General features: G+C 35.3%; 1 long non-coding RNA gene and 1 other non-coding gene across 7 annotated transcripts; both read right to left on the bottom strand.

Annotated features, from left to right (window-relative positions):
- Window positions 1-44,652: 44,652 nt before the first annotated feature.
- LOC141666903 (uncharacterized) lies at window positions 44,653-48,159 on the bottom strand. Of its 6 annotated transcripts, XR_012552407.1 has the most exons (7): window positions 47,925-48,159; window positions 47,776-47,824; window positions 46,766-46,842; window positions 46,309-46,686; window positions 46,011-46,163; window positions 45,791-45,879; window positions 44,653-44,934 (listed from the first exon to the last, which is right to left on the bottom strand). It is a non-coding gene; the product is annotated as an uncharacterized LOC141666903 (long non-coding RNA). The 6 variants fall into 6 exon arrangements; XR_012552406.1 differs by having other exon boundaries at window positions 45,993-46,163; window positions 46,309-46,842; XR_012552404.1 differs by having other exon boundaries at window positions 46,309-46,842.
- Window positions 48,160-70,149: 21,990 nt separating this feature from the next.
- On the bottom strand, window positions 70,150-70,256 carry LOC141670031 (small nucleolar RNA R71). The gene has a single exon (XR_012554282.1). It is a non-coding gene; the product is annotated as a small nucleolar RNA R71 (small nucleolar RNA).
- Window positions 70,257-72,089: the final 1,833 nt, after the last annotated feature.

Here is a 72,089-nt window from a genome sequence, read left to right as displayed (position 1 = left end):
AAAACTCAGACAGAAGCTCATTAATTATTACAAAACAACAACCTGAAGAACAAACAGAAGAAGCATTTCATCTCTCTCAACTACATTTCGAGCCTATTAATTTCTAGTCATTAATGTTAAATTCAAACCACTAGAAATCATTATCTTGTTGTTGTGTAACTATCTAGCGGATCAAAATCCCTAGAACTTAATCTCAAATTACTTTTAGCATTTGATCTTTTTATTTTAAAAATAGAAAAAGTTCATGTGGAATTTATTTTAGATTTGGAATAATTTATTTGAGATTAATCCTTTGTAAACGATACCGTTGTTGTAACACCTTTCAAGTTTAATAATAGTTTTATTTAACTTGAATTCTGTTTCACTTTTTTATTCCGCATTTTATTCGATTAAACGGTATAGTTTGTATTCAACCCCCTTCTACAAACATATTGGGACCTAACAGTTATGCATAATTAATCCTTTTAAATTGAGTGAGGTAGTTGTAAATTATTAATTATTTTAGTAATAAAATTGCTCATTACTCAGGGTCTAGAGCAAGTCTAACAGATTTCTTATATGAGCTCTTAACTAATATTTTAAGGATTTTGAGCAAAAATGGTGCTCCAACAGCCTCTTAGTAATTCCTTAAAAAGTTAATAGCAACATCTCAGAGCAAGTCTAACAGTATCTTAATGTGTTTATTAATATATTATAATAATAACTCTTAGTGATTTAAGACATTGTTTTGTATTTCAACTCCAACATGGATCCTTATATACATTCCTTATTATTATTATTATTATAAACTCTGGAAGAAGATCATGAAGATCATGCCTTAGAGATAATGTGAAGAAGTTTGGAGTTGAATAAATCTATTTTGGGTAAAATATTCTAAGTCAAGAAATCTAAAAGTCACATATTAAGTCTTATAAAGAAGTCATTCGAGAACTCCAGAATGACTTATTGAGAAGTCAAGAAAAGCTTATAGAGAAGTCTCAGAGATATCGACAAGCCAAAATAAAGACATGAAAATTGGAGATATCGATAAGTCTAATTATCACTAAAGATCTATGAGATATTGATAAGTCAATATATCACTAGAGATTTTTGAGATATCGATAAGTCTAATTATCACTAGAGATCTCTGAGATATTGAGAAGTCATTTCTTCATTAGAGAACTCAGAGATATCAATAAGCCAAAATGAAGACATGAAGATTAGAGACCTCGACAAGCCAAATTCTCTTATAGAGAACCAGAGAATTTGATAAGTCAAAACAACTGTAGAGTAATAAGAGATCTCGATAAGACATTAAACTTATCGAGATGTCGAGTTCTCTATATACAAACTGGAGATCTCGATGTAAAACACAAGTACAAAATGTAGATCATTTAAATATCCAAGATTATCAATCAATAAATAAATCAATCACTGATTTGAAAAGTCTATAAAAGGCAGCTTGAAGAGTACAAGATCAAAGGCCGAGATTAACTGATAAAGTAAAAGTCACATACATGTACGATTTGCAAAGATACACTAAGCCAGAAATATAAAGTTTTAGTTAACTTAAAGTAGGGTTTAGTACATGCTATTGCATGCTGTGTAAAACCAGTGTTTACTGTTCTATAAAGTAAACACTGGATGCTTTGTTTTTAGTTGTAGCAGAATAGATCTAGAAATCTTGTAACTCTCAAGAGAGAAGTTGAGTTCTTTATCAACAAAGAACCCAGAAATTTGTAGGAAGGCATACTTGATTTTAATATAAAATTAAGTGAGTTTTGAAAGATAGCGTGTTCATATTCATGCTTTATTATTCCTGCTAAAACATCTTATCTATACAAGATAGATTACTTTGTTCACCATTCACAAGAGTTCAAAAAGCTAAAAATTAACCAAAAACACATTCACCCCCCCTGTGTTGTATTCATTACCTAACAAGTGGTATCTGAGCAAAATCTGAAAGCAAACAGATTAAAGATCTTGGAAGAATGAATACACAGAAGCTTAGCAATATCAAATTTCCTACCTTTGACAAATTTAACTACATACTATGGAAAAAGAAAATGATGTAGTTCATCAGGATGGCCAATCCATTATACATTCAGATCCTCAAGAATGGGCCTTTCACCCCATGTTAAGAGTTGAGGAATCTACAGATAGAGACATGGTCATTCCAGCATATTATGCTCCTAAAGATCCTTCAGAATATACTAAACCTGAAAAGGAAAAAGTCTATCTGGATAGTGGCTTGCAGCTGATCTTTATAGAGTCACTTGAAATGTAATGTATAATAATATTGTCAACTGTGACACAGCCAAACAAATCTGGGATAAAATAGAGATCTTATATGAAGGAATAGAGGAGGATAGGTCAAACCAAAGGAGGATTCTGGTTTCTCAGTATGAGGGGTTTATGGCTAAACCAAAAGAAGGAATCACTGAAGTTTTTGAAAGGTTCAATAAATTGATAAATGACTTGCATCTACATGATAAATATTATGAAGCTGAGGAGGTTAACCTAAAGTTCTTGCTAGCTCTTCCTGATCATCTTGAATGGAAAATATCAACTATTGGAGAAGGAAGAGATTTAAACAGAATGACTTTGGAAGTTCTATATGGAATCTTGAAAACTTATGAACTTGAAATGCTGCAAAGAAAGTCATTGAAAGCACATCGTGGTCATGTTGTTGATGGTTCAAGTGCTTTGATTGTGAATGACAGAGAAGAAAGTGAAGATGAGTAAGATGATCAAGTTCCATTTGTTCAAGCTATGGAATAAAAGAACAAAGGACCTCAGAAGCAAGTTGTATTGGAGCTGGAGGAAGATGAATATTACACATTAGATGGTCAAGAAGCCATGATTTTTCAAATGCAAAGGTCAATCTTCCAACAGCAACAATTGGAAATCAAAGGCTCTGTATAATTCAGCTAGCAAAGGTGGCTACAAAATAGGATCTGTGGACTGATCAAAGATAAGGTGCTTCAATTGTGATGAGTTGGGTCACTTTGCTACAGAATGCATAAAGCCTAAAAAAGGTGAAGAAGGATAAAGCTTAGTTGGAACTGGAAGCAAAGTATGAAGCTCTCTTGAAGAAGCAGTCTAGAAAAGCTTATATTACAGAAGGAAAGAGTTGGGATGATACTGATGTTGATGATGAGGATGAAGAAGTTGGAAACTATGCACTTATGGATTTTGAGCATGGAGAAGCATCCACTTCAAAATCAAAGGTACCAACTCTAACCACTATTGATTTGAATGTTCGTCAATATAAGGAGACTGTGGAAAAGATGAGTGTGGAAATGTTTCATATACACTAGCTTAGTAGCAGCTACTAAAGAAGTCAATAGGCTAATAAACGCTAATGAGAAGCTTGAAAGTGAGAAGCAAAATATGGATCTACTGCTTGTGGAGCTTGAGTCAGTCAAGCAAGAAAATGAATATCTGAAAAACAAGTTGAATTGTGCAAGTGAGATTGAAGTTGTGTTAAGAGAAAATATTGAGAAGAATGAGGTGAAACTGAAATCATTCAGGAATGCATCTGAGTTGGTTGGTCAGTACCATGAGAAGAACAAGCCATGTACTAACATAGCTATTGGTCTTGATTATGATGTTTTGAATAGCAACAAGAAATCTGTAGGTGACAAAGGAAAAGTAACTGAAAATGAAGATGTCCCAGCTATAATGAGAAAGGTTGGTTCACCTATGTTCAAAGCATGTGAAGGAGATTTCAGTGAAGAAGAGTTGATCATAAAGAAAGAAATTGATGATGAAGACAATGGGAAGAAAAATGCAGAAACAACTCCAACTTCCAAAGCTGAAAAGAAGCCCATGGTCAACCAAGATTCTAAGACACCTGTCAAGGAAACAAAAACTGAAGATGCAAGAAAGAAGAAGAAGAACAGGAATGGAAAGATTGGGATAAACAAAATCAATAATTTTGCTTATGTTGTAGATGCTCCAAGAAAAAATGTCAATGATGTGGCTTTGTTAATCATCTAACTCACCTTTGCAAAAAGGTTGTTAGTAAGCCTAGAGTGGGAGCATGCAAGTACAATGAAGCAAAAACTGAAGATCCCTACTCATTCTGTGATAAGTTTGACTGCATACCTTGTAACATGAAAGTAATGACAAGTTGCCACAAGCTGAGAGTTAATCTTAAGGAAATCAATATTGAAACTTCAGCTAAAAAGGACAATGCACATCACTCAATGAACTCTATTCTTTCTGAATCATCAAACTCTACCTCTATCAAATTTGTTAACAAGAAGAAAGTACCAAACATTGCTTGGGTTTCTAAACACACTTAAACTCATTATGTACATGGAAAAAAGAAGAAAGTCATATAGATCATAGACAGTGGATGCTCAAGACATATGATAGGTGATATAGCCCTGTTATCACAGTTTGAGGAGAAGGTTGGTCCATTAGTGACTTTTGGAGACAACAACAAAGGTTTCACAATGGGATATGGCAAATTGATTTCTGGGAATGTTGTCATTGAAGATATAGCACGGGTAGCTGGTCTGGAAATGAATCTTCTCAGTGTCAGCCAATTTGTAGACAAAGGTTTCAAAGTTTTATTTAGCAAAGAAGAATGCACTTTTATCAGCAAGAAAACTGGTGAAGTTGCTCTGAAAGAGGCAAGGAAAGGAAGTTTATTTGTTGTAGACTTAGACTCAGCAAATGAGGATGGAATTTGTTACTTCTACACCAAGGCATCTGTAGAGTAAAGCAAACTATGGCATAAGAAGCTGTCTCACTTGAATTTCAAGGCAATCAATACTCTAGTTAAAAAGGAGTTAATGAGAGACATGCACAATCTCGAGTTTGCTCAAGAAGAAGTCTGTGATGCTTGTCAAAAGGGAAAAATGAAAAGATTAAGTAATAAGAGTAAAATTGTAAATTTTATAGGTGCACATTTGCAACTTATACACATGGATTTATTTGGTCCAGTTTATGTCCAGTCAATTTCAAGAAAAAGATATTCATTTGTGATGGTGGATGACTACTCAAGATATACATGGGTAGAATTTATGCACTCTAAAGATGAAACTCCACACATTGAGAAGCAGGCTGAAGCTCAGAATTGTATAAAAAGATTGAGGAGTGATAATGGAACATAATTCAGGAATGCAACCTTAACTGAATTTTGCAAAGACAAAGGCATTGTTCAAGAATTCTTAGCATCTAGAACACCTCAACAAAATGGGGTAGTTGAGAGAAAGAATATAACACTAGTAGAGGCTGCTAAAACAATGTTGCAAGATGGAAAGTTGTCAACTAGTTTATGGGAAGAAGTTGTGAACACTGCATGCTATACTCAAAACAGATATCACCGTACTCAATCTTGTCTAAAAGGAAGCCTAATGTGAAGAATCTTCATGTATTTGGAAGCAAGTGTTATGTTTTGAAGGATAATTCTGAATATGTGGGAAAATTTGACTCTAAAGTTTTTGAGGCAATTTTTCTGGGATATTCATTGGAAAGAACTGCCTATAAGGTCTATATGCTAGAACAAAAGAAAATTATGGAAAGCACATATATTACTTTTGATGATGACAAGTGCCCAGTCTTGGAATGCCTTGATAAAAATGAAGCAGAAGCCCTAAAGTTTAAAAATCTCAACATTGATAGTGATTCTGATGATGAAGCTGAAGTCAACACCAATCAAAGAATAGATGAAGAGTCAACTGAACAAGTGAATCATGAGAATGGAAGCTCATCTCATGAACCTGAATTTGATAGCACAAACTCAGGGGGAGAAAGAGAGGAAGGTTCTGCAAGTCATGCCAATAGTGAAGAAAACATAAAAAACACAAGTCAACAAACTCACACTAGAAAGTGGGATAGAAGTCACATTAGAGAAGCAATTATTGGTGATCCACCTTATGGAGTGAAGACTAGAAGTGCAACTGCAAATGAATGCCTTCATGCATGTTTTCTTTCACAAGTTGAGCCAAAGGAAACTGAGGAAGGCCTTCTTGATCCTGATTGGATATCTGCTATGCAAGAAGAGCTAAATCAGTTTGAGAGAAACAAATTTTGGAAATTGGTTCCTACACCAAAGAACAGAAGTATAATTGGAACAAAGTAGGCATTCAGGAACAAAATAGATGAAAATTGAATAGTCACCAGAAATAAAGCAAGGTTGGTTATAAAAGACTACTCACAGGAAGAAGGAATTGATTATGATGAAACTTTTGCTCTAGTTGCAAGACTTGAAGCAATAAAGATTTTTCTTGCATTTGTTGCACATTTAAATTTCAAGGTATATCAAATGGATGTGAAAAGTGCATTCCTTAATGGTGAGCTGGAAGAAAAAGTTTATGTTCAACAGCCACCTGGATTTGAAGATCCATAATTTCCTAGTTTTGTATACAAGTTACTCAAAGCTCTCTATGGACTTAAACAAGCACATAGAGCTCGGTATGTTACACTGTCATAATTTTTGATTAAGCATGGATTCACTAGAGGTACTATTGACAAGACTCTCTTCTACAAGAATCATGGTAATGATATGATCCTAATTCAGATCTATGTGGATGATATTATCTTTGATTCTATAAATGAAAAGCTTTTCCAAATATTCTCTAAGCTTATGCAGAGTGAATATAAAATGAGTATGATGGGAGAATTAAGTTACTTTCTTGGACTTCAAGTTAGTCAAAGAAGTGATGGAATCTTCATCAACCAAACTAAGTATGTCAAATATTTATTGAAAAAGTTTGCTATGGTTGATTGTTCACCTGCATCTACACCTATGTCTACAGCTACAAAGTTGGATGAAGATAAAAAGGGCATGAGTGTAGATATCTCAAGCTATAGAGGAATGATTGGATCTTTGCTATACTTAACTGCAAGTAGACCAGACATCATGTTTGCAACATGTCTGTGTGCAAGATTTCAAGCCAATCCAAAAGAATCATATTGATGGTTGTGAAGAGGATTTTCAGATACTTGAAAGGGGCTCCAAACTTGGGGTTATGGTATCCTAAGGGAACTGGTTTTGAAGCTGTTGGATACACAGATGTAGATTTTGCTGGATGCAGGGTTGACAGGAAGAGCACTAGTGGAAGATATCAGTTTTTTGGACAAAGACTTGTATCCTGGTATAGCAAGAAACAACAATTTGTATTAACTTCCACAGCTGAGGGTGAGTACATAGCTGGTGGAAGTTGTTGTGCTCAAATGCTTTGGATTAGAAATCAGCTAATGGACTATGGCCTAGTGTTACACAAAATTCCTATTATGTGTGACAATACTAGTGCTATATCTATTGTGGCTAATCCAGCTAATCATTCTAGAACAAAGCACATTGATGTAATGTACCATTTTATTAGAGAACATGCTACAAATGGTACCATTGAGCTCATTTTTGTTCCAACAGAAAAACAATTAGCTAACATGTTTACTAAACCTTTGGATGGAGTAACTTTCACTAGACTTTTAGGTGAAATTGGAATGCTTAATTCTTCATCCTAAGGCAAGAACTCAGCTAATGTTTTGCAGCAGATTAATTTCTAATAAATCAAATTCATTTAATTAACTGGAAATTAACTGAAATATGAATTATAATTATTTCAAAAATCTCTGCACATTTATTTTTCAAAAATTCAAAATTTAGCTTGGAATTTTTCAATTCTAAGAAAATTATCTAAATGTTGATTTACATTTTCAATATGTAAAATTAGCATAAGGCATAATCAAAGTGATCAAGAGTATATAGAGAACTGAGTTCTCGATAAGTCTAATTGACTTATCGACAAGTCATTTTAAGACTTCTCGAGTGAGTTCTCGACAAGTCAATTTTTTGACTTCTCGAAGGACTTCTCGATAAGCTTTATTATGACTTATCGATAAGTCATTGTAGAGTTCTCTATATGTGCTAACTCACAAAGTTCTCTACAAGTACATTTTAGACTTATAAATAACTCAAAACTGAAATAATTTAAATTCAAAAAATGATTTTGGTAAATTACTCTTGATAAATTAATTCTGATTTTATTTGGATTATTCAAATAAAAATTGGTAACAATTCAATCCATTTTGGACAAACTGAGTATTTATTTGACATCTCGACAAGTCAATTTTAGTTCTCTAAATGAGTAAATGAAAATGACTTTTCGATATGTAATTCACTTTTCAAAATGATTTCTCAATAATCAAATCCCAAACGTTTATTTTTGAGTTCTCGATAAGTCATTTGCTTTTACTATAAATATTCATACATCTCGATATACACATACTTACGCCTTCGAGAACTCTAAGTGACCTAGATTTTTCAAAGCAAAATCGATTTCTCTCTCGTTTCAAACTCTTTCTCTTCAATTTTTCTTACCCACTAAACTTCATACTCTCCTCAATGGCAGCAAACATTCATGCATCTAAAATTTCTCTCTGAAACATACTTTCATGCATTTTTAGATGCATTTTTAGATGCAAATCAAGCGCCTGAAAATCCCAAAAAAGACCAACTTTCATACATTTTTAGATGCAAATCAAGCCCCTGAAGCTTTCAAAAGCTTTGTGAAATTTCTCTCTGAAAACATACTTTGTGGGAGCTCTTACTACTAATCTTGTGCTTTACTTGGATGTCTTAGGGGATTTTTGGAATACAGCAGTAACAAGAACAGGTGTGAATGAGAATCAGGCTGCATCAATTGTGATAAACTGTACAATCAAGGGCCAACATATGGAGATTTTTGAGAATGATGTCAGCATGGCATTAGGAATGCCTACTGACAAGCTGGTGGATGCTCCAACTCAGGATGAGTTTTATGAATTCATGGACTTCATCAATTACTGTGAAAAGATTAATCGGTCAAGCATGAACGAGAAGAACCTGATGAGGGAATGGTCTTTTCTCTTTGATTCAGTGATAAGAGCTTTCACCTGAAGAAATTCTGGGTTTGACAACATCTCTAGTGTTGTCCAGAAGCTGGTCTACTCAATGGTTCACAACAAACAGATCAATGTAGGACACTACATATTGGAGGAATTGAGCACCAGGCTAACAATGCTAAGAGAATCAAGAGGTAAGGAAATATTTCTTCCTAGATTCATTATGTCGGCTTTGAACTATAAAGTAAATGACATTCACTTGATATAGATGGTATAGATAGATCATTAATAGGAAATTGTAAGCAAGTGTATAAAATTCTATTTGGATCACTAATTACAAAGAACAAGGTAACTGTAAGTCTCAAAATCACTCCATTCATGATGGAGAGGTTTAAGACATACCTTTACCCCATTCCTGACATGAGGACACATGCTCAATCTAGTACATCAATGGTCCCTATAGCTGTGGAAGTACAAACACAGGAACACCAACAGGGACCTTCCAACGTTGAGACCCCTTCTTCTATACCAATAGCTGCTAGGAAGCCAACCACTTCATCCTCTAAAAAGGGTGAAGTGAGTAAAAAGAAGATAAAGCAGGCACCCTTAACAATTATAAATGAGAGTGGTGAGGAACAGACAGAAACTGAGTCATCTTTGGTCAAAAGAAAACCAAAGTAGGCTAAAAACTTAGAGCTGACCACTCAAGTCACCTCTGCATCCTCTCAAAAGGATGTAGTTGTAAACAAGGGACAAAAAAAGATTCTAGAGGCACCCTCTCAAAAGGATGTCTTTATTAAAGAGAGCATTAGCCCAAATGCACCCTATACAGAGTCTTCATAACCATCACTTGAACAAATACAAGTGTATGGAAGGAAAATAAGGATGACACACACAAGAAGAACACGTCCCTTGAAGCTCCCTCATCTATTCAGGGGGAGCTGCCAACACTCACTTCTAAACAACAAATTCTTATCTCTAAAATTTCTTCTCTTTACACTGTACTTTAATCTAATTCTCAAGTGCAACCCCACTCCAGTGACTTGGTTCAAGAAACCTTGCTCACCACCCAGACACCAAATTCAGATGGTGAGACGCTACTAGATGTGGTAGACCTTGATGACACCATCACAAACATGGGGGATTCATCAGTTTTTACTAAAGACCCCATAGTGGTTACAAATGCACCTTTATGTGCAAATCAGCCTTCACATACTGTAAGGTTTGAGGGTAGTACTCCTGAGGGGGAGCTATCTAAATCCTCTCCAATTCAGTTAGAGGTTCCTGTTACAGAAATAACTCCCCTCAAAACCCTGGCTTAAATTGCACTAACAATTGAAGATGGGAGTATAATTGCCAATGACCCTACTATGGGAGAGGCAAGAACATCACATTCATGTGATAGTGCTTTGCAAGAAGCAGAAGGGTTTGAGACTGGTGCACATGATAGTAACCCAGCCAAATCCCCTCCAATTCAACTGGAGGTTCCCACCACAAGTGAAGGACAACACCCTGTTATAAACACAGTGCAAACTGTGACTCCTGTCACATGTGGTTTTGTTACCTTATCATCTTCACACCGATCCAATCAACCTTCTTCTTCTCAACCTCAACAATCTCACCTTATCTCACAATGGCTGCAGACAACTGACTCTCAACCTACAACTGTAGATGATCTTCTTGTTGAGAAGATTTCTGGACTAGCCAACATTTCACAGCATATGCTTACTTCAGATATGAGCAACCAGAATAATCAAGCCATTCTGCTAATATACAATGATGAAGTTCAAAAGCAGAAGCAGAAAATTGTTAATGAAGCTGAGCAAGATAGAAATGCAGATGCTTGGTTGTCTAAGGACTTTGTTTGGAGATGGATCAGGTCTTGGCTAGATTTAGAGATGAATATGTCACCATTATGGGGAGCAATGCCAAGGTCCTAACTCCAAAAGATGTCTATGATGCAACCAATGAAGTATACAAATCTCAACTCAAGGCTTTTCACCTGTTTGGTAAAGCTTTGGAATTAAAGATGATTGGTCATGAGGACAAGATCAGAAAACTAGTAAGAGAGAAGATGGATGAGATCATACCTTCTCAAGTCAAGATCACTTCTAAATTTCAACATTTTGCTGACCAAATGGAAAGATTTGATCTGACTTCTATTGTAAAATATGTCAAGAATCTCAGACAATCTTTTATTGCTCTGCATGAGGTGGTTCAACAACAAATAACAAGCTCAAATGACACAAAGCTCAAGTTGAATCAACTCCAACAAAGCAGATATGAGCCTTTTCCACTGCTAATGAAGGGTTTCAAAAAGGTGTTGGAAGCCACCTTTGGACCTTCTATTCCTTCAAATTCTCAACAACCTGCATCTACCTCTACAAATCTCCAAATTCAAGCTCTTCAAGGCCAAGTTTCAACCTTGTAGTCCTCCAATGATCAACTCACAGCTCAAGTACAAGCTCTCACTACTCTAGTGCAGAGTCAATAAGCAGATATTCAAGCCTTGGTGGACTCCCACAAGCACTTATAAATGCAATATTCAGTTGCCTTGGGAGGCATCATAGGCAAGCTCAATATTCCATTACCTGCACTACCTGAGTCTGTAAGGCCAGAACTACCAACTCCCCTCATCATGCTTGTTCCCAAGGCTAAGGGGGAGATAGAAGCTAGGATTCGACAATCCAGGGATGCTGGTTAGTCAAAGGAGCCTAGCAAATTGCCTTCTACCACTCAGATTGCTCCAAGCTCTTCAAAAGCTCAAATTTATAAAGATGTGGGAAAGGAAAGACTTCTAAAAGCTGCAGAAGGACCAGGTCAAGATCAAGAATTCAATGAACTTCTGACAATCTTGAGGGTGTCTCTCCACAACAACTACATCACATACAAGAAAGCTTTGGCCAACAACATAAACTTTGTTAGAGTGGTGATTATCAAGGTTGACAACTTTCTGGAGAAGAAAATTGTTGCTAATGTAAATGACTGTGGACTGGACAGATGTCTCCAGGTGTCTTTCATCAATATTCAAAAACCGAGAGCATCTGAGCTGGATGTGGTAATTGATAAAGTGCATGCAGTAATTCCAGAGGACACCCAACTGCTAAAGGAACTCAAAAATGCACAGATAGCTGCTTTTGCTGAAGCCTATCTCTATCCAAGCAGGGGATTGCCTACATCTGTTCACAAACTAAGAAATGCAAATTCTTCACAATTCCAAAGAATTATGTAAGAAACAAATTGAAATTGATAATGAACCTTGAGACTGATCTAAAGACCAAGATAAACAAGAAACTTGAACATGAGGAAATGATCAAAATCTTGGGGAGATATCTTCAGAATGTAGAGACCATGTTGCCAACTACAGATTTTAACTTAAAGGATGACAAGGATGATAATGAGCAGAAGCAAGATGATCAACCACCTTCTGGCTCAAATCCAAGTCAATCCTCTAGAGCAACTGGCAGCAAAGATAAAAAGCAAGAGGAGAAGAAGGGAGGTGATAAGAAGAGAGAAGAAGAGAGAAGGAGAAAGAAGAAGGAAGATGGTTCAGGATCACAAAAACAATCCCTACCAATTAAAATCAACCAAGCTCAAACCACTAAATCTTTTAGCTCAAAAACTCAACCATCCTTCACCTCACAGCCAAAATTCTTCTATAAGCCAACTGCAAACTCTCTTCTCAAAATCCCAATCACTACCAGCCAAACTAGCCTAAAGAAAATCTCAAACCTACCTTCATTTGAACCACCAACCAAGATCCACTTTAAATATGTTGGAAGAAAAAAAAAGCAACTGCAAGTTATTGAAATATCTCTTTGGAATTGATATGATCTGTGACGACTGAGAATTTTGCGACGTAATTAAGTCAATAAAGTATGTGTTATGTGATGTGATTATAATTATGTGACTAAGTGCTGAATAATTGTCTTTTCTGTATATTAGAATATAGGAGCGTAGATAAAAACGTTTCAATTTAAAGAGTCAGCTTAAAAGTTAAGCTGTGGTGTCGGGCCGTCAGGTAGAACGGAACCCGTCCTAATAAGGAGTTAAAGAATATAAAATATGAATTATGTGTGATTCAATGAAATGAATGTGTAAATAAAGTATTTCGTCCTAAGTGACATGTTGATTGATAATGATAATGAGAAGCGTAATCGACACGCTGAGCGTCGGGCCGTCAGGCTGAACGTAATCGACACGCGTAGAAAAGGATCAAGATTAAAGAAGGATAAAATCAGACCTGAGTCGTTACGTGATTACATATGTGAGATTGTTGTCTGTGTGCATGACTATGTGTTCTGTGACAATTTTATGAATTTTAAAGGGATTATGTGACTTAAATAAAGGTTTAATTAACCTTCGCGCATTTTTATAAAATCATTCGAGTAAGTTAAAAACATGGGATTTGTTCTGTTATCTTCATAGTGGTCCTAGAGACTTTTTAAAAATGATGAGTGAATTTATTTGATTGTCTTTGCATTTTTAAATTGATTTTATGTGGAAAATGATATTATTAAGGCGAGATTGCGAAATTCATATAAAATCAACCGTACGCTCAAAATCTTATTATGAGTAATGGTTAAAAAGCTAATTTCGAGGCCTACGTATTAAAATTGTCATTTTCAATAATTCTCGACTTCCCGAGAGAGATATATTTTATATTTAATCCTTGTTACATTTTAGTAAAAAGGAAGGAGCAAATAAGAATAAAAAGGGAATTAGTAATGTACTAAAATGCCCTTGATTTTGATTGAGTATAAAACTCAACCCCTTCCCCCTTTTTCCTTCTTTTTCCCGAGCACCATCACTCTCTCTTCTCTCTTTCTTTCTCACACTCTCTCTCGGCTACTCTCTCTTTCTCTCTCTCAGATCTTCTTCTTTTCTCTTGGTAAACCACTTGTTTCTTTGATAATTATCACCAATCCTTCTCAAAATCTCTCGTTAATCATACAAAAGTGGTTATTGGAATGTGCATGTATGAATATCTTGTTGCATGCAAGCTCGATGTGTGTGTGTGTGTATGTTCATGCTTGATGTGTGTGTACGTATGTGTATATGGTCTAGTATGTGCTTAAGGAGATGATTTTATAATCAAAAAATGATTTTCAAAGCCAAGTGAGTCTTGCATGTGCCTTGTGTGTGGCACCACCGAGAAACCACCGCCACCGGTGATGAACTCCGGTGAACCGGTGGTGAGTTGTGATGTTAAAAACTGAACTCTAATACCATAAAAGTTGATTTCGGTGTTTGCATGCTTGGATTGTTTAAATTTTAAAAAGGTTTTGATTTCTAAAAGTTAAATTGATAAGTGATTATTAGAAACGAGTTGTCGATTTGATTATGGGTTGATTTGTGATTAAAGGATTAAGAGAAATCACTTGCATGTGTTGTTTTCTTGAAAACCCGAATGGTTTTGATCCTTGGAATAATTGATTCGATTTTCTTGTTGAATAAAGTAATTATGGATTGTTATTAGGATGGTTAATGGATTAAAAGAAGTGAAATTGTTATTGCATGTTGAGCTTTGGTCGAGTTTTGTACTAATGAAAAGGGAATTAAAATTTAATAACTTGATTCTTGGTTAATTAGCTAGTCTCGAGATTTGCATGTTGATTTACAAAAGGGATTAGTGATGCATGTTAAAGTATAGCCTTGCATGTAAATGTCAAGTTGAAAATAAGCTAAAAAGGATGAGTGTTGGACTAATTTCAAGTTTTTAAGCAAATCTAATGCTTGCATGTCAATGTTCGACCTTTGAATTGTGTTTTGTGGATATAGCCGAATGGAATGTAGGAATAAAAAGGAATCGATTTGATGTTAAGTCAATGCATGAGTAATTTTAGAGATTAGAGATTATGTGATTTATATGTTTATTTGGATTCGAATTTTGATAATAAAAGAGAAGAGAATGATTCTTTTTAAAGATTTTGGATGGTGTTATATGTTTATGTGAGCTAAGATGGAGATTGATTAATTTTGATAACCATAAGTGATAATTATGGTCGTAAAGGTTTAGTTGAGATTAAACCATGTACTCGTAAGAATTATATTAGTGTGATTTGACAAATAGCTAAGGTTAAGCAAGTACCTTCGATGGTTAAGTATATATAAAGATATAAAAGTTACGAGAAAGGGATATGATATATGTTATGTGCTATGTGCTTATGTGTATAAGCTATAATTGTATACTCGAGTCAAGGATGTAATCGAGTTATCGTATTGAGTGATCGTTCCGGGAACGAGAGTTGAGAATATGATTAAGGTTTGGTTTTATTGTAGATTCGGAGCGTGAGGGCATTCAGGCTAGGAAAGGAAAGGATTTACTAGGTGGAAGTAGTTCAACCTTCAGGAAAGGAAATTCAGGCAAGTAACTCTGATTACTTGTGTAAATGGTTATAAAGAGAATATTGTTCATACCATGTAGAGTATTGAACTGTTTAATTATGAAACCCTGATATTGATTTGAGATACCCTGCCTTTGTTCTTGATAAACTATTATTGATAAGCTTAATGATTCAACCCTTTGATAATCTGTCCTTTCTGTTCAAGTTATCTATTAAGCCATGGATTATATTGAACCCTCTGATTATCCTTGTTAACCATGTTTAATGATACCCTGTTTTCCCGATCACCCTATTGATCCCTACACAGATGTTGATCCTTCTAATTTAGTGCCTTGTTATCCTTGATACAGAATCCTTATGAATTATTCCTTGTTTATCTTTGAATCACTCCCTGAACTTTGTTTCCTTAAAATCTGAATTAAGAATGAGTTTCGACTTGAAAGAGTCCGAATGATTTCAAATGCTTGGTAATGATAAAATGAATTTTAGAAAACCTATTTGATTTTCCAACTCAAGGTTTTCCAAATGAATTCCTGATGGATTGGATTGGGACGTAAGAGGCTAGTGGGACTAGTCCAGTCATGGTAAGAGGCTAGCGGGGCTAGTCCAACTTAAGGCTGGAATTATGTCGATTGGTACCTTAAAGACCGGAATGGAGGTCGATACGGGTTGATCACCCGTATATAATGAAATGGAAAGATAAAGTGATCCAATCAAGGGTTCTAAATGATTATTTAAAAAAAAAGGAAACTGAAACTTTCTGTTCAGTAAATTGATTCTTGAAAATGGAAATGGTTTATATTGTTTTGAAAAGAGTTGATTATGTCAATGTGAAGCTTAAAGCTCGAGAACCCTGATTCTTGAAATTGTTGATCATATGAATGATTCCATATATTGAAATATTGTTGTTTTCCTCTTTTGAAAGATCTATTCTGATCCTTTAATGATTTGTGATGAATGTCGGCTTTCGTCCTGCTTTGAGCCTTGTTCCTTGAAAGCCCCACATTATCCTTCAAACCCTATCCTTAACCCAAAAGATGGAAATCTGCCACCTAGATAAAATAAAGTAGAATGTGTTAGGTCACACACACTGTAGAGGGGGTGAATACAGTGTAAAGTACAATCAAATCGAACTTTAATATCTCAAGTAACAGAAAACAAACTTTATAGAAACAATAAACTCTGTTATAGTATGGAACTGTTACCTCTCAGTGATGAACAAATATCACGAGAGCTGCTAGGGTTACAATGAATAATCTTCTCGAATATGATAACACTTATAGTGTAAACCCTATGTCTGTGTTTATCTACTACATAGTTACAAGATAATCGCTAATTGATAAGGAATATAATTCTGCTTCCTAAAATATATCAATCAGATATCTTTTCTTCAAAGTATTCTATTCTTCATAGAATTCCTTCTTCATGCATATCTCTTCTTATGTTTATCTCGATCTTCTTTCCTATAATCAGCTACTGTCCTTATCTGAACATCCTTCAGCACTTAAGTTCTGATATCCATCTTCTGATGATTATCTCCTAATAATATAAGTACTGATATCCTTAAGTCCTGACTTCCAGTAAGTACTGATTTATCCTGTTTAAGTAAGATCTGAAAACTAAACATAAATCATATTAACCATGACATTATCAAATATATCTAACAATCTCCCCCAACTTGTAAATTAGCATAATATACAAGTTTAACAGTTATTTGATGATGTCAAAAACATTAAGTACAAATGCATGAGAATTAGACTAGATAACTACAACTTACAGTCCTTAAAGCTTTACCAATATTTAACTTCTGATAACAGCTTCAGTCTGTACAAATATCAGAATTTAATCGGTTGTAGATCTTGACTTGGCTTTATCTTCTGATCTCTGTGATGTCAGGAGTTGTTCTGAGATAGTTCTTCAACAAACATCTCTCAGCATATCTAAGTTCATTAATCATCCTCCTTTTAGCATCTTTAAGCTCTGCATTATCTTCACCAATTTGAAAGATTGCAGCCCTGAGATCATTAATCTTTGCTTTTCTTATATCCTGATCCAGTCTGATCAAATAAGCTTTATCAGACTCAAGATTGAATTCCACAGCCCTGTAACCCAGAAAGGTAGTTATAATCTTAGCAGTATTGGGCTTCATTTCAACTATATCACCCTTGTGATCTCTGTACTTTGGAACATATGTGCTGTCAGACTTAACAGAATAGAGCCTTTTCTGTCTCTGAATTTGATCCTTCAAATAGTTTGCAACACTTCCTGTCAATCTGTCATCCACTTGAAGTAAGAATAGTACATGCTCCAATTCTTCAAAATACTTCAATGGAATGGCATTTTGCCTTATATGATAAACCCTACCATCTGTCATGAAGTACAACAAGATGTGTTCTTTCAAGTAGGTATGGTAAACCATTTGTACAGATTCCAGTTGATTCAATCTCTCAGGAGTTGCTCCAATACCTGGTTCACTCAAGGAAGTTGGATCATTGGTAGTGTTTTGTATTCTTCTTTCATCAGCACTTCCCAATCCAGTTTTATCTCTTATTTCCTTTCCAGTCACTACTCTTGCTTCAAAACCACTTGCAGCAGTCTTCAAAGGTTGAGTCTGTTTTGCTTTAGTGAATCTTGGTAAGAGTGTCTTTGGTCTATCTTCTGATATCAAGTTAACTTGAGCTATGTCAGAGGTTACTTGCTTCTTTGGAATATCAGAACTTACTGTCTCTTGACTCTGAACAACTTGAGCCATGTCAGAGGTTGTTTAAAGAACTTTTCTTGAAGTCAGAGCAAGATCATCCTTTTCATCAGTGATTTCTTCATTCTCAGGAGGCACATAAACCTTGATAGGTTCACCAACCTTTTCTTTACCCTTGGATCTTGGATCTATCCACGGTTGTGATTTAACCAATATTGCTTCAGTATTTGTCCTTTCTTTTATCACAATTCCTTTGAGTTTTGGAAGTGTCTTTTCACCAGAAGCTTCAGATTTAGATGTGACTTTTTCTGATTTAAGTCTGGCTTCTTCTTCCATTAAGCTCTCCAAGTCCATTCCTGGATTTTCCTGAAGAAATAACTGTCTTGACATTTCTTCATTAAGATCTAAAAGTTCATCAGAACTTATCCTTTTACCAGTAACAGAACTAATTTTTTTCCAGTATCAGAACTTGTCCTGTGACTTGTGATTTCATCTTTTCTTGATGAGAAACCTCTACCTTGACTATGACCTCTACCTATTCCAGAGTTTCCTTGATCATCCTTTTCATCATCCTTCACTTTCAGTGTCTTGTCAGTCTTGCATTTGGACTTAATTACTTTCTCCCCCTTTTTGGCATCAGCAGGTAGTAGAAGAGAGACAAGCAATTCCACTGAGGCTTGGATTTCAGTAAGTTGAGATTGCTGAGAAGCTTGATTTTTCAGAATATCATCAATCTAAGCTTGTTGTTTCTCTTGAGTCTTCTCAATATAAGCAATCCTGTCAAAGGTAGGTTGGAAGAATTTTTTCTTTTCAATCTTGTGAACTTGTTCTTGTTTGATAATTTCTTCCTGAATCTTGTGTAGCTCTGCATGAGTAGTTGAATGGAGACCTTGTAGATGTTTAGTACTCAATGCAGTGACTCTAAGCTGGGTTTTGAAATCATCAGAATTTAACATTTCATCAGCTTTTGTCAAGTGCTCAGCCAGATGCTTTGCAGATGGAACACAGGAAACTGAGTTCCATTCCTTAGTCCACTCCTGTCCTGCAGGAGTTTCACTCTAAGGCACTGGTGCTTCTCTTGTAACAAACTTCTTAACAAGTTCAGATTTAAGAACAGTTTGTTGAGGAGCATGTCCTGAAGGACCTGCTTCATCAGTATCTGCATTTGGAGCAGCATCACCAGTATTTCCAACATTTACAGCATCAGAACTTACAGAATCAGTATCTTCTGATAAAACAACAGTGTGAGTAGCAATGGAGACTTCACCATCCTCTAATTGTTGATCTGGTTCCAAGTTCTGATCAACAGCCATATCCTGATGCTCACCTATATTCTGATCATCAGCATCTAGATGCAGAGAAGGTGTAGTAGATAATTCTGGAGTTTGAGCAGCATCAGTAATAGGTGTTATTGTAGGATTAGTTGTTGTTGGAGCTGCTAAGTAAAGTATCTCAGGAACAACCAGGTTCTGAACATCAATTTCAGTACTTGTGCTTGGATCAACAGGAGACACAGACTTTTGAACAGGAGACACAGATGGTGTGTTGGCCTTTTCAGTAACAGCTTCCTGAGTTGGAGTTGATGGAGAAGTAGTGACTGGAGCAGATTCCTTTTCTTGTGAGATCAGAGATTCCTGATCCCCTTCCTTAGCTGCTGCTTCTTCATCATCTGAAACTGGCCTTTTTGCCCTCTGTTTCTTGTATCTTTTTGAAGATATGGATTCCTTGGGAGTTTCAACAACAGTCATTCTTCTAAGCCTTTTGAGAAGCTTAGATCCCCCAATTTCAGAATCCTTCTGAGAAGTCACTTTCTCAGTTTCTTTGACAACAGGTTCTGATGTAGAAACCTGTTCCTCACTGTCTGACTCATCTCTCAAAGCAATCCTTCTTCTCTTTTGAGGTGTTTGAGGAACAGTCTTTGTCCTCTTAGGCTTGGAAGATGAAGCCTTCACAGTAGGTGCTGAGGATGAGGGTTGAACTGTCTGTGAAGTGGAGAGATAGGATTTGATATATTGCCTGAGGGTTGGTTGAGTAGTATGAGTGGTATGTTCTGATGGTTGTTATGGTGCTTGGGAGGTGGTTGTTGATTGAACATCAGGATAAACAGATCTATAGGATTCAGGATCAGCATTTACTAAGATCTGTTTTACAGACTGAGGAATCTATAACGGTCTAACCACTTGTTTCTTAGTGTCAGCATTTACCAGGACATTAAAGTAACGTTTTGCAACTTCGAAAGGTGGAGTTAAGGTACTGGTTAGTCGAGGTTCATCAGTACAAAAAGTATATATAAGTTGACAGAATCTAGCAAAGTAGACAACATTCCTATCCTCTGTCATCCTATCCCCAATAAAACCTATTATAGCAGTTGCAAAATCAAAATGAGTTTGGTTTATAATGGCATACCCGATGTGCTGACTCATTATGGGGATGGCATTAAAATTCGAACACTTGTTCCCAAAAGCTTTAGTGATGCAGTCGAAGAAGAAGCTCCATTCCCTTCTGATATGAGCCCGTTTCAACTGCCCAAGCTTTTCCAAACTCTGTTCATACCCCAAACTGGCCATTAACTCCTGAAGAGCTGATTCCTCTGGAATTGAAAAAGTACATCCTTCTGGGAGATGTAGAGCCTTGCGTATTGTACCAGGAGTGACTGCATATGGAGAATCACCCACTTCGAAAACAATACTAGGAGTACCATTTTGACCACCATTATCAAAGTTTTCAGTCCTCCAAAGTGTCAGAACTTGTTGGCTTGAGAAGACTGAAGGTTGGGTCAATGCATACCCGATTTCACTGTGTGCAAGAAGATCTTGCACAAAATGCAATTCAGACGGAGCTTCAGCATTATCAAGAATTGCAGCATAGTTGTTTGGAACAAATTTAGCTCCATCAATGATTAAATCCTTAGGTGCCATGAAATTAGTCGAGATTTATAAGTGCCTGTTAGGTGTTTGATAGAATGTCTATATGAAAAACCAACGTTAGAAGAAGAAAGAGAGTAAAAGCAAATAGAGAGAAAAAGTATGAAAGGAAATAAAAGATTAAAAAATCCTCTCTCTGTCTTACTTATACTTTTGAAAAAAAATGTAACCGTTGAACACCTGTCAGACATGCAGTAAAAATGAATAGTTAATGGGCACGAGAAAAGAGTAATCATTACTTACCCACTTGCAGTTTTTTCAAGGAAAAACCGTTCCACTTACCCAGTTATTCCATTAATCAAGGTGAATCAGTTTTAATTCAAAATTGAAACTGTTCCCACTTATTTAATTATTTTTCACTGCAACATCAGTATTCTGAAAAAAAAATCGAGTGAAAATGACCATAATAAATCAGATGAGCAAGTACTGATAAAGTAAAATCAGAACTTAAGTTAAAACAGAATTTATATGGTCATCAGAATATGAATATGTATCAGGATTTATCAATACATTACAAAATATCTCAGAGACAAGATCTTGAAACAAAAACAAATTTAATTAATATATCAAGAGAATACATTCATGAAATTTAAATTACATCAGAACTTTTTACAAGATTGCCCTAAGCTGCTAAACCTAACGTCAACAGCCTTTGTCCTAGCACAAGAAGCAGGGCAAGGCTGATGATGAAGAAAAACAGGAAGAAGAAAATAAATCATTTCTTCTTCCTACTCTCGACAAACAGAATAGCGAGTCGAATGATTCGCTCTTGCTGGCGGAGAGCTTCCAGCCTTTCCTCCTCCAATCACTCCAGATGGCGATGGTAGTCCATGTAGAAGAACAGGAGGTGGGTGAGTACCTCCTGGGGAACGGAGTCCCATATCTCATCAGGAATGGCAGTAACGTGCCATTCATGCTGCCAATCGGCACAGCTCAGTTCCATGTTGAATGTTTCGTAGTTCAAAAACATATTGTAATTGACCATGGTGTTTTTGATATAAAGATTATGAAGGTGAGTTTGTGATAAAAGATTTGATGGGAAGGCTGATGTGAAGTGTTTGTTTATATAGGCAAGAAAATGTCAGGAGACGCAAAGAAATTTAATGCTGACAGGTAGAATTAACATTCATTGGAAAGGGAAAACATGGTTTAATGCGCACAAGAAGCAAGTAAAAGTTGACTGTTCATGTACGAGTACCACTATCCCTAAATATAGTGACTGTTAATCTTCCACTTCAACATATTCTGGTTTAAACTGAGACTGTTTTCAAATTTTATCCACAAATAAGTCAAGTAAAGAATCAGAATTCAATATCAGAATATAGACTTATATCAGAACTTAACAGTCATCAGAACATAATGTCTTAACTCGAAAAATGAATGCCTATCTTAGTAAGTCCTCACACAAATTCTGATTTATATTCTTCAGAACTTAATCATCAGAACATGCAATCAGAACTTGTCCTCAGAATTTGTGCAATGTGACACAATGACTATTCATCTAAAACAACATAGATCACTACAGTGATTTTCATCATTCATATGGAGTGTTTAGTGTGTGCATTAAGCTAAATATCAGACAAGGAGTAAAGTCTGATTCACTTCAGTACATCTTAGAAATAAGGCATAACTAAAACTTTGCAAAAGAGCTGTCATTATTCTGAAACTTACTGTTGAATGAGTTCATGCTTGAGTCCACCTCAACTATTTTGTGTTAATTTTTAAATTCCATTTTACAGTGGCTTCTCAGTGTAAGTGAGTCACGACTGCTTATCAGAATTTTTGCTATTATCAGAGTATTTCTCCAGTAATCATAGAGTGTGAAAAGTCACCAAGAAAATATTTTGCTTTTCTAATGCATATTTACTTAATACCAGCCATGCACTTGGGTCGTCCCTTCCATATTTTTTACTCTAGATCTCAAAGGAGTACCTGAATTTTAATCCTTGATTCTTTTGCTTTTTCTTTTGATAAGTGAGGTTTATCAGCACTTAGTACATTCAACAGATTTACTAGCATCAGAACTTAACAGATGAGAAGCAATATTCTAGTTTGTGACTTAGTAATAAGATAGACAAAGTAAACTCAACTAAGCTCAATTATCAGAATTTGCTTGTGTCAATAGATTTCCACATAAATAATTACTTCTTACATGGGATCCCTTGTTTATTGAAGACTACTAGGTCAGCATCTAGCACAGTTATCCTCATAGGATTGAATAGTTACCTAAACAGACATATCACTATCAGAGTTTAGAAACATATATCATACAACAGTCAGTACTTAAACACATTTTTCAATTAAGCACAGAATACATAAAGAGATTAAATTCTGTAAATACTGATCATAAAGTCTGATGCATCAGAACAAAACTAAGCAGATTTAGAGAAAGAACCTGAAACCATTCCAGGTTCATTTACCAATCTTGTAAAAGTAGCTTCACACAATGGTTTTGTGAAGATATCTGCTAGTTGTTGATCTGTTGGAACAAAGTGCAATTCCACTATACCTTCATCCACATGTTCCCTGATGAAGTGGTACCTGATGCTGATGTGCTTTGTCATAGAGTGTTGAACTGGATTACCTGTCATAGCAATAGCACTTTGATTATTACAGTAAATAGGGATTTTGAAATATGTTAACCCATAATCCAGTAACTGATTCTTCATCCAAATAATATGTGCACAACAGCTTCCTGCAGCAATATATTCTGCTTCTGCAGTTGATGTGGAAATTGACTTTTGTTTCTTGCTAAACCAAGAAACCAATCTGCCTCCAAGAAATTGGCAGCTTCCACTTGTGCTTTTCCTGTCAATTTTGCAACCAGCAAAATCTGCATATGAGTAACCTATTAGTTTAAAATCTGATTCTCTGGGATACCACAATCCCAGATCAGCTGTTCCCTTAAGATACTTGAAAATTCTTTTCACAGCTGTTAAGTGAGGTTCTCTTGGATCTGCTTGAAATCTTGCACAAAGACAGGTAGCATACATGATATCAGGTCTACTAGCAGTTAGATAGAGTAGAGAGCCAATCATACCTCTGTAATCAGTAATATCTACTGATTTACCAGTATCCTTATCCAGTTTTGTTGCAGTGGCCATGGGAGTGGATGCACTTGAACAATCTTGCATTCCAAATTTCTTCAGCAAGTTTCTGATGTACTTAGTTTGACAAATAAAAGTGCCTTGTTCATTCTGCTTGACTTGAAAGCCCAGAAAATAGCTAAGTTCCCCCATCATACTCATCTGATACCTTGACTGCATCAGTTTGGCAAACTTCTTGCAAAGTCTGTCATTTGTAGACCCAAAAATGATATCATCAACATAAATCTGGACCAGAAATAAGTCATTTCCATGGTTGAGGTAGAACAGTGTTTTTTCTATAGTTCCTCTGTTAAATCCACTTTCCAGAAGAAACTGAGCTAAAGACTCATACCATGCTCTGGGAGCTTGCTTAAGTCCATAAAGTGCTTTATCAAGCCTGTAGACATAATCTGGATGTTTGGAATCTACAAAGCCTGGAGGTTGTTCAACATATACTTCCTCCTCCAATTCTCCACTGAGAAAAGCACTTTTCACATCCATTTGAAAGACAGTAAACTTTTTGTGAGCACCATAAGCCAAAAATATCCTTATGGCTTCTAACCTAGCAACTGGTGCAAATGTTTCATCATAATCAATTCCCTCATGTTGAGAATATCCTTTTGCAACCAGCCTTGCCTTATTCCTTGTAATTATGCCATCACTGTCAGTTTTGTTTCTGAATACCCACTTTGTACCAACAACAGATCTATTCTTTGGTCTTGGCACTAGGGTCCAGACTTTGTTTCTTTCAAATTCATTTAACTTTTCCTGCATTGCTTGCACCCAATCAGCATCTTGAAGAGCTTCTTCCACTTCCTTTGGCTCAGTCTGAGAAAGAAAAGAATTGTAAAGACATTCGTTTGAAGTACATGTTCTAGTTCTGACACCTGTATCAGGATTTCCAATTATCAAATCAGGTATATGTGATTTAGTCCACTTTCTTGCAGATGGAAGGTTTTCTCTAGAACTGGATACTCCCCCATGATCCATGTTGTCTTCAACTTCATTTTCTGATGCTCCCCCTGAAACTATGCTCTCTGAGTTGGATTCTTCAGAATTTAGATTTTCAGAACTATCAGAACTTGGCTTATCAGCACTTGACGAATCAGAACTTGAAGAGCCAGATGTATGTTCTGATGCTTCTTGAGATGTGGTAAGATCTTGAGTATGCTCCCCCTGCATAGGTGCATCTTTCTTTGACGTAGTCACCACAGTTTCAATAACATCAGAGTTTAATCCATCAGAGTTGGCATTACCAGGACTTAGATTGTCAGGATTTTCAGTATCAGAATTTGAGTCTTCATTTTCAAATCTCAGCTGATCATGATCAATAAAATCTTCAAGTCCAGTAATCTTCTTGTCATCAAAGGAGACATTGATAGATTCCATGACCACTCTTGTTCTCAAATTATAGACTCTGAAGGCTTTTGTGGAAATTGGATATCCAACAAAAATTCCTTCATCAGCTTTTAGATCAAATTTGGATAGCTGTTCAGGATGAGTCTTAAGAACAAAACACTTGCATCTAAATACATGAAAGTACTTCAGATTTGGCTTCTTTTTCTTCACCATCTCATATGGTGTTTTTCCTTGCTTGTTAATGATTGTTGCATTTTGAGTAAAACAAGCAGTCTGCACAGCTTCAGCCCAGAAATAGGTTGGAAGTTTTGCTTCTTCAAGCATTATACGTGCAGCTTCAATGAGAGTTCTATTCTTCCTTTCAACAACTCCATTTTGCTGTGGAGTTCCACGAGCAGAAAATTCCTGCTTAATTCCATGGTTTTTGCAGAACTCTTCCATTATCAAATTCTTGAATTCAATGCCATTATCACTCCTTATGGTTTTCACAGAATCTTTGACCAATTTATCCAGATGTTTGACATGATCAATCAAGATAGATGCAGTTTCACTTTTTGTGTGCAAGAAATACACCCATGTGTATCTGGTGAACTGATCCACTATGACCAACGCATATTTCTTCTTTGCAATTGACATGACATTCACTGGACCAAATAGATCAACATGTAGTAGATGATAAGGCTCAAGAATTAATGATTCAGTCTTGCTCTTGAATGAAGATTTTCTTTGTTTGGCCTTCTGACAAGAATCACAAAGGCCATCAGGAGCAAATACTGACTTTGGCAGTCCTCTCACAAGATCTTTCTTGACTAGTTCATTTATATTGTTGAAATTTAAATGAGAGAGTTTCTTGTGCCAATTCCAGCTTTCTTCAATTGATGCTCTACTCATCAGACAGATTGCAGAACCATCAGTACTTGTTGAAAGCTTAGCTTCATAAATGTTACCACGCCTGTATCCTTTCAGAACAACTTTGCCTTTACATTTACTCACAACTTCACAGTGTTCTTCAAAGAAATCAACATGATAACCTCTATCACAGATTTGACTTATACTTAGCAGATTGTGTTTAAGTCCTGAGACCAGAGCTACTTCATTAATGATGACATTCCCAAGATTGATATTTCCATATCCCAATGTTTTTCCAATGTTGCCATCTCCATAAGAAACACTTGGGCCGGCTTTCTCCATAAAGTCTGATAGCAGGGCTTTATTTCCAGTCATATGTCCTGAACATCCACTGTCCAGGACTAGGATATTTTTCCTGTTGCCCTGCAATCACAAAGACCACTAATGATTAGTTTTAAGGACCCAGACTTGCTTGGATCCTTTGGCCTTATCAAGTTTGTTAACATTTGCAGCGGATTTAGCATCAGAGTTTATGTTAACATTTTTCTTATCATAATTTACACTATCAGACTTTGAATCAGAATTTACACTAGAAGGAACAATGAAAACTTTCTTTAAAGAAGGTTTTATTTGATAATAATCATAGTACAAACTATGATATTCCTTACACGTATAAATGGAATGCCATAAACTACCACAATGAAAATAAGGATATTGTGGCTTATATCTAACAGACTGACTCTTAACCCCTGACTTTGAAGGTAAGGAGTTTATATTCTTATTCTTCCTGTAAAAAGAAGCCAGATGGTGAGAACTTCCACAGTTATGACACGTTTTCCTAGGAGCATCAGGAACAGGCTTATAATCATTGCTTTTATTCACACCTTCCTTTCTATTCCTATTTTTCCTAGGTGATTTTACCTTGTTTGTATTCTTAACATCTTTCAGCTTATGCTTAAGTTGCTTCTTTGTCATTAAGCCTATGTTTACTTCAGCTGTCTTTTCCTGTTTTAGTTTGTCAGAAGTTAATCCCTCTTTAACTTCTGATTGCTCATTATCAAACTTTACAGTTACAAACTTAACAGGTTTTAACTTTGGTTTTTGCTTAACAACAACAGGCTTAATTTCTACAGTTCCTTTATCATTCTTATCCTCTCCATAACCTAAGCCCTCTTTCCAATTTTCACTACTTAGCAAATTTTGAGTTGTTCTGCTAGAGTTAGTCCAAGTCCTGATAACCTCTCTTTCCTTTTCTAACTCAGTTTTTAGAGATTCATTCATTTTTAGCACTTTATCCCTAACATAAAAAGCATCATCTTTATCCTTCTGAATTTGATGGAACATAACTAACTCTTTTTCTAAGAAATCATTTCTTTTCTTAAAAGCAAGATTTTCAGAAGTTAATCTTTCACATGTTAAAGTTTGATCTCTATAACTAACAAACATAGTTTTAAGATATCTTCTCAACTCATTAATATCATCAGTATGAAAAGCATAAGTAGTCTGAGGTACCTTTGTTTCAGCAGCTTCAGAACTGCTCTCAGCACTTTCTTTATCAGCATTTGCCATCAAAGCATAGTTCTCCTCACTTTCAGAGTCTGAGGTGTCTGTCCAGCTTTTCTTCTTTGTGACAACAGCCTTGCCTTTGTCACCCTTCACTTTCTTGCAATCAGGAGATATGTGGCCTTTCTCACCACAGTTATAGCATTTGACATTGGTATAATCTCCTCTATCAGACTTTCCTCCTCTGCCCTCAGATCTTCTGAAATTCTTCTTATCAGAACTTGTGCCTTTCCTGGAAAACTTCTTTCCCTTCCTGAACTTCCTGTATGCAATCTTTGTGATCCCTTTCACCATAAGAGCACACAGCTTCATCATCTCCTCATCAGCATCAGTCTCAGGCAAGCTTTCAGAATCTGAGTCATCATCACTTTCAGAACTTGATGACTCAGTATCAGACTTTGTGAGAAGAGCTTTACCCTTATCTTTCCTTGAGGTAGGTGCCTTGGGGGATTTTTCTTCATCCTTAAGAGCAACTGTCCTTGACTTTCCTCCTTTCCTCTTGCTTCCTTGTTCCATCTCAAGTTCATGAGTCTTGAGCATTCCATAAATTTCATCAAGAGTTGTTTCATCAAGATTGTAGTTGTCTCTTATTGTTGTTGCCTTCAAATCCCAGCATTCAGGAAGAGCTAACAAGAATTTAAGGTTTGAATCTTCAAGATCATACTCCTTATCAACCAATGACAAATCATTCAAGAGTTTGACAAATCTATCATATAAATTAGTCAATGACTCATTAGCCTTTGAGTCAAAGTGTTCATACTCTTGAGTGAGTATTGTCTTCCTGTTCTTCTTAATTGTATCAGTTCCCTGACACCTTGTTTCCAGAGCATCCCATATCTCCTTAGCAGTCTTGCAGTTAATTACCCTGTTTGACATTACATTATCAATTGCACTATGCAGTAAGTGTCGTACCTTAGCATACTTAGCAATTGATGCGATATCTTCAGCAGTATAATCACTCTTCTCCTTTGGTACGGTCTTTGCTGCTTCACCTGCAACTGTAACAGCGAGCTTGGTTGGTTTGTGAGGCCCTTCCTTGATTCTATCAAGATATTCTGGATCTGTTGCTTCCAGGAACATGGTCACCTCATCTTCCATATGGGATATTCAGATGGTCTCGGTATGGGAACTCTGATGGTCTCATACCGACTTTGAATTTGTGTCTTTGGTGGTTCTTCAGTTTTGGTAGGCTTAGTTGGAGTTTCTGTGTCAGACATGATTGTGCTTGGATCTTTAACTGTGTGTGCGTTAACAGATTGGCTCTGATACCACTTGTTAGGTCACACACACTGTAGAGGGGGTGAATACAGTGTAAAGTACAATCAAATTGAACTTTAATATCTCAAGTAACAGAAAACAAACTTTATTGAAACAATAAACTCTGTTATAGTATGGAACTGTTACCTCTCAGTGATGAACAAATATCACGAGAGCTGTTAGGGTTATAATGAATAATATTCTCGAATATGATAACACTTATAGTGTAAACCTTATGTCTGTGTTTATATACTACACAGTTACAAGATAATCGCTAATTGATATGGAATATAATTCTGCTTCCTAAAATATATCAATCATATATCTTTTCTTCCAAGTATTCTATTCTTCATAGAATTCCTTCTTCATGCATATCTCTTCTTATGTTTATCTCGATCTTCTTTCCTTTAATCATCTACTGTCCTTATCTGAACATCCTTCAGCACTTAAGTTCTGATATCCATCTTCTGATGATTATCTCCTGATAATATAAGTACTGATATCCTTAAGTTCTGACTTCCAGTAAGTACTGATTTATTCTGTTTAAGTAAGATCTGAAAACTAAACATAAATCATTTTAACCATGACATTATCAAATATATCTAACAGAATGCCCTGAGTTTGGTAAAGCATATTGTGAATTGATATTGTAGAACTGTTATATAGTTACTTGCTGAGTTTTATACTCATTTGTTTTGTTTTAATCTAACCATGGCAGTTAAGCAAGAAGATGGCCAGGCTTAGGCGCACTGCTCCTAAGAGCGTACCTGGTGGTCCCTACCGTGTTGAGGGCTTCCGGTTGCCAGAGCAGGTAGTGGTAAATAAGAGTAAGCTCGCGCCTAGATGGAAATGTTTAAAGATACAATGGGTTATCTGTCGGTTCCCAGCCAAAATTGATATTGTTTATTTAATGATATTTTGGGTTTGTAACTTATATTTTATGATTGGTAGTTCTGATCTTGTCTCATACTTTATCCTATTGATCCTGTTAGTAGTTAATCGGGGTTTATGCATATTTAATTACTAGATTAGAGGTGTGTGAGTCCTCATTTCCTAACCCCGAGATTGAGGGCGTCACATGATCAATCTGACTTTCTACCACTAAATTGGTGCCTCACAGATGAAGAATATTTTCAATAGCTAGCTGAAGAAATAGTTAGAGTCTGGGTTGTATCATATACAGAAATCAGAATATATTATGATGATGGCTCTTTCACTTTACTTGGCAGTAACCTGATGGACACACTTTCAACCACATAATTCAAAAGAGTGATCAGTTTGATGAAGGATAAGGATACAATCACAAGGTTATGGAGAGCTGTATGTTGTGTATGGATGAAAGAAATGGATGAGAAAAATGCAAGGGCAAAAGCTGAAAAGGAAGAACAGGATAGGAAGTATGTTGAAGAACTTACAAGGATTAAAAAAGATCAAATGAGCTTAAAGCAAAAGGGATGAGCAGACTTTCCAAATATGGATATTTTTTGAACATAAAAGTTGGCAGATTCTCCAGATTTAGAGCTGGTTACTTAAATGGTTGTTCATTAGATGAGTGGCTCAAGCTTGTGGAAGCTTTAGGAGGAACTGAGATTATAGAAGAAATGGAAATGATAGTAATTCTTAAGAATCTCATTAGAAAGGAGCCAGGCTATGAAGATTTAATGTAATGAATGCCTTGTTAAAATATCTATAACCACTCAATGTTAGAGATTGTATTTCTGTCAATTTATGTTGTAAAGATTTATTGTTCATTGTAGCTTGGGGTTAGTCTTGTTAACAGGCATGAATTTGTGATAAGCAATCTTCTCACAAATTGGGGGAGATTTTTGTGCAAGACATGCCTGTACTATAACAAGACTAAGTCAAATTGACAGCCCTAAGTAAGTTGTATGATAATCTAAGTTTGCATTTTTTATTGTATCACTTAAGTCTGTAAAAGTGTAAATAGATTAGACTGGAGTATTTTTGTAAACAGTCTCAAGCCTAAGTATAAACTCTAAAAGAAGATCATGAAGATCATGCCTCAGAGACAATGTGAAGAAGCTTGGAGTTGCATAAATTTGTTTTGGGAAAAACATTCTAAGTCAAGAAATTTACAAGTCACAGATTAAGACTTATAGAGAAGTCATTCGAGAACTCCAGAATGACTTCTCGAGAATTCAAGAAAAGCTTATAGAGAAGTCTCAGAGATATCGAAAATCCAAAATAAAGACATAAAAATTGGAGATATCGATAAGTCTAATTATCACTAGAGATCTCTGACATATCGATAAGTCAAAATATCACTAGAGATCTCTAAGATATCGATAAGACTAATTATCACTAGAAATCTCTGAGATATCAACAAGTCATTTCTTCACTAGAGAACACAGAGATATCGATAAGCCAAAATGAAGACATGAACTTTAGAGACCTCGACAAGCCAAATTCTCTTATAGAGAACTCAGAGACTTCGATTAGTCAAAACAACTATAGAGTGATAAGAGATATCGATAAGCCATTATACTTATCGAGATGTCGAGTTCTCTAAATAACAAACTGGGGAACTCGATGTAAAACTCAAGTATAGAATGCAGATCAGCTAAATATCCAAGATTATCAATCAACAAGCAAATCAATCACTGATTTGAAAAGTCTACAAAAAGCAGCTTGAAGAGTACAAGATCAAAGGCCAAGATTAACTGACAAAGTAATAGTCACAAACATGCATGTTAGGTCACACACACTGTAGAAGGGGGTTGAATACAGTGTTTAGCACAATCAAATCAAATATAAGAACTCAAGTAATAGAAAACAGATTGTATTCAACATAATAAACTCTGTTACAATATGGAACTGTCCTCACTCAGTGATAAACAAATTATCACGAGAGCTGCTAGAGTTACAAAGAATAATAACTGCGATAATCATAACACTTATAGTGTAAACTCTATGCATGTGTTTATATACTACACAGTTACAAGATAATCTTCTAATTGATATGGAATATAATTCTACTTCCTAAAATATATCAACTGGTTATCTTTTCTTCCAAGTATTCTATTATTCATAGAATTCCTTCTTCATGCACAATTCTTTCTGTCTTAGTCTCGATCTTTTTTCCTTTCAATCAGCCGTCTGCCTTATCTGAAAGTCATCTTAAGTCCTGATATTATCTCCTGATAAATATCTTCTGAACCTTAAGTTCTGATAACTTAAGTTCTGATATCTTAAGTTTTGTCTTCAGTATAAGTGCTGATTTCCAGTTAAGTACTGATTTATCCTGTCAGGTAAGATCTGAAAACTAAACACATATCATATTACACATGACATTATCAAATATATCTAACAATCTCCCCCAACTTATAAATTAGCATAATATACAATTTCAACAGATATTTGATGATGTCAAAAACATTAAGTACAAATGCATGAGAATTTGACTAGAGAACTACAACTTACAGTCCTTTCAGCTTTACCATCTTTAACTTTTGATAACAGCTTCATTCTGTATAAACTTCAAAATTTAAGTAGTTGTAGATCTTCGACTTGGCTTCAACTTTCAATTTCTTCTGATCTCTTTGATATCAGGAGTTGTCCTGAGATAGTTCTTCAACAAACATCTCTCTGCATATTCAAGTTCATTGACCATCCTTCTTTTAGCATTTATCAATTCAGCTGTATCTTCTCCAGTTTGAAAAATAGTTGCTCTGAGATCATTTATCTTAGCTTTTCTTATCTCCTGATCTAGTCTAATCAGATATGCCTTGTCAGACTCTAGATTGAATTCCACATCCTTATAACCCAGAAAAGTAGTTATAATCCTAGCAGAGTTAGGCTTCATATCGATAATATCACCTTTGTGATCTCTGTACTTGGGACAGTATGTGCTGTCAGACTTTACAGAATAAAGCTTCTTCTGTCTTTGAATTTGAGACTTTAAATATCCTGCAGCACTATCTGTTAATCTGTCTTTCACTTGAAGTAGGAATAGAACATGTTCCAGTTCTTCAAAATACTTCAGTGGTATAGCATTTTTTTTAATCTGGTATACCCTTCCATCTGTCATAAAATATAACAAGATATGTTCTTTCAAGAAGGTATGGTAAACCATTTGTACAGATTTCAAGTCGATTCAATCTTTCAGGAGTTGCTCCAACACCTGTTTCACTTAAGGAAGTTGGATCATTGGTAGTGTTATTACTCTTCTTTCATCAAAACTACCCAACCCAGATTTATCTCTTACTTCCTTTCCTGTAACAACTTTTGCTTCAAAACCACTTGTTGTAGTCTTCAAAGGTTGAGTCTGTTTAGCTTTGGTGAATCCTGGTAGGAGTATCTTTGAAGGTTTAACATGAGCAATGTTAGAGGTTTCATTTTCCTTATCTTCTGATATCAAGCCAACTTGAGCTATGTCAGAGGTTGCTTGCTTCTCTGTCATATCAGAACTTACTATATCTTGACTCTGAACAACATGAGCCATGTCAGAGGTTGCTTGAAAAATCTTCTTATGCATCAGAGTAAGATTAGCATCTGCTTCATCATCAATTATTTCTTCATCCATGACTGGCATATAAACCTTTACAGGTTCATCAACTTTTTCTTTGCCCCTGGACCTTGGATCAATTTCCATTTGTGATTTGGCCTTGGTTGCCTCAGAACTTGTTCTTTCCTTTATCACAATACCCTTAGGCTTTGGAAATTTCTTTTCAACAACAGAAGCTTCAGATTTTGTCTTGACATCTTCTGCTTTGAGTCTAGCTTCTTCTTCCTTTAGACTCTCAAAGTCCATTCCTGGATTTTCTTTAAGAAATAACTGCTTTGAAATTTCTTCATCAAGTTCTAGATATTCACAAGAACTTATCCTTTTACTAGTATCAGAACTTATTCTTCTCCCAGTATCAGAACTTGTTCCTTGACTTGTAATTCTAGCTTTACTTGACGAAAATCCTTTGCCTTGACCTTGACCTCTATCTTTATCAGAGTTTCCCTGGTCATCATTTCCATCATCCTTTCCTTTCAGTGTCTGAATAGATTTGCATTTGGACTTAATCACTTTCTCCCCCTTTTTGGCATCAGCAGTTAATAGAAGAGAGACAAGCAATTCCACTGAGGATTGGATCTCATTGAGTTGATTTTGGTGAGAAGCTTGATTCTTCAGAATTTCTTCAATTTGAGCTTGTTGCTTCTCCTGAGTTTTCTCAATGTAGTCAATTCTGTCAAAGGTTGGCTTAAAAAATCTGTTCTTTTCAAGTTTCACATTCATATCTTGTTGGATTAGAGCTTCCTGAATTTTGTTCACCTTGTCATGAGTTATTGAGTGTTGACCTTGAAGGTGCCTTGTACTCAATGCAGTAACTCTCAGCTGTACCTTGAAATCATCATTTATCAGCATTTCATCAGCTTTTACAAGATGCTGAGCAAGAATCTTTTCAGAAGGAACAAAACTAACTGAGTTCCATTCTTTAGTCCACTCCTTTCCTCTAGGAGTTTCACTCCAAGGTACTGGTGCTTCCCCTGTAACAAACTTCTTGACTAAATCAGCTTTATGAACAGTTTGTTGAGGTGCATGTCCTGATGGACCAGCTGTATCAGCATCCAAATTAACAGCAGCTTCACTAGTAGTTTCTTCATTAGCAGCATTAGAACTTGTAGATCCTGTAGTATCAGCATCCTCTGATAAAATAGCAATATGTGAGGCTATAGAGGCTTTAACATTTTCCTCTAAAATCTGATCTGCATCCAGGTTCTGGTTCTTCAGTATGTACTGGATCAACCATAGGTGACATAGGAGGTGTAGGTATTTTAGCTTGAGCAGTTTCTGGTTGTGCAGTTTCTGGTTGTGCAGAAGGAAGTAATTCAATAACAACTGGTTCTGTTGATATCAGAGATTCCTGATCCCCTTCCTTAGCTGCTTCCACTACATCTGAATCTGACTCAACTATGTCCCTATGAGCTCTCTGTTTCTTTAATTTCCTCAAAGGTGGAGACACTGTAGGAGCTTTATCATCAGAATTTAATTTTCTAAGCCTTTTGAGGGGCCTAGAACTCCCAGTTACAGGTTCTGATATGGGAACCTGTTCCTCGGTTGTTTTCTCAAATCAACAGAATTTAATCAAAACATTCATCACAACATAAAATTAGAAGTCGATGAAGTAAAGATTAATAAATTGCAATTAAACATGCACAGTCACATAATTTGAGAAACAAAGAACAAATCTTGCAATTTAAAGAAAATTTCATTGATATATCAGATGATTACATTCGATAAAATTTATCAATGACATGCAAAAACTACAAGATAGTCCTATTCTACGATTCCTAACATCAACAGCCTTAGTCATAGTCTAAGAAGACCTAACGACTAACTCCTTCTGCTGCTAAGGAAGAGCACTGCAAGACGGATGATCCGTTCTTGCTGACGAAGAGCTTCTCTCCTTTCTTCTTCCAACCTATCAAGATGGAGATGATACTCCATTGATAAGAACAAGAGTTCTGTGTGAACCTCTTATGGAACTGAGTTCCAGCGCTCGTCAGGAATGGCGGTGACATGCCACTTCTGTTGCCATTCATCACAACTCAACTCGATGTGAAAAGTTTCATAGTTCAGGAACATGTTGAAACGGACCATTTTTTGTTGGTATGAATAAAAAGAGAGTGAGTTTGTGAGAAATTGAAAGATGTTTTGGCTGGAATGAATGGTTGGTTTAAATAGCCAATAGAATACCAAGGGACGCGAGGACTGGTTAAACATTACAAGTACGAATAATGACCCCTCGACTCCCTAGACTGATGTGTAATAATAACAGTCAGTAAAAGATCTAAAGCCAGAGTTAATGGGCACGGGATATAATAATAATTACTGTGCCCATGCATTTTTTTAGGACATACATGTTAACCACTAACCCACAATGATTATGACTGTTTTATCACACATTAACCAATATTCTGTAAAAATATTATCGTTCAAGTAATGCCCAAAAATAAACCAGTAAATAAATACTGTCACATCAGCATCAAAACTTGATTATTATCAGGATTTAAAAGTCATCAGAATATGGCTCCTTAACTCAAAAAGTGAATGTTTATTCCTGTAATTCTTCACACAAATACTGATATGGTTTCATCAGAACTTCCATCAGAACTTGTCCTCAGAATTTACGCTATCTGACACATAAATTGTTCATCTAAAATAACATTTATCACCACAGTAATTTTCATCATTCATATGGAGTGTATGTGTGTGCATTAAGCTAAATATCAGACGAAGAGTAAAGTCTGATTCACTTCAGTACATCTTAGAAATAAGGCATAACTAAGAACTTTACTTAAAATCTGTCATTATTCTGAAGTCTACTTTAGAATGAGTTCATGCATGAGTCCACCTCAACTGTTTTGTGCTCATTTTATGCATCTTTTGAAATTCTATTTTACAGTGGCTTCTCAGTGTAAGTGAGTCACGACTGCTTATCAGAATTTATGTTGTTATCAGAGTATTTCTCCAGTAATCATAGAGTGTGAAAAGTCACCAAGAAAATTTTATTTTGCTTTTCTAATGCATATTACTTAATACCAGCAATGCACTTGGGTCTTCCCTTCCATATTTTTACTCTAGATCTCAAAGGAGTACCTGATTTTTATTTCTTTTCATTTCTTTTTCTTTTGATAAGTGAGGCTTATCAGCACTTAGTACATTCACCAGGTTTACTAACATCAGAACCTAACAGATAAGAAGCATTATTCTAGTTTTTGACTTAGTAATAAGATACACAAAGTAAACTTAACTAAGCTCAATATCAAAATTTGCTTGTGTTAAAATATTTCCATATAAATAATTACTTCAAACATGGGATCTTTAGTATATTAAAGATTACTAGATCAGCATCTAGCACAGTTATCCTCATTGGATTGAATAGTCACAGAAATATTCATATCACTATCAGAGTTTAGAAATTCACATTAGACAATAATCGGCACTTAAGTAATTTTCAATTTAAGCACAGAATACACAAAGATAGTAATATCTGTAAATACTGATCATAAAGTCTGATGTATCAGAACATAAACTAAGCAGATTTAGAGAAAGAACCTGAAACCATTCCAAGTTCATTTACCAATCTTGTAAAAGTAGCTTCACACAGTGGTTTTGTGAAGATATCTGCTAGTTGTTGATCTGTGGGAATAAAATGCAATTCCACTGTACCTTCATCCACATGTTCCCTTATGAAGTGGTACCTAATGCTGATGTGCTTTGTCATTGAGTGTTGAATTGGATTACCTGTCATAGCAATAGCACTTTGATTATCAAAGTAAATAGGGATTTTAGAAAATTCTAACCCATAATCCAGTAACTGATTTTTCATCCAAAGAATCTGTACACAAAAGCTTCCTGCAGCAATATATTATGCTTCTGCAGTTGATGTGGAAATTGACTTCTATTTCTTGCTAAACCAAGAAACCAATCTGCCTCCAAGAAATTGGCAGCTTCCACTTGTGCTTTTCCTGTCAATTTTGCATCCTTCAAAATCTAAATCTGAGTAACCTATTAGCTTAAAATCTGATTCTCTAGGATACCACAATCCTAGTTCAGTCGTACCCTTAAGGTACTTGAAAATTCTTTTCACAGCTGTTAAGTGAGGTTCTCTTGGATTTGCTTGAAATCTTGCACAAAGACAGGTAGCATACATGATATCAGGTCTACTTGCAGTTAGATAGAGTAGTGAGCCAATCATACCTCTGTAATCAGTAATATCTACTGATTTAATAGTATCCTTATCCAACTTAGTTTTAGTGGCCATAGGAGTGGATGTACTTGAACAATCTTGACTTGAAGGCCCAGAAAATAGTTAAGTTCTCCCATCATACTCATTTGATATCTTGACTGCATCAGTTAGGCAAACTTCTTACAAAGTCTGTCATTTGTAGAACCAAAAATGATATCATCAACATATATTTGCACCAAAAGTAAGTCATTTCCATGGTTGAGGTAGAACAGTGTTTTGTCAATAGTTCCTCTATTAAATCCACTTTCCAGAAAAAACTGAGCTAAAGTCTCATACCACGCTCTTGGAGCTTGCTTAAGGCCATAAAGTGCTTTATCAAGCCTGTAGACATGATTTGGAAATTTGGGATCTACAAAGCATGGAGGTTGTTCAACATATACTTCCTCTCTCAATTCTCCATTAAGAAAAGCACTTTTCACATCCATTTGAAATTCTTTAAACTTCTTGTGAGCAGCTTAAGCCAAAAATATCCTTATGGCTTCCAATCTAGCAACTGGTGCAAATGTTTCATCATAATCAATTCCCTCCTATTGAGAATATCCTTTTGCAACCAGCCTTGCTTTGTTCCTTGTAATTATGCCGTCACTGTCAGTTTTGTTTTTGAACACCCATTTTGTACCAACAACTGATATGTTCCTTGGTCTTGGCACTAGGATCCAGACTTTATTTCTTTCAAATTCATTTAACTCTTCTTGCATTGCTTGCACCCAATCAGCATCTTGAAGAGCTTCTTCCACTTTTTTTGGTTCAGTCTGAGAAAGAAAAGAATGATAAAGACATTCATTTGATGTAGTTGTTCTAGTTCTGACACCTGCATCAGGATTTCCAATAATTAAGTCAGGTGTATGTGCTTTAGTCCACATCCTTGCAGACGGAAGGTTTTCTCTAGAACTGGATGCTCCCCCATGATCCATGCTGTCTCCATCAATATTTTCTGATGCTCCCCCTGAACTTATGATCTCTGAGTTGGATCCTTCATTATTTGAGTTTCCAGAAATATCAGAACATGAGTTTCCAGAATTATCAGAACTTGGCCCATCAGAACTTGAAGAGCCTGTTGTAGGTTCTGATGCTTCTTGAGATGTGGTTGGATCTTCGGTATGCTCCCCATGCACAGGTGCATTTTCCTTAGGCGTAGTCACCACAGTTTCAATAACATCAGAGTTTAATCCATCAGAGTTTGCAGTATCAGGATCTACAGAATCAGAATTTAAAACTTCATTTTCGAATCTCAGCTGATCATGATCATTGAAATCTTCAAGTCCAGTAAACTTTTTATCATCAAAAGAGACATTGATAGATTCCATGACAACCTTTGTTCTTAAATTGTAGACTCTGAAGGCTTTTCTAGAAAGTGGATATCCAACAAAAATCTCTTCATCAGCTTTTAGATCAAATTTGGATAGTTGTTCAGGATGAGTCTTAAGAACAAAACACTTGCATCCAAATACATGAAAATACTTCAGATTTAGCTTCTTTTTCTTCACCATCTCATATGGTGTTTTCCCATGCTTGTTAATGAGTGTTGCATTCTGAGTAAAACAAGCAGTCTGCACAGCTTCAGCCCAAAAGTAGGTTGGCAACTTTGCTTCATCAAGCATAGTTCGTGCAGCTTCAATAAGAGTTCTATTCTTTCTTTCAACAACTCCATTTTGCTGTGGAGTTCCAGGAGCAGAAAATTCATGCTTTATTCCATGGTCTTTGCAGAACTCTTCCATAATCAAATTCTTGAACTCAGTGCCTTTATCACTCCTTATGATCTTCACAGAATCTTTGACCAATTTATCCAGTTGCTTGACATGATCAATCAAGATAGATGCAGTTTCACTTTTTGTGTGCAAGAAATACACCCATGTGTATCTGGTGAACTCATCCACTATGACCATATCATATTTCTTCTTTGCAATAGACATGACATTAACTGGACCAAATAGATCAACATGTAGTATGTGATAAGGCTCAAGAATTGATGATTCAGCCTTGCTCTTGAATGAAGATTTTCTTTGTTTTGCCTTTTGACATGAATCACAAAGGCCATCAGGAGAAAATACTGATTTTGGCAGTCCTCTCACAAGATCTTTCTTGACTAGTTCATTTATATTGTTAAAATTTAAATGAGAGAGTTTCTTGTGCCAATCCCAGCTTTCTTCAATTGATGATCTGCTCAACAGACAGATTGCAGAACCATCAGTACTTGTTGAAAGCTTGGCTTCATAAATGTTACCATGCCTGTATCCTTTCAGAACAACTTTGCCTGTAGATTTGCTTACAACTTCACAGTGTTCTTCAAAGAAATCCACATGATAACCTCTGTCACAGATTTGACTCACACTCAGCAGATTGTATTTAAGTCCTGAGACCAGAGCTACTTTTTCAATGATGACATTCCCAAGATTGATATTGCCATATCCCAGAGTTTTTCCAATGTTGCCATCTCCATAAGAAACACATGGGCCAGCTTTCTCCAAAAAGTCTGATAACAGGGCTTTATTTCCAGTCATATGTCCTGAACATCCACTGTCCAGAACTAGGATGTTCATCATGTTGCCCTGCAATCACAAAGACCACTAATGATTAGTTTTAAGGACCCAGACTTGCTTGGATCCTTTGGCCTTTTTAAGTTTGTTAACATTTGCAGCGGATTTAGCATCAGAGTTTATGTTAACAGATTTATTATCAGAATTTACAATATCAGACTTTGCATCAGAACTTATATTAGAAGGAATAATGCTAACTTTCTTTACAGAAGGTTTTATTTGATTATAATCATAGTACAGACTATGATATTCCTTACAAGTATAAATGGAATGCCATAAACTACCACAATGAAAACAAGGATTTTGTGGCTTAAATCTAACAGACTGACTCTTAACTCCTGATTTTGAAGATAAGGAGTTTATATTCTTATTCTTCCTGCAAAAAGAAGCCAGATAGTTAGAATTTCCACAGTTATGACATGTTTTTCCAAGGAGCATTAGGAACAGGCTTCTAATTGTTACTTTTGTTCACACCTTCCTTTCCATTCCTATTTTTCCTAGGTGGCTTTACCTTGTTTACATTCTTAACATCTTTCAGCTTATGCTTAAGCTGCTTCTTAGTCATTAAGCCTATGTTAACTTCAGTTGGCTTATCCTGTTTAGGTTTGACAAACGTTACTTTCTCCTTAACTTCTGATTTATCAATATCAGACTTTGCAGTTACAAACTTAACATAATTTACCTTTGGTTTTTGTTTAACAACTATAGGCTCAGTTTCTACAGTTCTCTTACTGTTCTTATCATCTCCATAACCTAAGCCCTCTTTCCAGTTTCCACTACTAAGAATATCCTGAGTTGTTTTACCAGAGTTAGTCCAAGTCCTAATAATCTCTATTTCCTTTTCTAACTCAGTTTTTAGAGATTCATTCATTTTTAACACTTCATCCCTAACATAAAAGGCATCATCTCTATCTTTCTGAATTTGATGGAACATGACTAACTCTTTTTCTAAATAATCATTCCTCTTTTTATAAGCAAGATTTTCAGAAGTTAATCTTTCACATGTTAAAGTTTGATTTTTATAACTAATGAACATGGTTTTAAGTTATCTTCTTAACTCAGTAATATCATCAGTATGAAAGGCATAAGTAGTTTGAGGTAACTTTAAGTCAACAGTATCAGAACTGCTATCAGCATTTACCATCAAGGCATAGTTTTCCTCATCCTCAGAATTTGAAGCATCTGACCAGCTTTTCTTCTTTGTGACAAGAGCCTTGCCTCCGTCAGATTTTCCTCCTTTGCCTTCAGATTTTCTGAAACCTTTCTTATCAGAACTTGCACCTTTCCTTGAAAACTTCTTTCCTCTCCTGAATTTCCTGTATGCAATCTTTGTGATCCCTTTCACCATAAGAGCACACAGCTTCATCATCTCCTCATCAGGGTCCATCTCAGGTATACTTTCAGTTTCTGAGTCATCATCACTATCAGAACTTGATGACTCGGTATCAGACTTTGTGATGAGAGCCTTTCACTTGCCTTTCCTTGAGGCAGCTTCTTTGGGACTTTCCTCCTCAGCCACAAAGGCAAATGTCCTTGACTTTCTTCCATTCTTCTTGCTTCTTTGTTCCATCTCAAGTTCATGAGTCTTGAGCATCCCATAAATTTCATCAAGAGTTGTTTCATCAAGATAATAGTTGTCTCTTATTATTGTGGCCTTCAAATCCCATCTTGAGCTAACAGGAATTTAAGATTTGAATCTTCAATATCATACACTTTGTCAACTAGTGACAAATCATTCAAGAGTTTGAGAAATCTGTCATATAAATCAGTTAATGACTCATCAGGCTTTGAGTCAAAGTGCTCATACTCTTGAGTGAGTATCGTCTTCCTGTTCTTCTTGATTGAATCAGTTCCCTGACATCTTGTTTCCAAAGCATCCCATATCTCTTTTGCAGTCTTGCAGTTAATTACCCTGTTTGACATAACATTATCAATGGCACTATACAGCAAGTGTCTTACCTTTGCATCCTTTGCAATCGATGAGATATCTTCAGCAATGTAATCACTTTTCTCCTTTGGTACAGGCTTTGCTGGCTGACCTGCAACTTCCACAGAGAGTTTGGTTGACATATGTGGTCCTTCATAAATCCTGTCGAGATATTCTGGATCTGCAGCTTCCAAAAATATAGCCATCTTCACTTTCCATATGGAATACTCAAAAGGTTTCAACATGGGAACTCTTATGTCTCATATCGACTATGAGTTACGGTTTTTGGAGGTTCTTCAGTTTTGGTGGGCTTGGTTGGAGTTTCTTTTTCAGACATGATTGATTTTGGATCTTAAACTGTTTATATGTTAACAGAAAGCTCTGATATCACTTGTTCGGTCACACATACTGTAGAAGGGGATTGAATACAGTGTTTAGCACAATCAAATCAAATATAAGAACTCAAGTAACAGAAAACAGATTTTATTCAACACAATAAACTCTGTTACAATATGGAACTGTCATCTCTCAGTGATGAACAAATTATCACGAGAACTGTTAGAGTTATAAAGAATAATAACTTCTATAATCGTAACACTTATAGTGTAAACTCTATGCCTTTGTTTATATACTACACAGTTACAAGATAATCTTCTAATTGATATGGAATATAATTCTGTTTCCTAAAATATATCAAGTAGTTATCTTTTCTTCCAAATATTCTATTCTTCATAGAATTCCTTCTTCATGCACAATTCTTTCTGTCTTAGTCTCGATCTTCTTTCCTTTCAATTTGCCGCGTGCCTTATCTGAAAGTCATCTTAAGTCCTGATATTATCTCCTGATAAATATCTTCTGAACCTTAAGTTCTGATAACTTAAGTTCTGATATCTTAAGTTATGTCTTCAGTATAAGTGCTGATTTTCAGTTAAGTACTGATTTGTCCTGTCAGGTAAGATCTGAAAACTAAATACAAATCATATTACATATGACATTATCAAATATATCTAACAATGCACGATTTGCAAAGATACACTAAGCCAGAAATAGAAAGTTTTAGTTAACTTAAAGTAGGGTTTAGTACATGCTATTGCATGTTGTATAAAACCAATGTTTACTGTTCTATAAAATAAACACTGGATGCTTTGTTTTTAGTTGTAGCAGAATAGATCTAAAAATCTTGTAACTCTCAAGAGAGAAGCTGAGTTCTTTATCAACAAAGAACCCAGAAATTTGTTGCAAGACATACTTGATTTTAATATAAAATTAAGTGAGTTTTGAAATATAATGTGTTCGTATGCATGTTTTATTATTCATGTTAAAGCATATTATCTATACAAGACAGATTACTTTGTTCACCATTCACAAGAGTTTAAAAAGTTGAAAATTAACCAAAAACACATTCACCCCCCCCCGCCTCTGTGTTGTATTCATTACCTAACAATATATTTATAAAGAATTGGACAAAAAATTTTATTGATAAAAACAAAATAAGAGATGGTTAGTGGATCTTTATTGATAAGGTGTGAGATGTTGATCTTAACTTTTTAAGGGATTACTAAGAGGCTGTTGGAGCACTATTTTTACTCAAAATCCTTATAATCTTAGTTAAAAGCTCATATAAGTAATCTGTTGGACTTGCTCTCATACCATATTAACAAGGATCCACTAGCCATCCCTTATTTTGTTTTTATCAATAGAAAAATCAAAATCTCCCCCTCTGTTGACTTATTTTCTCTCTCTTCCTTTTCTTTTTGTCCAATTCTTTACAAATATATTATTATAATAATAATAAGGAATGTTTTAAATCACTAAGACTTATTATTTTATATTATATATAAGGAACACAATAATATAATGTTGGACTTGCTCTTAGTTAACCAAAACTCAAAAATTTTACTCGACTCTGCATTAAACATATTTGCTTATTTTTAGTTTACTTTGTATGAATATATTGACAACTTTTTGTGGATTAACTTAAAATCTTTTCCAGTTTAAACGTACAATAACTATCTTACTTGTATTCATTCAATAAATACAAATTACACAACACAAATAAGAAAATATGTAATTTAATTAATGAGCTATATTAGAAACATTGTGTACGTTGTTGATATCTTACATGAAAATCATGCACATTGATAAACACTCAAATTGTATTTGATATATTTTAGACGTTATATAATATTTACTAAAAAGAAAATGATCAAGAATTTACTACTATAATTGTATGGTATAAAAAATCTAGAAAATGACATGTAACTCGCACAAGTTCTTATACTAGTTGTATAAAATATTCATAAAAAGCGTAAACCGACTTTTATTTACTTTTGTTCAATATATGCAAATTGTCATTTACAACTCATTAGATATTAAGAGTTAAACTTGATAGCATATTACATAAATAACTTTCTTATGTACCTAATTCTAAAAAGCAAAATTTTTTTTCAACTAACATAGTTTCATCCATGCATATCGGTTTTTGTGTGGAATATGCATTGAACCTGTTTATTCTAAGGATTAATTTCAAATATTTTAAAATACATGTTATTTTTAAACAACATTCTCAAGAGCAACGTAATATCAAAAAGCAATATTACATAACAGTCTCATCTCCAAACCAACTGTAAATGGTAACTCTACTATATTACTACAAGTACATTGACAACCATAACTTTGGACGATGTAACAATGTAAAACAAAATACAATATCTTCAAAGTTGGCCGTATTGAGTGACACGGGTGTTATTGTTGTTGAATTGGATAAACAGTAATCCCCAAGAGGTGCACTTTTTAAGGTACCTACAAGATGGGATAAACGATTAAAATAAATATATAAATATTGGATCAAAACTTAAAGACACCAGGAGATTACACCATTCTTGATCAAGTGGAGAATAATATTAAAGTAAATGCAAAAGAATAAAGGAATTATGTAAATTACTCATGTACTTGTTGACTTTCATATAAGAAATGACATTGCTGCAAACATCAACCATATAAGAAAACAGGTAACTTATTATCAAGTGGATAGAATAGAAGGATACACTTCTAACACATCCAGTTCTCCTACGTGACTTCTGATCAAGTGGATCAGTTATCCTACACCATGTAAGTTCAGGCTCGCCATCATTTTATGTTGACTTCATAAAATGAAGACTATTAGATCGTATATACAAAAACTAACATTATCGTGAAAGTAATTGATCGGAAAATAAAGAAGTGTAGCTTATGCGGAATCTTATAAAGAATTTGAGAGCAGAGACATAAACCAAAAAAAGAATTGAATATTATTAATTCTCAGAAATAAACATAACCATTGACTTCTAATTATCAAAATCTTTCACCTCTGAAAATACTCGGTACAAATTATACATTGATATTAATAGATTTAAAGCTTCATTTTTAATCTAAGTATCGGATTACGCTCTACACAGGAACATTCAAATTATAGCTTGCAGAAAATAAATAAGCAGCAAAGTTTAGTAAGACACGGTTGTAGCTCAAATTCAGTTAGATAAACCGAACATACACTAACATATTTACATAGGAAAACTAAACAAACCATGTGATTCTCGGAATGAAATAGATAAATTAAACTGTAAGTTCTACTTGGAAACAGAGTTGGACAAATTCACAGTGAGAAGTATACATTTACCTTTATTTTGGTTTTGGGTTGTGATCACCTGTGATGTGATGGTCCGCGATTAGGGGATACCAGTGCTTTCTTCCTGCTAATGGGAATCCCTTAACAAATATGACAAATAAAATATTTTATCATGCTGCATCATAATTGAAAACCCGCAACTGAGGCAGTTCAACCTAACATATTGTAGAATATAATTACATTAACCAGTTACCTAGAAAAAATGACTCACAAGAATAAATGATTCGTTGCCAAAATCCAAGCTTGTATCCACTTTGAAAGGCATTAGGTTTTGCTGCTAGTGTTTGTAAGCCAGTCTGTGAACTTATATAGTTTTTCTCCATCACCGGGTCTGGATACTGTTTCACTAAATACAGGGCCACGTCTATGCAAGATCCATCATGGACATCAGTACATAGAATTATGTGGAGAAATAGAAACAAATAAACAATAAACTTGCATTACTAGCCAAACCATTATTTAAGAGTGCGAATTACTTGGAAATGATCCAAACTAGGACAAGGACTTACCATAAAAACCGGCTGTGATAGTAAGCGTGAGAAGATCAGCATCATGTTTTCCCTTCAATCGCTGCTTTATAGATCAGAATACACTCGATCACGTAATGTTTTCCCTCTCTGTTGCACAGTTGCAATGGCATTTGCAGATGTAGAATTTGCCATACAGCCATGGATATATGGAATGTTTTATTTGTTAGCTTGAGAAGCAGCGAACCATTTCTTCGTATTCCGGATTTTATCTCATCTTATTAATTTTTTTATTTGCAAATTCTTTGAGTAAATTGTGTTAATTGCCTAAACTGGAAGCATAGATAGGCTGTTCCTTATAATGTCTGTATGGTATTTTAACTAATTGTTGCTTAAAGATGAAGTAGCTTCCAACTCCGTCTGCCACATTGCAAAAACAAGCAATGTAACGTCTACCGGATAGTTGCCACATTGCATAAACAAGCTATGTAACGTCTACCTGATAGTTTCAACACTCGCATAAATCAGATCCTCTAAATATGAAAAAACAGAATGGTACGTCATTTACATTGATTCCTGCATTTACTAACGATATATGAGAATAGTAAATGAAACTTTAGTTCTAAGTTTCTAACATTAGCTTCAATATATACAATTCCATAAAAGGCGTGCAATACCACCTTCTGAAGAATCTAACCACTCACAGTTCAAAGAATCAAAGAAACATCTCAATAGAAACATCAGAATAAAAGAATACAAATTAAACTAAAAAATAGATTATAACAAAGGAAGCATTAAAACATATGGCATCCATTACTGTTAAATTTTATGGTACCAGCTCAAAGCAAATGAATTTATGTTCTTACAAAGATGAGGTTTCTTAATGTAATACATATATTAAAATAACTTAATATTCTATAATATCATCTGCAAAGACAGATTATTATGTACCCCGGGAAATGAGCATTGATCCAAATTTATTATCCTTGAAATTGAGATCACCACCCACTGATCTTATCCCACCAACCTAGAAAACTAAAATGGCATCTAACAGAACTCAAGTAGTGTGCAAAAGATGTAGTGCGTGAATCAAAGATGAATTGCTTGGTCCTTAATTTTTTGCCAATTATAAGACTAGTTAAAAATATTTTTTTGAACAGTACATAGACTTCTTTATCTTGTACACTCATTCAAATAATTGGACATGTTCTATGTCGAAAATATTATATATATACCCCCAGGATACTTGTAACACTATGAAAATTATGGTGGGGGAGAAAGGTCACTATGTCAAACAACTGTGACAAGGCCCAACATACATTTAATTAATTTCCTTTTAATTAATCTCCTCAGCTCACATCCTAATCCTTTCTGATTCCCCTTCAACACCAGTACATCAGTCAACATACAAATACTCGTGTCAAATTAAAAGGAAGCTTAATAAAAACCACTACATACATGAATACAAATACTAATTACAATTAATATAAGGAACATCCCTAATTTTACCTTACTGAAAGCTTTAAATAGAAACGCCTAATCTTAAAGCCCTAATCTCCTGAAATATAAAGTGAAATATCAAAGTGAGTATGTTAATTAGGGAAAATATGTATATATGTAGAAAGAACCGTAATCATAGCAAATATGTAAAAAATTACCAGTTAATTAAAGCCCTAATTTGAAACCCTCAAAAACTGCAAAATTAAATTAGTATTGACCTTTAAATTGAAGCCATCTCCAATTTATTTTTCAATTCATTCTTGAATGTTGGATCTTGTTTTCCGACGTTTTTCATATAGAGCGGGATGAGTTCGTAGAGAGAAAGGTGAGAGAGTAATGTACAGCGAAAGAGATGAGAGAGTAATGTTTGTGTGAGAGATGAGAAAATGAGAGATGAGTACGTGGTTTATTTTCATTTTGGGGGGAAAATTTTTACATTTTCTATTTTACATTTTCATTTTGGTTATTTGATTTTTTATTAAATAGAAAACTAAGAAAGTAACTTTGTATTTATGTACAATAAATTTCATAAATTATATAAATTTTATTATATTATGTATTATGTTTATCTTTCACTTAATAACCATAATATTTTTAAAATATTAATTTATTATAATGTTTCACTGTAATATCTTTAAAAATTTAAAAAGTAACTAATGTAACACCAGGTGATGGTGTTGCATTATGCAACTCCAGCATTTTATTGCTATTGTAACACTAATTGAGAGATGTTATAATAGAACAAAAATTTCTTAGCTAATGTAACGCTGCTTGTAACACTTACATTACAGTAGCTCACTTATGGCGTAGTGGACATCTCAGTCTTAAGGTTCTCGAATGATTGTTGATCCTTCATTTCTTCATCCTGTATCAAGACCTGCTTGTAGTTCAGATCTATACACTCCTGAAAGTGAAGAAGTACTAGAAGCTCAGCTTATTAGAAGATCAAGACAACTGCAATTAGAAACTACTCCTTCTATTACAAGTTCTACTCCTGACAACAAAGATGAAAATCCTCATTCAGCTCTTGACAAGGTAAATCCTGACACTGTCAATACTGACAATTCAGTTCATGATACTGACAGAGTAATAATCGTTCCTAAGTAAGTTAAAACTGGAGAAATTCTATTTCGGGTAAATCTACAGATTCTATCTGCATATGTTGATGCATTTAATGCCGAAAACTTCAAACAAGAAGAAGTGGTCTTTGATAGAGAAGAAAGGGCTCAGGAAGGCAAAATCAGGATTGTTGTTGACAGAGCAAATCAAGTATACAAAAACATGCTTAGAAGATCTGAAAGGAGGAGATGGAGGTGTAATGATATGAAGTTGTTATATGAAAGAGCAGAAAGGAGAGCTCAAAATTTTCCCAAGATCAAGAACAAGTACAAGTGGAAGAAATTTGTTGATCTCAACTGCAATGATGAGATAAATTTTCTTACTGGAGGTATAAGGGTGGATGGTTTACCTACTTCTGATGGTATGGGAGATAAGAAATCATGGATGATACATGCTAATACTCTCAAATTGGCTGCGCCCTTGACAAGAGCTAGAATTGGGGATCATGAAGCTTACTTGGTGAATCTAAGGTTGATCTATTTCACTCTAGCTGATAATCCTGGTCGGGAAGTCATTGTTGATCACTTAGACAGACTTGAAGCAGTGAATATTGTACTGGAAAAATATGATGGCTTAGAACACAAGAAAAAGATCTTACTCTTATTGCAAAATGATCAAGTTCAAGCTCTATCTCTTGATGAACTCTTGATCATGACAACCAAGGAACTGAAGTATATTCACTACTTGCTAAGAGTTGAAGATGAAGCTTCCAGAGAATGGTCAAATATGATTCTTGCAACTATCAGGAAAAGGATACTGAATAATGGTTCACAATACTTTGGATCATACATTTCTACTTACATAAATTTCAGAGGGCAAGAAGTCAATATGAAGAATGGAGGTGCTGTAATTTAGAATGTTCTCACACAGAGACACATAACCATGAATCATGATGGTCCTAAATCTTGATATATGTCATTGGAGGAGTTGATGTTTGAAAGAACTCCTATCAGAAACTTAAGGGCTATTATATATCAATTGTCAGATAAATTTGAATATGAAAAGAACTTGAAGATCAGATTAGAAGAGATAATGTTGAAAAAATTGATGACAGAGTTAAATCGTTTGTTCGGAGATACTGCAGAGTTTATCAAGAAATATGAAGATCAAAGTCTAAAACAAAGTATGTTTTACACTCTACATTTTGTCTCTTTGGTTTTTGGCATGACAACACTTTAAAATTTATGCTTATTCTACAAAGCATATATTTGGGGAGATTGTTGGAAATTTTCTATGTCAGGAATCAGGATCTGCCAAGGAGTCAGGATCTGATAGAGGTATCATGATGTGTATCTAATCAGAATTTGTCTGGCAGCATGATTTGTCAAGCCATCAGGATGTGAAGACTGTCAGGATCTGAGTGGATAAGTCAAAGTTGCGAGATAAATCAGAATCTACTGATTTATAGGATCGTAGTTGTTGATTTAAATATGTGTAGTAAGTAGATAAATTATATCGTAACATGTCTTGTAATTGATAGAGATCGATTGTAGTTGTGTGATATATAAACACATATTAGGTTATCATTATGTGGTGTGCACAACTCGAGTATTCTATAACCTAGCAGCTCTTAAGAATATTGTTCTTGAGAGAGTTTTGTAACAGTTTATTAAAGATCAATATAAATTATTATTTGATTCATCTGTGCTTACTTTACTTCTGTGATAAATCGATTTATTTAAGTAATTGTATCCAACCCCCTTAAACAATTACTTTGCTGGGCAACACCGCTTATCTCATGATAATGGACTTCTTTCACTTTTCAGGATCAATTTAACTAAATGACTATACTATCTAGCAATATATTTTAATAATTATATTCTATTATTCTGTATCCACTTTAATTATTTTTTCATGTAAATTTATGATTATTACATTTAAATTCATTAAATATTTATAAATATTCAGTTAATATATTACAATGATGTATATAATCAAACATTTACTACTAATTGCATTTCACTAAGTTGAAAGATTTAAAAATTGTAGTTGACTACATAACATACATTACAAATTTATACTATAGAAAAATATAATACAAAGTAGCAAATGTGAAAAAAAAAGATTAAAAGTTATTTGTTAGCCTCAATATGTATAATACCAAATATTTACTTCTTCAAGACACACAAGCATACCTAATATGTGTATGATTAGCAATACAAATGGTTGAATGACTTGGTGGTATGATATTGTGTAAAGTAATTGCAAGACTTGGGTTTGATTCCTACCATAAGCATTTTTTAATAGTAAATATAAGGGCAATTTAAATATTTCAAGTTGAATAAAATGTCTTACCATTTAAATTGAATAAAATGTCTCACGACATTTCTAGTTGAATAAAATATCTCACCATTTAAACTAGTATAATAACTTGTGCGAGGCACGGGTCATTTTCTAATACAAAAATAATATGCTTATAAAAGATTTTCCAATATGATCAATATATGTTATAGTAATGGAACATGATTATGTTATGTTACCAATATTGTTGTGACGCCCCCAAACCCACCCTTTCGTGGATTCAGGTCGTCAAGATATCAAGCTTCGCACACCGGTATTATTACAAACCATAACCAAATACATCATTCATCGTGGACGCTACTCCACAGATCTCAGGACCGAGTCTCTCACACAAACCTGTTTATTACATATATGATAGACAATCTACTACAAGTATGAATACCAGTTTGGGAATAATATTATTACTTTATTATAGATCATGATAATATTCAGCTAAACTACTAAACGCTGTCATAGTGAACGTGCTCTTTCCCTTTCCTCTGCCTTGCCTGATCAGATGGGTCATCTGCCTCATTTTTCATTTATTTAGAGAATATAAGAATAGCAAGAGTGAGCAACCGAGTGCTCAACAAGTATAATGACTATCAAATTATGAAGTAATGAAAAAGGGTGCCAAGTGCAACAAAATTTAAACTCAATAAGGAATAATAAAAAATACTTCATGATTGTAACAAATAAGCTCTTATCTGGCACAATGCCATGTGATTCAAGATTAACTGGTTGTTTTCCATCCCCAGTACATCAATGATGCGATCAACTACCACAGTGTACCATTCTCCTACGAATCTTACGCTCACCCGATCACGACTCGTTGTAAGAACGCCTAACACGCACTTTCTAGCATAAAAGAAGGGTTAATGTCTTAACCCTCGGCTGCACTCGAGCTGAATAACATGTTCACATATCGGACTGTCACAATAAATACCGTGGGTCTAATCCCACGTTAACCAGTATAAATGAACACATCCCGATTCACTTCTCACTTCACGTCACATCACAAGAATTTTAAAATAATAACACATATTCTAGATCGAACAATGAACCCGTCTCTATTTATTAAGAATATTACTTTGACATTAATATGAATAATAAATCGAGAATCTTCAAGCATAGGGATTATCTCGAATAATGAGAATAATCATGTCAAATGAAAATCTCGAATAGTTTCGAAATATAAACAAATTTGAAAGAGTTTCTGTAAGGATAGAAAGAAAAAATAATTAATTGATTTATCATTCATGAATTTGGAAGGGTTCAGTAAATTGATAAAAAAATAATTTGAATTTGATAGGAATCGATCTGAAGGATGAATCGATGTAAGACTTTGGAATAATTTAAACGAAAATAGAAATTAATATTCGTCTGATAGAAAATAAATTAACTGTCCTGGATGATAGGAACAGATAGGTATGGAATGCAAGTTATTGTTTCGTTACAAATGAAGGATTTATCAATTGGGTCCTGCATTGGGAATTTTGTCGAAAGAAAATAGTCACTAGTGAGGGTCAAATATTAAATCCATAAATACTTGCCATCAATATGTAAAATAGATATATAAATGTCCAAAATAGGAAAGGGAGCTTATAAAACTTTCCATGTCTCCGATAATAGCGCGCTAGCAGTGATGTTTCACCTTTCTGGGTTAAATAATTCCATTTCGGATATTTTCTAAAATAATAAATCACACCAAAATATTTTAGTATAAGTATTTCAAAAATATATCCTCTCACAAATCTTAAATAGTGTTTTTATATTTATACATCCTCTAAACGTTTAACTTTTTGAGTGTTAATTTTAGTAACTCATCTCGAGTCAAATTTATTTAATAACGAGAGAATTCTCTAGCATCAGATAATAACTCGGTTGGTTATTTAAATAATTTTATTGGTACGCTCATTCCAAATTACACCTATTAAAATAGTCTCCCCTTGTTTAGGTAAAAAAAATATCCCAAATTATGAAATAACAATTATTTACAAATTTCTGATTTAAATATGAAATTGTACTGTATATCTAAAATATTATTTTAATTACCCAGTATTAGTGAACGGCTTGTAAAAGTTCACTTTTCCGATATAAGTAATTTTCACATTGAGAATAAAATAATTAATCACCGAAATATTTTAGCTATAACGAAGATTACCATTATTAGATCCTATCTATCGACTACCGAAAAATTAATATAACTTCGAAATTCCATTTATCTATATTCAATATAATATTTCTTTAACGTAATAACCCTATTCTATTAAAATTATAGTAACCGCGTCTTCTAAAATTCCAAGATTCGGGTAAAAGAAATGTGATTTAGTTCAATTTTAATCCATTTTCCTTACTCACGTCCTTTTTTTATTATTAAAAAACCACCCAATGATTTTATGTGTTAATATATATTCGTACACAATTATTTAAATTCCTCGAAATTAAATAGAATTTCACTCCAAACACAATTTTACTTTATTTAGAATAAATGAACACTCCAATATAATTCCATTATATTTTTTTTTATCCTCCCATTTATTTATTTATTAATATTATTATTATTATTAATATTTTAAAACAAATAACCAATTGTCAAAAGACTATTCTGCCCCCACCCCTTTCCCTTCTTCCTCACCACATTCCTTCACCAGCAACCATGGATGCCGCCCGTGGCGGCTGTCGTCCGGTCACCGGCCGGCGAGAAATTCGGCCATCCCTAGAACTCAATTTTCTTACCGATTTTAACTACCCATGACCCGATCTACTACTTCCCCAAACTAGTTTTTCCAAATTCGAACTCTAGCCTATTTTCCGGCCAAACTCCGGCCACCTCTCTCTCTCATTACCTCATTCTCTCTTGTCTCTCTTCCTCTCTCTCTCTCTCTCTCTCTCTCTCTCTCTCTCTCTCTCTCCCATCACAGCGCAGCTGCCACCACAATCGGTGGTGGCTCGCTGCCACCACCACTGTTGTGGTGGTTGCAAACAATTCTGATCACCACATAATCCCCATCTGATAAGTGGATTTTATATCCACTTGTAATGCTTTATTACAAGCTTAAATTTGTGTTTTGGACTAAAGTTGTTGGTATTTTGATGTATTTTGTGTTATTGCATTTCAGGTATCAATTATATGAAGAAAAGAGCTTTTAAAGGAAATATGATAAAAAGTGATCAGATTTGGAAGCCAAGGCCATTGTCAAGTTGTAGAGAATCTCGTTAGCTTCGCGTGGGCAGTTGAATCGCCTAATTCTGACGAGTAGAACTCAAGTTATGGTCAAAACAAGATTCATCAGAATTTTTTCCAGAAGCTGTCTAAGCGGCCAGAGAGATGAACGCCCGCTCAGGAGAGCTGAGCGGCCGCTCAGGGCGCGGCTGGTCGCTGATTTCGCTGAAAAAGCATTTTTTGAGTAGAATTTGACGATTTTAAGGGTGCATTTTTTGAGTAGAATTTGACGATTTTAAGGGTCCAGGTCCACTAGGGGCGTATATATACTTAAAAAAAGGATTTTTATCATCCGGGAAGATTGGGATACCAAGGAGAAGACCTAGAAGCACAGAACAACTCCAAAAAAGAAGATCTTATTTTCAACTTGTGATTCTTTGAATTAGTTGTAACTTTGGATACTCGTTTTCATTCTTGTTGAACCTAGATCTCGGTTATTCGTACTTTATTTATTATTCAGTTTATTAAGACCTTGTTTTATACCATGCTTTCATTGGAACCCATGGTGACGATGAGTTCAATTATGGGCTAATCGTTATCATGGGGTTCTAGCGGATTTACTTATGGATTTCAATAGTTAATTCTTTTGATATCTTGGTATGTGGTGATTATATGATATCCTAGTATTGGTTGTGCTTATTCGTCTTATGTGCATAGCTAACATATAAGATATCGTGTTAATCTCTATTGAAGCGATACTGAATATAGAGGTTTAGAACTTGCCATGCTAGCATAGGTTCATGTATTTTTTATGCATGATTCGTAGGTAATTTTAATTATCTTACTTGCCCTATGTAATCATTATGGATAACTTGTGCTTAAACCGTTATGTTGCCAAATTCTATAGACATATAGGGTCTCAATATAATTGGTGCCTATTCAGCTTCTATGTAACACCCCCAAATCCGGGGTCGGGGATCCGGGTTGTCACCAGTTCCATTTCCCTTAATAAAACCCAATCTTAATAAATAATCAACTATTCTGTACTGTGACCCCACCATAAACACACACCACAAGTTATAGTCTCGGAGATGAATATCCAAAAATAATCACAAGTCATTTTATTCCACAATTATATGCCAATACACCTTAAAAGGGTTTCTGAATAAATTTACATTTTTTTGCCATTATTACATTTCATAAATATACATAAATCTGATTCATCAATAGTTGAAAACCTAGCCTATTGGTAGCTCCTACCTCAGCTACGGCGGCATCAACGCTTCCAACAAACTGCGGAACATTTTCTAACCGCTTGCGAATTGGAAGCTTGGTCATGTTCATCTTGTCTAGCTGATGTTGTGTGATGAAAGAAGAAAGCAAGGGTGAGCAACAAGTCCACCAAAATAATATGTATAATGATTTACAATATATGAGCATTCACGAAAGTCTAGGTCATGAAGAAATGAACCAAGTTTGATATATTACCGCGACCAAGTTGCAAAATATTCAGTATATATGTACATATATACTTTTCACAATCTTTGAAATCCTCTGACATGTATAATATACACAGAGTTCCCGTTTATAACTATATAAAATATCTTTGCAAGGTGATCTCATATATCTAACCTTGTCTCAACGTTTTTCCGAAAATCTTTGACATGCACAAGATAATCATTTACTATATATAAGTTTAAAAGATAAGGTTATAAGATACTCCAATATACTTATATCTGAATACTACTTGAACTACCACCGTTCAAGTTATAATCAGTTTCAAAAGTTCATCACCCAGATGAGACCACAAGTTAAGACTTGAATAGATTCAATCTTTGAAATATTATTGAATGAAATAAAGTTACGAGATACTTTATTTAGTCCCAATATATATATATACACCTATATATATACATTTCATACACTCCTTGAAAACCTCTGTTATGAAAATTATAAACAGAGTTGCAATATCCAATGAATTTTGGAAAGGAGAAAACCTTGGCATAAACCTGATATCTTGCTGATCAGGCAAAGATACCAATAAGTAACCTTTTCTACTAGTAGATGGATGAATCCCCCACCGGTCATCACCCTGGCCACATAAGGACCTTGTGCTGGACCGCCACCCGGCCTCTTACGCGTTGATAGACTGCCACCCGGCCTCTTACGCGTTGATAGACTGCCACCCAGCCACTTACACTTTGATAGACCGTACCCCGGCCTGTCGCTTATGCCGACTCAATTAGAGGGACTTACTTCCCGAACGTTGGGCAAGTAATCAAATTGTTATCTCAAAACAACAACCATGTTGCGAATGTAAAATACACCACAGAGCCGGATCCCCCAGGTTTTGAGTGAGTATTTAAATCCCCATCGAAAGGAGGATCTTAAATATAAAAGAATGAGTTTTGGGATCCGCCCTAACTTTTAGAAATCATTTTAAAGACTCGAAAACATTTTTAAGAATGTTTGGAGTATTGCTGATTTATTAAAATAAATCAGTCCCGATATATTAGAAATATCTGAATATTATTATTTAAATAATATTCTCATAAAGATAATCCTTATAAAAATAATCGAAGTAGAAGTTTTAAAACTTATACTTGAAATTAATAATAATTAACCAAAGATATACTTATACGAAAGTACTATCTTTATTTGAATAATCGAAAATAAGTTTGATTATCGCAACATTATTCTTTAATAAAATAAAGAATATTATTAAATCATAGCGGAGTCATAATACCTCGAATGAATATTATAAATAATATTCATTAAATAAAATAAACGGAGTCATACATCCTCAAATGAATATTCAAATAATAATCATTAAATAGAATAAACAGAGTCATAAGTCCTCGAATGGTTATTCAAATAATATTCATTAAATAAAATAAAGTTATCGAATAAACCTTATTCGATCAATAGTTTTGAAAACTATATCCCTATATATATAAATATATAAATATATATATATATATATATAATATACTCGGGAACATCGACTCCCGGTTTAGAAATATGTTCAACTTTGGGTCCCCTATACTAAGGGTATACACAACTACTGTTTATTGCTAGCATAGGTATTATGCAACTATAAGCATTGAAATCAACAGATAAATAACCAGATTACGAAACAGACATGCATATATACCATATCAGCATGCTCCAATATATCGCAAAATTTGCTAATAACAATCATGCACTTATCACAAGATAATGCATATACACATATACATCACAACAACAGTTTATACGGGTAGAAAACTTGCCTGAGCGACTGGGGGTTATAAATGGCTTGGGATGAGTATGGTAACCTATAAACAATATATAAGTTCGAATTAAATCAAAGTCACTTGTAAATCTATACTTTAACCAATTTAGACTCTAACGCTCGCTTTGCGCTTAATGATTCTCTTATGTCGCTCGAGTACCCTCGGCTCCACCATTTTTAATAAATTAACCATTACGAGTTTTAAGGCGATTCTTTCGCGAGTGTCTTACCAACTGCCTAAAACACTTAACATAATTGTTTCATACTCCAATTAGTCCTTTAAGGTCTTTAACCAAGATTTCAAAGTAAGGCGAGGGGTAATGATTCGTTCGCGAAACGTCGTTACTTAAAACGGCCGTTTCTCCTAAACCGTACATCGGAATCAAACGAACCACATATCAAAACAAAGCTCGTAACATGAAATATCTAATCATGGCAATGGTCAAAACCTAGCAGGGAGTTCTAGGGTCCTAATGTTATGAACAAAAGCAGTCTAAAGTAAATCGGACATTACGACGGCTATGTTTACGCGATTTCCCAATTTTATACCATTCCAATTCAACCACCAATCAATCCCAATTCATTCATACAACCAACATCCATCCACACTACATCATAACACCCCAATCAACTCAACATTAACAATTTATACTTATTCTTAAACTTGAATTTAAACTATACTTAAGTCCTTTAACCAATCAATAAGATTCAACATTCAATTCACTACAACTCCAACCCAAACTCTAAACCTACAAGCATCAAGCTACTCTTTTACCATAACAACCAAAATCATCCTAATATACAAAGTAAAGCTAGGTTTTGGTGATGTTATACCTTCCTTGAAGTGATTGGAGTAGCTAGGAAGCCTTAAGAAGCCTTGAGATGTCTTAGGGATGCTTGGATCTTAAAGGAAAAACAAGAAAAATCAAGTTAAAAATCTTGAAATCACTATTCATTATCTTCTTCATTGATTTCTTGGAGAAGATTGTGAATTATTTGGAGGCTTAAACTCATAGGATAGCTATATCTATGCATAAGGAGTACTAGATAATTAACTTACCAATTAAGGAAGCTTGGAACTTGAATTTTGAAAATTTTTCTTCTTGAAATGGAGAAAAGTCGAGAGCAAATGTGGGAGAAATGAAATGATTTTGTGTTTTTGATTTGTTTAGCTTAGCTTGGTTGTTTTTGTTTTGTTTTTGGTTAATTACCTTTCTAACCTTGAACTTTGTGTGGTTTTAAATCAACCACACCTCCTTCCCCTTATGTCATGCTTATGATGTCATCATCCCTTACTTGCCCTCTTCTTATTGGTTGGATGACCTATCATCCCTAACCTCCTTGATTAACTTCCTAATTGTTTGCCTAATGACCGCTGATCTGTTATACGGTTCGCTTAACTTTCGTTCTCGTTTCTCGTTTGAGGGATCATACCCGGGATCTTATTACTTGGGTTTCCTTAGCCTTTCTCAATATATTATATTCCTTTTATGATCCTCTCTTATAATCCTTTTATTTAAATCCTTTTTATCCTGTTACCTTATACTCAATTCTTTCCGTATCTAGTGGATTTTCGGGAAAAATCAAAAGGTTCAAATTTGGATTATGACGATCTTTACATACACTTATATACCATATAGAGTACCAATAAAATCTCAGAATATCCATAAAAGAAACCCCACATAGTGTGGCATGAACAGTTTTCTTATTCAGCAAAACACTATTCATAAGGGTTTCAAAAATTCCAAAAATTGGGGTTATTACAGTCTCCCCTCCTTAAAAGGATTCCGTCCTGGAATCAGATAGAAATTGAGTAGGGATACTTTCTTAGCATTGCACTTTCTAACTCTTATGTAATTTTCCCACATTGTGGTTCTACCATCAAACTCTGACTAGTTTGATAACTCTTCTTCTAAGCATTTATCCATTTTTGATCTATATCCCTTCCTGGTTGCTCCATGTAGGTTACGTCTGGTTGCATGTCTATGCACTCATATGCCCCTATTTGTCTGGCATCCGAATTACACTTCCTTAACATTGATATGTGGAACACGTTATGAACTTACTACATGTTCGGGGGTAGGGCTAGCTCATATGCTAACTTCCCAATACGTCTTAATACCTCAAAGGGTCCAACAATTCGTAGGCTTAGTTTTCCTTTCTTTTTGAACCTCATCAATCCTTTCCAAGGGATACCTTTAACATTACTAGGTCCCCTATTTCCTATTCTTTGTCCTTTCGAGTCAAATCAGCATACCTCTTATGTCCATCTTGGGTTACTACCAGCTGTCCTCTGATTAGATCTAATATATCCCTGGTCCTTTGGACTACTGCGGGTCCGAGCATCTTGCGCTCTACAACTTCCTCCTAACATAAGGGAGATCGATATTGTCTTCCCTCAAGGATCTCATAAGGCGATATCTCAATACTGACATATGATCTATTGTCATAAGAAAACTCAATCCGTGTTAAGTGATCATTCCAAATTCTTTCAAGTCTATTGCACAGACTCTCATTATAGCTTTTAGCATTAGAGCTTTTGCTTCTTAATACCCATCCTTTTCCAGTTCGTAATCGCTACTACCTTCCGTTCCTAATATTATACTGGTTATACTTATGCTTGTTAGCGTTCTATAACATTTTAATAACCACATCAACCTTAGTATCACGAATGTGTTTCCATTCTGAATACCACCATAACTTTACTACTCCTTTTTCAGCTGTTTCCATTTTCCAAAATTTGATCAATCATATAGAAGTAAAGGAATTTGTCGAGAGATCACTATGATCATGAACACTTGTTACATTGCATAGTTAGTACAGAAGGTGGCCAGCCTTTAGTACTTGACAAGCAATTAAACAACATGTGGTATCCTACTAGGCTTCCATCACACAGATAGATAGTCATTCGCCAATACCTCCCCTTCTGGAAGGGTTGTTCTTCTCAGCTTACATGAAATGAAAAGAAGAGAAAAGAACGAACTGAAGAGAATTGTATATATGTAAAAATATTGCCATAAAATATCTGGCTTGGAATCTACCTCTGAACTATAGAGGTTTGTCATAGGAGAACAAAACATATATGTATTTCTATCAACATCAAGTATTATAGCATCGTATTTCATATGCCTAATTATTTTTGCTATTCCATCCATCATTCTATGGACCCATGCTCTTCCTCGAGCTTATACATAATCACCTTTGAAACTCCCTCGACATCAAAAATCGAATCTGGGATCTCATTTTAGACACCATCGTTACTAGAATTCTATGCTTGCATCGCAACCTTCCTCGTATAGTAATACGACTCTCTATTGATAAGAAGGAATAAATAATCAATAGGTAGATAATCTACTTAACCAGTCTATTCAACGGCAACTTATACATCACCACAACCCGATTAGGGGTACCCAATCTCAACATCCATTACACTACAACTCTCACGGTTGTAATCGGCTCATTATTCAAAGAATCATTGCTGCATTACTATGGTCCACCACTGACCTACTGTCGTCATTCATTTTCCTTGGAATCTTAATAGCTAACCATACGGAGTCCATACCTGTCGTATCAAATTCTTCTAAGGAGTTAACATAATTACCATTCATAATTCATGAAGAACACTCCAGATCCTGACGTACTTTCATGACATGAAGCAGATAAAATTGCAGAAGAGTTTCAATCAAAGCAACGATAGCAGGTTAATACCATTCTTAATCATATGCCTTCAATAGAAGACTTAACTCAAAGGTTCATTTAGTCCTTTTTGAAACATGGTACTGGCTTATCTCAAGATAGTACCTTCTGAGATAGATAGCCCGCTCATGGCGATTACACGAATTAAACCTTTACCAACTACTATTACGGTTGGGTATTGCACAGTCATCAGAAGGAATGTCAATCTTCCAAACCATAATACAACCTTCACAGCTTTAACCATCGTCACTGCATTCCTTTGGCACAAGCGCCTATAATTATCCTCTTACCTTTAAAGTGTCAGCCACCTTTTTGGCCTTTCCTGATAGTAAAATTTTCCTTACAGTCAATGTCATTTTAACCACCTCCAAATAAATTTTCTACCTCATTTCAATCATTGCTTATGAGAAGATGTTTTCCATAAAATCTGATGAGTAAAAAAAGTAAAAAAAAAAATATCACCATTTTTTTTCCATAAGTTATTGCCTCAGTCTTTAGAGGTTAATCACTGTCACGACTGACTCTCAATCATACTTAGAACATTTTTATCGTAGGTCCTAATTTCCCTGATCAATTTTGACCTTTACTGGTTCGATCCATACTTTCTCATGGTTTAACACGTGCCCCACTTGGCATCATTATAATTACGTCATATTTCCTTTATCAATATTTCTATTCTTGAGAATTTTGAATATTACCTTTCTCCTTGTAAAACCTCTAAGGTTATCCTTGAATCGTTCCTCCTGTATTCCCTAGATACAGGGCATATCAAAATACCATTTACTAATACTAGAACCATTGTCTATGTACTTCTGAAAAATTTCTTTACTGCTCTTTAAAGGTTGTTGTTACCTTGATCCTTTCCAATTCATACTTGTCAAAACTCATGTTGTCCCTATTAAGGGTGAAATGCCAACCTTTATGCATTCCCCTAGGATTCGTTTTAAGTTACCGATGTTCTATCCTTAATTCCACCTTTAAAAAGGTACATGCATCCTTCCATGGATAAATCAAGTCATATATCCCTGATGAGGGTGTCTTATTCAATTATTTACACCTGGATAATATATGCCTAATTTCACAATAACATCTGTATTCAAAATGAGGTCAATCAATATGGCCTCCAAAATATAACAACGGTTATCCGCTTTTCTTGCCTAATTTGGTAATGATAACAAGGATGTTCTGGAAGATATTGGTCGTGTTCAACGTGAACTTCTTCTTAATAATTCCGTATTTACTTTTGTTGTTTATCTCAACAGTCATCTCAATGTTGGGATATCTCTCATACCTGGTGTCTCCCTTCCTGGGTATCAAGCCACCGGTCTTACACTTCACATTCTTGAAGGTCAGCTCCTTCATCCAATTTTCCTAATTTCTTACTTCCTTGTCTCCTCAGTCTATCCGCGTCTCATTATTTATCCTTCGAACTATCTCAAGGTTTCCCGAATCCTTCCAACTTGACGGGGGTACAACATATATGTATCTCTTATGCCTTCAACCATCAATTTAACTCATGGTGAATCACCCTCATCCTGACGATTACTTACTTTTCTATTTCTATTGCTACGAGTCTTTAGGGTTTCCTCATACCCAAATTCCTTATTATTCCTCAAACTCTATTGCCTTTATATTCTTTTCCACTTCAGTTTCTTTTTATTTTCCTTTCTCTTATCATTATTTCCTGAACGAACACAACATAAGCATTGATTTCAAACATCCCGTCATTCTGGATTCGTGTCCTCAGAACGAATCTTGACAGCTTTTACAACTTAGATTCATAATTCATCATACTCGTCCGCCTTGTTCTGGCTCTAAAGCTTTTTCACTATCTCCATAACCTTGGGAAGTACTTTCCTGAAAACAATTGACTGAACTGTAATCGGTTTATCATAACCTCTTGCTCCGTGTCTTTCTTGGTCTTTCACCAGTGGGTGGTCTCTCTCTTAGGAGGGTAAGTGATAAAAACACTATTTTCTGATTCGTCAATCATTTAGAATCTCAAATGATTCCTGTATTTCCTTTAGCCAGGCTCTTGCCTCGGCTGGGTCAGCTATTCCCTTGGAACTCTGAGAGCTTAGCGACTTAAAGGTCCTGAAAGAATTTCACACCACATTGTTTCCTCAAGGTGGTGGTTAGGGTAAAAGTATAAGTTTTGTTTTAGGCAGGTCCATGGATTGCCCAATAGGAGTACCATCCTGGTTTTTCCTATCTTGCTCGACTTCTGTTTTCTCAGTCTAAATATTTCTTCCTACTCCCCATAATTGGGGTCATCTTTTAATTTAAAATCTTCACTTTCCACTTCATTATATTTTGGGTTCCTTATATCTTAATTACGACCTCCCTAATTATCACCTTCAAGGTTTGCCCCTAATCTTATTCCTCATGGGGGCATAATGCTTGGAAAAATTTTAAGAATCTCTGGATATTTATTTTACTTACTTTGCTTAAGTCTTTCCCTCGTTCTGTCCTTGCATGATTGCAAATTATGAATTCTCAAGTTCTATAAACTTCATGACACTCTCTTAAGTGTTAATAGTGCAATTAACAATATGAACTTATCACAAACAACTGATCTGAACTGAAATTAACGAATATATACATAACCATTTGTTCGAGGGTACAACTACTGAACACATTAAAGAGAATTACATCATTTGATCTGATCACTTATATCCCAAAAGTACTACCATAGATAATCATCTCATCATTAAAACTAATCATTCATAACTTAGGCTAATCCTCCAAAAGCGGTGCTACATGAAACCCTTGTCTGATCGCTCTGGCTCTGCACACTACCATGGATCAAGAAATGCGGGCACACACGACATCCCTAACCTGCTCCATCACAGAGGTGATGAGGTCTAAGATAGTTGCAAGTAGAGCTGGATCAATCTGACCCTCAAGATGGCCTCTAGCTGTAACACGGGTGGTAGCCTCAATCCTTTCCATGCTATGAGCTAATCCTGCCGGAAGTACCCCGCCCTCAATCCTTGGTGCAGTAAGTCGATCTAACATATCACTCCTAACATTACGGGCCTCGGACAGGCCACCCAAAGTCATGTAATAATCGGCGATAAGAGAAGCCTGAGTGGTTGCATCTAGCAGTCCATGGGGTGCAGGTGGTGCAGGCCCAGGGGATCCAAATGGATAACCAAGCACAGTATCAGGTGAAAATGGTGTTGGAGATAAAGGTGGCATTTCCTCAGTAGGTGCTGGGCTCTGTACAGGGGAGGGAACAGGAATTGGTGGAACCTCATGGATGTCTTCAGGAACCTAGGGAAGAGGGTCTGATACTGGTATAATTGGTGTCGTGGAAGGCCCCACTCCTTCTGCCCTCATTAACCTTGGTGCCCTTGGTAACTCTTCATCCTCTAGTGCCACCCTCACGGCCATTCTTGCTCTGGTAGTCGCCCTGACTACGGTCATCAATTCCTCAGCGGTCCTCTCTTCATTCTCGTCAGGATCCTCCACGAGATCCTCCTCGGCAACAATCCCTTCTGGGATAACATCCTCAACCGCAACATTCTCAATATGAATCGCATCCGGTCCCTCGTTAGGGTACTCCATCAGATTCACAATTTGATCTCCAACATGTAATAAAACATCCTCATGCTGATGCTCCTGAACCTCAGGGTTCGGTGCCCTGCTGCCCTATACGAGAATGAACTATGTTACTATCATAATATTTATTAGGGTTCCCGTAAGGGTTTTAACTGTCAGTACTATGTTAAGTAGTATGACCATGAACTTGGCAAGAGTTCTTATTATCTGAGTGAACTTATTATCTTAACGTCACATCATCTCTGAGGTTTATAACGCTTAGCTCTGATACCATTTCTGTAACACCCCCAAATCCGGGGTCGGGGATCCGGGTTGTCACCAGTTCCATTTCCCTTAATAAAACCCAATCTTAATAAATAATCAACTATTCTGTACTGTGACCCCACCATAAACACACACCACAAGTTATAGTCTCAGAGATGAATATCCAAAAATAATCACAAGTCATTTTATTCCACAATTATATGCCAATACACCTTAAAAGGGTTTCTGAATAAATTTACATTTCTTTTCCATTATTACAATTCATAAATATACATAAATCTGGTTCATCAATAGTTGAAAACCTAGCCTATTGGTAGCTCCTACCTCAGCTACGGCGGCATCAACGCTTCCAGCAAACTGCAGAACATTTTTTAACCGCTTGCGAATTGGAAGCTTGGTCCTGTTCATCTTGTCTAGCTGATGTTGTGTGATGAAAAAAGAAAGCAAGGATGAGCAACAAGCCCACCAAAATAATATGTATAATGATTTACAATATATGAGCATTCATGAAAGTCTTGGTCAAGAAGAAATGAACCAAGTTTGATATCTTACCGCGACCAAGTCGTAAAATATTCAGTATATATGTACATATATACTTTTCACAATCTTTGAAATCCTCTGACATGTATAATATACACAGAGTTCCCGTTTATAACTGTATAAAATATCTTTGCAAGGTGATCTCATATATCTAACCTTGTCTCAACATTTTTCCGAAAATCTTTGACATGCATAAGATAATCATTTACTAGATATAAGTTTAAAAGATGAAGTTACAAGATACTCCAATATACTTATATCCGAATACTACTTGAACTACCACCATTCAAGTTATAATCAGTTTCAAAAGTTCATCACCCAGATGAGACCACAAGTTAAGACTTGAATAGATTCAATCTTTGAAATATTATTGAATGAAATAAAGTTATGAGATACTTTATTTAGTCCCGATATATATATACACCTATATATATATACATTTCATACACTCCTTGAAAACCTCTGTTATGAAAATTATAAACAGAGTTGCAATATCCAATGAATTTTGGAAAGGAGAAAACCTTGGCATAAACCTGATATCTTGCTGATCAGGCAAAGATACCAATAAGTAACCTTTTCTACTAGTAGATGGATGAATCCCCCACCGGTCATCACCCTGGCCACATAAGGACCTCGTGCTGGACCGCCACCCGGCCTCTTACGCGTTGATGTACTGCCACCCAGCCACTTACACTTTGATAGACCGTACCCCGGCCTGTCGCTTATGCCGACTCAATTAGAGGGACTTACTTCCCGAACGTTGGGCAAGTAATCAAATTGTTTTCTCAAAACAGCAGCCACGTTGCGAATGTAAAATACACCACAGAGCCGGATCCCCCAGGTTTTGAGCGAGTATTTAAATCCCCATCGAAAGGAGGATCTTAAATATAAAAGAATGAGTTTTGGGATCCGCCCTAACTTTTAGAAATCATTTTGAAGACTCGAAAATATTTTTAAGAATGTTTGGAGTACTGCCGATTTATTAAAATAAATCAGTCCCAATATATTAGAAATATCTGAATATTATCATTTAAATAATATACTTATAAATATAATCCTTATAAAAATAATCGAAGTATAAGTTTTAAAACTTATACTTGAAATGAATAATAATTAACCAAAGATATACTTATACGAAAGTACTATCTTTATTTGAATAATCGAAAATAAGTTTGATTATCGAAAATTATTCTTTAATAAAATAAAGAATATTATTAAATAATAAGCGGAGTCATAATACCTCGAATGAATATTATAAATAATATTCATTAAATAAAATAAACGGAGTCATACATCCTCAAATGAATATTCAAATAATAATCATTAAAAAGAATAAGCAGAGTCATAAGTCCTCGAATGAATATTCAAATTATATTCATTAAATAAAATAAAGTTATCGAATAAACCTTATTCGATCAATAGTTTTGAAAACTATATCCCCATATATATAAATATATATATATATATATATATATATATATATAATATACTCGGGAACATCGACTCCCGGTTTAGAAATATGTTCACCTTTGGGTCCCCTATACTAAGGGTATACGCAACTACTGCTTATTGCTAGCATAGGTATTATGCAACTATAAGCATTGAAATCAACAGATAGATAACCAGATTACGAAACAGACATGCATATATATCATATCATCATGCTCCAATATATCGCAAAATTTGCTAATAACAATCATGCACTTATCACAAGATAATGCATATACACATATACATCACAACAACAGTTTATACGGGTAGAAAACTTGCCTGAGCGACTGGGGGTTATAAATGGCTTGGGACGAGTCTGGTAACCTATAAAAAATATATAAGTTGGAATTAAACCAAAGTCACTTGTAAATCTATACTTTAACCAATTTAGACTCTAACGCTCGCTTTGCGCTTAATGATTCTCTTAAGTCGCTCGAGTACCCTCGGCTCCACCATTTTTAATAAATTAACCATTACGAGTTTTAAGGCGATTCTTTCGCGAGTGTCTTACCAACTGCCTAATACACTTAACATAATTGTTTCATACTCCAATTAGTCCTTTAAGGTCTTTAACCAAGATTTCAAAGTAAGGCGAGGGGTAATGATTCGTTCGCGAAACGCCGTTACTTAAAACGGCCGTTTCTCCTAAACCGTACATCGGAATCAAACGAACCACATATCAAAACGAAGCTCGTAACATGAACTATCTAAAAATGGAAATGCTAAAAACCTATCAGGGAGTTCTTGGGTCCTAATGTTATGAACAAAAGCAGTCTAAAGTAAATCGGACATTACGACGGCTATGTTTACGCGATTTCCCAATTTTATACCATTCCAATTCAACCACCAATCAATCCCAATTCATTCATACAACCAACATCCATCCACACTACATCATAACAGCCCCAATCAACTCAACATTAACAATTTATACTTATTCTTAAACTTGAATTTAAACTATACTTAAGTCCTTTAACCAATCAATAAGATTCAACATTCAATTCACTACAACTCCAACCCAAACTCTAAACCTACAAGCATCAAGCTACTCTTTTAACATAACAACCAAAATCATCCTAATATACAAAGTAAAGCTAGGGTTTGGTGATGTTATACCTTCCTTGAAGTGATTGGAGTAGCTAGGAAGCCTTAAGAAGCCTTGAGATGTCTTAGGGATGCTTGGATCTTAAAGGAAAAATAAGAAAAATCAAGTTAAAAATCTTGAAATCACTATTCATTGTCTTCTTCATTGATTTATTGGAGAAGATTGTGAATGATTTGGAGGCTTAAACTCATAGGATAGCTATATCTATGCATAAGGAGTACTAGATAATTAACTTACCAATTAAGGAAGCTTGGAACTTGAATTTTGAAAATTTTTCTTCTTGAAATGGAGAAAAGCCGAGAGAAAATATGGGATAAATGAAATGATTTTGTGTTTTTGATTTGTTTAGCTTAGCTTGGTTGTTTTTGTTTTGTTTTTGGTTAATTACCTTTCTAACCCTGAAGTTTGTGTGGTTTTAAATCAACCACACCTCCTTCCCCTTATGTCATGCTTATGTCATGCTTATGATGTCATCATCCTTTACTTGCCCTCTTCTTATTGGTTGGATGACCTCATCATCCCTAAACTCCTTGATTAACTTCCTAATTGTTTGCCAAATGACCGCTGATCTGTTATACGGTTCGCTTAACTTTCGTTCTCGTTTCTCGTTTGAGGGATCATACCCGGGATCTTATTACTTGGGTTTCCTTAGCATTTCTCAATACATTATATTCCATTTATGATCCTCTCTTATAATCCTTTTATTTAAATCCTTTTTATCCTGTTACCTTATACTCAATTCTTTCCGTATCTAGTGGATTTTCGGGAAAAATCAAAAGGTTCAAATTTGGATTCTGACGATCTTTACATACACTTATATACCATATAGAGTACCAATAAAATCTCAGAATATCCATAAAAGAAACCCCACATAGTGTGGCATGAACAGTTTTATTATTCAGCAAAACACTATGTATAAGGGTTTCAAAAATTCCAAAAATTGGGGTTATTACATTCTATCTCTTTTGTGGATGTGTGGTAGAATGGTACTCGTGCAACGAAAGTTGACGTTTATCAGTTTCGTGTTATCTGATTAGTGTCATCACCATCACATGCTAAGGTTAAGAACAATAAGGCTATGGAATGAAGTAGTAATGAAGTTAGGATCCCATGTTTGTCATATATAGTAATTTAACCTCAATTCTCTTAGTTAATGTTATTTAGTATAATCTCTTAGTTTAATAAAAACCCAATTTGTTATTTGTCTTAGCATTGTGCGATAACCATACATTGTTGCATAGGTGCATTAATTGAACTTAACCTAAACAAGTCTCTGTGGGAATGAATCTGATTTATATCTTATACTACTTGCGAACGTGTATACTTGCGTGAATATTAGCGCGCTTTTCGCCCTAACAAGTGTTTGGCGCCGCTGCCAGGGACTCGGTTTTAATTTTTAGTTTATGTGCTTGTCATCAGTGGTCGTTATAGTTCACTGACTCGGATTCTTTTACTTTCACGATTTATTTGTTTGTGTTTTAGGTACTCATTACAATGGGAGATCCAGCAGCACGAACGAGAGCCTTGCTGAATTTTTCTCAATCCAAGATCAATGACATTCAATGTAGCATTGTCCGGCCATCTATCACAGCTAATACCTTTGAGATCAAGCCTGGCATAATTCAATGGGTGCAGAATTTAATCCAGTTTGGGGGTTCTCCAACTGAAGATCCCAATATGCACATTAGGGATTTCATTGAGATTTGCGACACCTTCAAGTTCAACGATGTTTCTGAAGATGCTGTGAAGCTGAGACTGTTCCCATTCTCTCTGAGGGACAAGGCTAAGAGCTGGTTACACTCTCTACCAGCTGGTTCGATTACTACTTGGGAAGATCTTGCTCAGAAGTTTTTTACTAAATTCTTCCCTATGGCGAAGACAGCTACAATCAGGAATGCTCTTACTCAATTTGCGCAGTAATCAGGAGAATCTTTATATGAAGCTTGGGAGTGCTACAAGAAGATGCTTAGGAAGTGTCCTCATCATGGAATGCCTGATTGGATGATCATCAATTATTTTTACAATGGGTTGGGAGCACAGTCCAGACCCATGCTCGATGCAACAGCAGGTGTAGCATTATGGGCAAAGAGCTATAAAGAAGCTTATGATCTAACTGAATTGATGGCTGCTAATGAATATCAGTATCCAACCCAGAGATGTCCACATGGAAAGGTAGCAGGAGTTCTTGAAGTGGATACAGCTACGACTATCACTGCTCAACTGAAGGCGTTATCTATGAAGATCGATTCTCTGGCTAACTATGGTGTTAAACAGATAATTAGTGTTTGTGAGCTGTGTGCAGGTCCTTATACGACAGAGCAATGCGCTATATCTAGTGACTCATCTCAGTTTGTGAGCAACTTTCAGAGATCGCAGCAGCCAGTTCCTGCCACTTATCATCCTGATGACTGGAATAATCCTAACTTCAGCTGTAGCAACAATCAGAATGCGATGTAACAACCGTTCGAGCGGTTTGGAAATAAGCTATTCAACCCTCCTGGTTTTCAGCAACAAATTGCACCAAAACAACAACTCCAAATTCAACAACAAAATCATGATGCAGGACTATCTTCGAATGAAAAATCTGAATTGGAGGAGTTGCGGCTTATATGCAAAAACCAGGCTCTTATATGCCAAAGCCAGGCTATTTCTATCAAGACTCTGAAGAACCAAATAAGGCAATTTGCTAATTCCTTATTGAATCGACCACCAGGAACGCTTCCTAGTGATACAGAAGCCAATCCAGGCAAGAGGGAAGTTGAAGAACAGGTGAACTCCATCACCTTAAGGTCTGGAAAGGTTACAAGCCCCCAAATTCAGCAAGACGAAGAGCCTGAAAAGTCTCAAGTTCCAGAATCTGAAGTTTTGGCTGAAGAAGATGTGCAGAAGGAAGTAGAGGTGGAACCAAGGAAGACTACCTGTGGAACACACTCCTCCTCAGGGTAATACAGGGGAGAAACAAATCTATCCCCCACCTCCTTTTCCTAAGAGGTTGCAAAAGAAAAAACTGGATAAGCAGTTTGAGAAGTTTTTGGAGGTGTTCAAGAAACTTCATATCAACATACCTTTCGCTGAAGCTCTTGAACAGATGCCTAGCTATGCGAGGTTTATAAAAGGTATTCTCTCTCGGAAAGTAAAGCTCGATGACTTAGAGATAGTTGCTCTAACGGAGGAATGCAGTGCTGTGCTGCAACAGAAGTTGCCTCCAAAGCTTAAAGATCCTGGAAGCTTCACTATTCCTTGCACCATCGGAAACTTGTCGTTTGACAAGTGTTTATGTGATTTAGGAGCTAGCATCAATCTGATGCCCTTATCTATCTTCAAGAAGCTTGGTCTGCCTGATCCAAAACTAACATACATGTCATTGCAACTAGCTGATCGTTCCATCGCTTATCCATGAGGTATAGTGGAGGATGTCTTGGTCAAGGTGGATAAACTCTTCTTCCCTGCTAACTTTGTAATTCTTGATTTCGAGGAAGATAAGAAGATTCTCATCATCTTGGGAAGACCATTCTTGGCTACAGGCCGAACTATGATCGATGTGCAAAAAGGAGAGCTTTCGATGAAGGTTTATGATCAGAAGGTCACTTTTAATGTGTTCAAGGCAATAAAGTTACCCACAGAAAAAGAAGGGTGCTTTAAAATAGAGCGGGTCGACTCAGTTTTTGAAGATGAAGGAGGAGTAGAGCAACTGCAGGTTTTGAATGCACCTCTGTGGGAGAAGAAGTTGGATATGCCATTCGATTCTCTTGGGTTAGGAGAGCTGAAAATTTCTCAGGAGCATCTCGAGCAGTCTATTGAAGATGCTCCCACACTTGAGCTCA

Source organism: Apium graveolens, chromosome 6 (assembly GCF_009905375.1).
Source record: "Apium graveolens cultivar Ventura chromosome 6, ASM990537v1, whole genome shotgun sequence".
Lineage (NCBI taxonomy): Eukaryota > Viridiplantae > Streptophyta > Magnoliopsida > Apiales > Apiaceae > Apium > Apium graveolens.
Note: the sequence above shows the minus strand (reverse complement) of the source record. Positions and strands in the feature narration are given on the sequence as shown.